The following is a 72,089-nucleotide window of genomic DNA, read 5'->3' on the forward strand; positions in this document are numbered from 1 at the left end:
CTTTGTATGTTAATCAATACAGCTTCTGTAATGTATTATGTCCAAATGGATGATAGGAGAAATTGGAGAAAAGGAGCCAAGAACAGCATCCCTCTTCCACTGTCTGGTGTGGGAGAGAGAGTGGAGAACAGAGTTAATATAACTGAGTTGAAAGCAGCGTTCATAGGCAAAGCTTACAGATCCATACTTGGAAGACAATGAAAGACAATGAACAGACAAGGAGAGTGCTGAGTGCAAAAGGTGAGCATTCTTTCCCTTAGTCCTTCCCTCTGCGTGTGTGGTTGTCCAGGTCTGTGTAAATAGAGCACGTGGCAGAGTCTTGGGGGACTCCAAACTGATGATTATTTTTTTCTAAATCTGGAGTTTAAGTTTTTTAGTCTGTCTAAGAAGCTGTTTTTCTTGTCAGCAAGAAAATATTTTAACACAAAGGATTGTAAATTTCCTCAGTATGGATGGTATATTTACTTTTTCCTTTATATCTTCAATGGAATCTAAGCCAGTGCTATGTTCTCAGTAGGTATCTGAAGTTGGGGTCTCTATGCACCTTTCCCTCCTGAAAATGGTACCTCATTTCCTCCATCTTGTTTTCAAACAAGCTGAGCAATAATAGGAGGCCAAAATATCGTTTTTATTTCTAATAGAGACTAGATTGGAGAATTAGGCTTTAGGTTTGCTAACTAAGTGGACTCACTAATGAACTCAGATTTAGGTAGACTCACTGACCCAATCACAACAATGATGGTAGAGGTGGGCCACCAGGATGTGGCTTGTCTTAGTAATGCTTTTGCCATGGGGGCACAGACAGAATTTTTGCTGTCTATGGACAGATTCATTCCCATGAGGAATGTATGGGAGCTGAGCCAAGAATACCCAGTTATTCATCCTATTTACCAATCAGATAAGTCAGTCACCACCCTGAATATGGAATGAGTAAAGGGGTTAAGAGAGATTCAGAGTTCTATAATTTAAATATCTTTCATAGGAAAGAAATACTAGGCTTCGGAAAGAACTGTTCTCTACTTCTTTTTGTCCTTGATGAATGTAATGAATGACCATTCATGGGCACATCATATGTTTATGTTTGTGCATATAAGTGTGCTGGAGGATGCTTTATGCTGGAGAGGCTTTAAAGGAAATGATAAACTAGAAAGGCTAGTTTATTTGTTTTGTTATCTAGGGGGTTGGGATTTTGTAGCAGGAAGCTATTCCTTTCCCTTTGAAAATGATAGGTTTTTTCCATAAGTAGTTACATAGTAAGCCCCATCATGTGCCTCCCTGATTAAATTCCTCGGATGACTTCCCACTATACTTAGACTATAATCCAAACTCTTTATGATGCCCCAAGGACTAGAAAGCCTCCACAATGTGGCCCTTGCCTACTCTTACCTCTCACATCCCCTTAATCACTCTGCTCCAGGAATAGTGATATTTGGTTGTGATTGCTTATAATTTTATTAATTCATTTTTAAAAAATTGGCTACAAAAAGTTGATTCCCATTTAAAGTGTACTTGCTGTTCCCTTTGCCTGGAATCCTTGCGTATTTGAGTCCTCTTGTCATATAAGCATTTGCACCAATGTCATTTCCTTGGAAAGGTCTTCCCTGATTACCTAGTCAAAAGTAGTCACCCAGTCACTCAGTCATTTGATTGTTCTATTCTCTGTATAGCTCTTATGTAATCAGACAGTTTTGTTTGTTGTTTATCCTTTATTTTGTTTCTCCCATGAAAGTTCTATTAAACCAGTGAGCCTGTCCTTCAGTTTGCTACTGTAGGTCCCAGTCATCCCCTTGGTAGGAGCTCATCAAGTATTTGGTGAATGAGTGACTTGTTCCCCTCATCATACTACTGCTGAACAAAAACACCACCTTGTATATACAGCAGTTATTTCAGAGGCCACACCAAAGTATAATGTCAGTTTTGGACATAGATGAAAGTGAGGATGCATTTCCTAACAGCCTGTTGTCAGCTAACAAAAAGGAATAGAGCATGTTAACAGCACACTTGACAAAGTTGAGAACGATCACGGTAGTCCAGAAAATTCATGAGATTTCACTGGCTAATAGATTTCAGTGGCTGCAAGGAGTTTCCATGGTTCAAAAGCAATTCCCATTCCACATCTCCTGTTTTATCAAATTGTGAATCACTATGTTGTACACCTGAAACTTATGTAATATTGTAAATCAACTATACCTCAATAAATTAAAAAAAGACTGACATGGAAACAGATCTACAGTCTTTAGTCTGGATCTCAAACATCTTAAAAACAAAGGTATTGTGCAGATCTCAAAGACCAGGTGTGCTCTTGTTTGGGACTAACAAACCAGAATAGATTATCAATTCTCAGATCTTATATTTGGACTACTTCTTATGACTGGGAAATGACATAGTATCTTTGGGGCTGTGACTTGACTTTTCACTCCCTAATTTAACCTAATAAAAAAAGGTTGGAAAGGTTGAATATTTCAAAGGTAACTCTGATAAAAGGGTTAAATGTTATTTGAAACTGGATTTCAGTTTTAGGTTTCCTTGTTGTCCATCTCAGTGTCTTGAATGAAGGCATGCAAAGTCTGCATCATTGTGACTGAAGTACATTTGGGCATTTCACTTTCACCATCTCCCCTCCGAGGAAACCTGATGTTCTAGACAAAATGGACCAATACATAGCAGTGGTGATACTCCTCTTTCTCTTCTACATACAAAAGAATTTGTTTAATACTTGACAATGTGAAAAGGAAGCCTAGAAGCTGGCCTCATGCAAGAGTTGGGGCAGCTCATGGGTAGGTTTATAGCAGATTCAGGTTTAGGGCCTGAAGCCTGGAAGGAAGTAGTTAAATATTTTCTTCTTCTAGATCTTATATATATATATATATATATATATATATGATTATATTTATATATATATAATTATATTTATACATTTATATATAATCTATATATTATATTGACATACTTGTATATATAGTTTATATACATAAATTTACATTCTATGATTATTAAATTATATTATACATATATTTGTCTACATATCTTTAACTCACTTGTACATCTTCACTTTTCCAGCATAAATTGTGTTTTCATGGCTAACTCTTGTTAAAATCCCAGTCTCTTATGCTCTATTTCCTGCAATCGCATTTCAGGAACACAGATTAATGTAGTCTGTGCCTCAGGATCTCTGAGGTCTGTACTGGATTCCAGGACTTAGCTCAAGGGTCCAGCTGCCTCATGTTGATATGGAATGGTCCAGGTATGGACAAAAGAATGTCAAATGTGAGGTATGCCCAAGGTCCATTTTAGCCCCAGCCCAAATATCTCCAGTTGTGGGTGCCAGAATGGAAATAATGATGCAAAATTGATATGTCTGAGTCAAAAGGGGTGAGCTAAATTCAACTTTAAACTCAGAGGACTATTCAAAAGAGGTAACTGAATAGTGCCTCCCCTTGTGACAAAGGCAGCAAGCATGATCTAGTAAGTTCAATCTCCTTTAGAGAAAAGCCTGTCTTAGGACCTGTTCTCTTTACTCATCTCAGGGTCAGTCCCTTCCTAAATTCCCCTGCCCAGAGAGAACTTGTGGCCTGAGGAGCCACGTTGTATAAATCTGCCTCAGTTTAAAATTCTACCCTCTCTGCCAAGGATTGGAGGGTAAGAGAAGTAGAGTTTGTGGGAAGGAATTAAGATAAGGTTATTGACCTCTGTGTTATGTCTCATAGCATGAAGAAAGGCACAAAAGTTTCATTATCATCATTGGTATATATGAGCTGTCAAAAGCCCACTCAGTGAGGACAGGGACTTTAGCTTCTTCACTGTTGTCTAGAAAAGTACCTGGTTAAAAGAGCAATGAGGGCTTCCCTGGTGGCACAGTGGTTGAGAATCTGCCTGCTAATGCAGGGGACGTGGGTTCGAGCCCTGGTCTGGGAAGATCCCACATGCCGCAGAGCAACTAGGCCCATGAGCCACAACTACTGAGCCTACGCGTCTGGAGCCTGTGCTCCGCAACAGGAGAGGCTGCGATAGTGAGAGGCCCGCGCACTGCGATGAAGAGTGGCCCCCGCTTGCCACAACTAGAGAAAGCCTTTGCACAGAAACGGAGACCCAACACAGCCAAAAATAAATAAATAAATAAATATAGTAAAAAAAAAAAAAAAAAAAGCAATGAATGTTTATTGAAAAGTTGAATCAATGCATTGATGAAGACCTTACATTCTGTCATGCTTGTCAGAGTTCATTTGGCTCTGATAAAGAAACTCCCCTGAATCAGGTCTCAGGGCAGATTAAAAGAGAAAAACCCATTCTAATGAGCTCAGATCCATGTGACACTCATCATTTTCATTTACAAATGCGTAGCAATTTGAGAAACAGAAAGTGTGACCCTGTATACCCACAAATACTTGTCCGCTGGCCAACAGGTGCACTAGACCAGGTGAACAGATAACCTACTAGATAAGCCTTCTATGGTTGCAACACGCAAGAAAATCATTTACCAGACAGAGGAGTCTAGTTTTCTCTTGCACGTAATGGGTAGGTGAGTGCAGAGAACAAGGGACATACTCCAGGATTTTTCCTGCATTTCAAGTATCACAGGGCAATCACAAGTCAGTCAGAGTAAGCTGGGGTCAATTCTACCCCACCTACCCTGTGCAGCATTCCGTTGTGTTCCTGTCAGAGGATCCATGGGTCAAATCACCTTTGACTTGACTCTGGAAAACCACACTGTCACCTGAAGAGGGCCGAAGGGGGGGAAAAAATTCATATAAATAGTTAACATTAATTTCCAGTGGGAATTAGCTCCTCTTCCACATGTTTTTGCACAACTATGAACTAAGTCAACAGGTGATCCTAGAAAAAGCACTACAAGCATCTTTCTGCACACTTGGCTGAACCTGATGCTCTACTTTCCCACTGAGTTATTAAAGAGCTAAACTTCATACCTGAAATCTAATAACTTTTAAAGATGTAAGAGATTATGTAGATTCATCTGTAAGGAAAGGCAATAGAAAAAGTATTCTTATCTTCATCCATGACTCTCCTCACATTGTTTTGTGCCAATTTCTAGATGTATATACAGAATATGATCCCAACAACCCAACAGGCAACAGAGCATCTTTAGTCTCCCATGAACTAGATAAAGAAGAACAAACAAAACCCAAAGTTAGCAGAAGGAAAGAAATCATAAATAGCAGAGCAAAAATAAATGAAATAGAAACAAAGAAAACAATAGCAAAGATGAATAAAACTAAAAGCTGGTTCTTTGAGAAGATAAACAAAACTGATAAACCATTAACCAAACTCATCAAGAAAAAGAGGAAGAGGACTCAAATCAATAAAATTAGAAATGAAAAAGCAGAAGTGGGCTTCCCTGGTGGCGCAGTGGTTGACAATCTGCCTGCTAATACAGGGGACACAGGTTCGAGCCCTGGTCTGGGAGGATCTCACATGCCGCGGAGCAACTGGGCCCATGAGCCACAACTACTGAGTCTGCACATCTGGAGCCTGTGATCCGCAATAAGAGAGGCCGCGATAGTGAGAGGCCCGCACACCACGATGAAGAGTGGCCCCCGCTTGCCACAACTAGAGAAAGCCCTCGCACGGAAGTAAAGACCCAACACAGCCAAAAATAAATAAATAAATAAATAAACAAATTAAAAAAAAAAAAGCCGAAGTAACAGCAGACACCTCAGAAATACAAAGCATCCTAAGAGACTACTACAAGCAACTCTATGCCAGCAAAATGGACAACGTGGAAGAAATGGACGAATTCTTAGAAAGGTATAACCTTCCAAGACTGAACCAGGAAGAAATAGAAAACATGAACAGACCAATCACAAGTAATGAAATTGAAACTGTGATTAAAATCTTCAAACAAACAAAAGTCTGGACCAGATGGCTTCACAGGTGAATTCTATCAAACATTCAGAGAAGAGCTAACACCCATTCTTCTCAAACTGTTCCAAAAAATTGCAGAGGAAGGAACACTCCCAAACTCATTCTATGAGGCCACCATCACCCTGATACCAAAACCAGACAAAGATAATACAAAAAAAGAAAATTACAGACCAATATCACTAATGAATATAGATGCAAAAATCCTCAACAAAATACTAGCAAACAGAATCCAACAGCACATTAAAAGGATCATACACCATGATCAAGTGAGATTTATCCCAGAGATGCAAGGATTCTTCAATATACGCAAATCAATCAATGTGATACACCATATTATCAAATTGAAGAATAAAAACCATATGATCATCTCAATAGAGGCAGAAAAAGCTTTTGACGAAATTCAACACCCATTTATGATAAAAACTCTCCAGAAAGTGGGCATAGAGGCAACCTACCTCAACATAATAAAGGCCATATACGACAAACCCACAGCAAACATCATTCTCAATGGTGAAAAACTGAAAGCATTTCCTCTAAGATCAGGAACAAGACAAGGATGTCCATTCTCGTGACTATTATTCAAAATAGTTTTGGAAGTCCTAGCCACGGCAATCAGAGAAGAAAAAGAAATAAAAGGAATACAAATTGGAAAAGAAGAAGTAAAACTGTCACTGTTTGCAGATGACATGATACTATACATAGAGAATCCTAAAGATGCCACCAGAAAACTACTAGAACTAATCAATGAATTTGGTAAAGTTGCAGGATACAAAATTAATGCACAGAAATCTCTTGCATTCCTATACACTAATGATGAAAAATCTGAAAGAGAAATTAAGGAAACACTCCCATTTACCATTGCAACAAAAAGAATAAAATACCTAGAAATAAACCTACCTAGGGAGACAAAAAGAGCTGTATGCAGGAAACTGTAAGACACTGTTGAAAGACATTAAAGATGATACCATCAGATGGAGAGATATACCATGTTCTTGGATTGGAAGAATCAATATTGTGAAAATGACTCTACTACCCAAAGCAATCTACAGATTCAATGCAATCCCTATCAAACTACCAATGGCATTTTTTACAGAACTAGAACAAAAAAATCTTAAAATTTTTATGGAGACACAAAAGACCCCGAATAGCCAAAGCAATCTTGAAAGAAAAAAATGGAGCTGGAGGAATCAGACTCCCTGACTTCAGACTATATACAAAGCTACAATAATCAAGAAAATATGGTACTGGAACAAAAACAGAAATATAGGTCAATGGAACAGGATAGAAAGCCCAGAGATAAACCCACACACCTATGGTCAACTAATCTATGACAAAAGAGGCAAGGATATATAATGGAGAAAAGACAGTATCTTCAATAAGTGGTGCTGGGAAAACTGGACAGCTACATGTAAAAGAATGACATTAGAACACTCCCTAACACCATACACAAAAATAAACTGAAACCGGATTAGAGACCTAAATGTAAGACCAGACACTATAAAACTCTTAGAGGAAAGCATAGGAAGAACACTCTTTGACATAAATCACAGCAAGATATTTTTTGATCCACCTCCTAGAGTAATGGAAATAAAAACAAAAATAAACAAATGGGACCTAATGAAACTTCAAAGCTTTTGCACAGCAAAGGAAACTACAAGCAAGATGAAAAGAGAACCCTCAGAATGGGAAAAAATATTTGCAAATGAATCAACGGACAAAGGATTAATCCCCCAAATATATAAACAGCTCATGCAGCTCAATATTAAAAAAACAAACAACCCAATCCAAAAATGGGCAGAAGACCTAAATAGATATTTCTCCAAAGAAGACATACAGATGGCCAAGAAGCACATGAAAAGCTGCTCAACATCACTAATTATTAGAGAAATGCCAATCAAAACTACAATGAGGTATCCACTCACACAAGTTAGAATGGGCATCATCAGAATTTCTATAAACAACAAATGCTGGAGAGGGTGTGGAGAAAAGGGAACCCTCTTGCACTGTTGTTGGGAATGTAAATTGATACAGCCACTATGGAGAACAGTATGGAGGTTCCTTAAAAAACTAAAAGTAGAATTACCATATGAACCAGCAATCCCACTACTGGGCATATATCCAGAGAAAACCATATTTCAAAAAGACACATGCACCGCAATGTTCATTGCAGCATTATTGACAATAGCCAGGTCATGGAAGCAACCTAAATGCCCATCGACAGACGAATGGATAAAGAAGATGTGCTACATATATACAATGGAATATTAGTCAGCCATAAAAAGGAACAAAATTGGGTCATTTTTTTGAGACGTGGATGAATCTAGAGACTGTCATACAGAGTGAAGTAAGTCAGAAAGAGAAAAATAAATATCGTATATTAACGCATATATGTGGCACCTAGAAGAATGGTACAGATGAACCGGTTTGCAGGGCAGAAATAGAGACACAGAGGTAGAGAACAAACGTATGGACACCAAGGGGGGAAAGTGGCAGGGGGTGGGGGTGGTGGTGTGATGAATTGGGAGATTGGAATTGACATGTATACACTGATGTGTATAAAATGGATGACCAATAAGAACCTGCTGTATAAAAAAAAAAAAGAAAAAATGCAAAAAAAAAACCACTACAATGATGTTTCACCTCACACTGGTCTGAATGGCCATCATCAAAAAATCTACAAACAGTAAATGCTGGAGAGGGTGTGGAGAAAATGGAACCCTCTTACACTGTTGGTGGGAATGTAAATTGTTACAGCTACTATGGAGAACAGTTGGAGGTTCCTCAAAAAACTAAAAATAGAACTACCATATAAAGCAGCAATCCCACTACTGGACATATACCCTGAGAAAACCGTAATTCAAAAAGAGTCATGTACCACAATGTTCATTGCAGCTCAATTTACAATAGCCAGGACATGGAAGCAACCTCAGTGTCCATCGACAGATGAATGGATAAAGAAGCTGTGGCACATATATACAATGGAATATTACTCAGCCATAAAACAAAACGAAATTGAGTTATTTGTAGTGAGATGGATGGACCTGGAGTCTGTCATACAGAGTGAAGTAAGTCAGAAAGGGAAAACCAAATACTGTATGCTAACACATATATATGGAATGTAAAAAAAAATGTTTCTGATGAACCTAGGCACAGGACAGGAATAAAGACGCAGAGGTAGAGAATGGACCTGAGGACATGGGGAGGGGGGAGGGTAAACTGGGACAAAGTGAGAGAGTAGCATTGACATACATACCCTACCAAATGGAAAATAGATAGCTAGTGGGAAGCAGCTGCATTGCACAGGAAGATCAGCTCAGTGTTTTGTGGGCACCTACAGGGGTGGGATAGGGAGGGTGGGAGGGAGATGGAAGAGGGAGGGGATATGGGGATATATGTATACATATAGCTTATTCACTTTGTTATGTAACGGAAACTAACACAACATTGTAGAGCAATTATACTCCAATAAAGATGTTAAAAAAAAAAAGAAAAAACGGTATTCTGGGGCAGCTCTGTTGCCATTAAGTGCCTTGTTTCTTTTATGTTCACAAATGTGTATGAACAAACTTTCCCCTACCCTTCCTTATTTATAACCCATTAATGCCAACTTATTCACTATACAATTACTGTGTAAACCAACAGTAACAATGTGTAGCATTCTGTATAATTTTCATTATCATGTACTTTTAAAAATGGGAAGCTCTTAATAAATTATGAGGTTGAGGTAAAAAAAAAAAAGTTTTCATGCATTTTCTAACGACTCAAAATAAGAAATACATTTCCTATCCCTACCTCGTATACATTCATACATATATAATTGAAACAAAAATTTACCGTCGTTACTTGCAGCGTGATATATTTTCTTTCATAATCTATTTTATTTCATTTGAAAAAAATATTGGTCAAGATTCAGTAAATTATTCTCATGATCAATTAAAGGGTCAAAATCCAATTATAAATGCTGTGAAATAAATTTTCATTTGGAAAGAAGGAGACTCAAAATGAGTTAGCATAAATGCTATTGAGTAAGAGTTATACTATTTCATTCATGTAATCACGTCATTTTTTGCAAGATGAGAGTCATGGGATTTTGGTAAGTAGAGCAGTAAAAAGAATGATGTAATTCTTTCTCAATCTTTACAAATTCTAACCTGGAAGAGGAAAGTTCAAAGAGTAGAGAGTGGAAATAAAAGGTGGTTTATTGCTTTCTCCAAAACTAGTTATTTATAGATGAAAAGAAACAGCTGATGGGGGAAAAATACACCATTAAATTTAAACTAAAGTAGACAATGAGAGAAATGATTAATGGATTTTGTTCCCAAGACTTTAAGTGAGAAGGGGAAAGGGAAGTAATGCAAGTGGAGTACCTACTAGCTACTGAAGGTTGAAAGAAGCATACAGCAAAGTGAGGAATCACCTGAATAAGCCAAGCTGGCCATTCACAATACAGGCTTAAGGTCTAGTTCTCTATCTGGAAATTTAATTGTGTTGGGCCCCTAAACTTGATCAATTGCTTGAGGGTACTCACACTAACCAAGCACATAAGATTGTCCTATAAACCAGATACCAACACATATATTTATAATGGGAAATAAAACTCCTCAGCCAGCCAGACACTCTCTCTGGATTGCCCATTCTCTGCCTCTAGAGTGATATTTTTTTAGGGTGTGTTTCTGGGACCATCCATACCAGAAATCGTCAGGATTTGTTGAAAATTAAAAATTCTCACCTTGATCCTTCAGAATGAGCCTTCTGGGGTGGGAAAGAGAGGGGAGGGGTGGAGATCTGCATTTTTAACAACCACCCCAACTGAATTCTGATCACACTAAAATGTTTGACAAATACTGGTCTAGGTCCTTGGGGCTAAATGAATTCTAGATGGGGAGGCTGGTAGATTCATTCATTTCACAAACATTTATTGAGTACTTAAAATGTGCCAGGTTCAGTTCTAAGAAGTTTTACCCATGAATCACATTATTTTACTTATTGTAGCTATGTAATGCATTTTAATATCTGGTAGACCGATCTTGCTTAATTACCTTTCTTTTCTAAAATATTCCTAGCTAGTCTCACATATTTCCTGGGGGGCTGTGTTATGTGGTTGTTAATTACTTGGGCTTTAGAGTTAGATGTCCTTAGTTTGAATATCAGCTGCACCATTTATAGTCCTCAAACTCTAAGAACTCTATTAGAAAACAGCATCCACTGAAGATGAGCTCATGATTGATATTTACAAAACACTAGAGGAAAGTTCCCATGTGTAAGTAGGATCTATTTCTGGATCCTTTACTTCTGTCTTACTGATCTATTGCTGTGGAAGTTCCAGATTGTTATTATTCAATGTACTTAGCAGTATATTTCACAGTATGAATGGGCAAGTCCTTCTCTATTACTATATTTTTCAATTTTTTCTTTGTTATTCTCATTCACTGTTTTTCTCTGGAAGAAATTGAATGTAAGGTTTTTGGGTTAAGACACTGAGATTCTGATTTGAATTGTCTTACGCTTGGGAAAAGGTAGCATCTGTACAGTGCTAATTCTTTCCACTCAGCAACATGCCATGTGTGTCTCTGTCCAGCCCTTGTTTTATGTTCCTAAAATTTACACCTTTTTTGGAAAACTTGAATCTTATATTTATTTCCAAATATTCATTGAATTTTCTTACTGGTTATCAGAGATCTATAACAAAACTATCTGTTTTTGTATGCTTGTCTGGAAAACTGCCACCTTGTTGAATGGGTTTATAATTTCCAATAGATTTTCCACTGATTTTTTAAAAACTTCCCTCGTAGATGATTATGCCTGAACGTAATAGCAATACACTTTCTCCTTCCAATATTTATAACATAACATTTAGAATCTTATTTTGACAGAACTCCCAGAGCCATTTTAAATAATAATGAAAAAAGAGAAAAATTTTGCCTCTTTTGTATTTCAGTGAAAGACTGTGCTATTAGGATGCCTTTAGCTGCAAATAATAGAATTCCCTACAGAAGAGGCTGAACTTGTAGGTCTTCCGAGTCAGCTTTTTGATAATGTATATATATATTTTTGCTTTTCCTTGATGATATTAAGATGGTTGCTGGGTCAAAAAGCATACATTACATTAAACTTTAACATATAATGCCAAATTATTTTCCAAAGGGTTACACACCCACTAGTAATTTGTAAAGGTTTATGTGGCTTCACATTTTCACTGACACCTGGTAATATATTTCTTGATTTTTGGCACTATATGATCAGAAAAATTCAAAATTGGATTATTTTGAGGTTGAGTATCTTTCCACATATTTGTTAATCAATTGTTTTTCTTCTTCTTTATTTATTTTTTAAAATATTTATTTATTTATTTTTGGCTGTGTTGGGTCTTTGTTGCTGCGTGTGGGCTTTCCTCTAGTTAAGGCGAATGGGGGCTACTCTTTGTTGCGGTGCGTGGGCTTCTCATTGCAGTGGCTTCTCTTGTTGTGGAGCTCGGGCTCTAGGCAGACGGGCTTCAGTAGTTGTGGCACGTGGGCTCTAGAGCACAGGCTCAGTAGTTGTGGTGCACGGGCTTAGTTGCTCCGGGGCATGTGGGATCTTCCTGGACCAGGGCTCAAACCTGTTTTCCCTGCATTGGCAGGTGGATTCTTAACCGCTGCACCTCCAGGGAAGTCCCTCTTCTTCTTTAAATGCATATTAATATCTCTTGCTTGTTTTTCTACTCTATGTTTATTTTCTTTTTTATCTATATTCTTTTTTAAAAAAACTATTCTTGCTTAAAAGATTTCATTGGTTTTATATATATATAGTAAATATTTTCTACCAGTTTGTAACGTGTCTTTTCAGTTTCTTAATGGTGTTTTTTAAAGAACAGATTTAAAAAAATACTTTTCTTATATTTAATTATCAACCTAATTCTTAATATTTCTTTGTATAAGAAATCCTTCCATACTGTGAGGTTATAAAACACTTAAAAATTTTGCCTTTTATATTTATCTTTTAATTCCTCTAAAGCTAAATTTTGAGAATGGCACATTGTAACAATTTAATTTTTTTTTTCCATATGGATAATGAATTGTTCTAGTTGGATTGTTGAAACATCTGTCCTTCCCCTTAATGGTTGAAATGTCACCTGTATCATATACCAGATTTCTATATTTATGTTGGGGCTCTTTCTAGTTTCTCTCTTCTTTTCCATTGCTCAACTGGTTCGTCTCTGAGCCAGTATTATACTGTCTTGATAACTATAGCTCTCCACAGTCCTTATCTCTAATAGAGCGAGTCTCCCAACTTGTTCTGCTTTGAAACTTGGTTGGCTCTCCTTGATCTTATGGATTTTTTCTATGTAAGTGTCTAATATGAGCTTATAAAATTTCTCAAATGATCTTCTTGGTATTTTGATTGGAATTAATTGGAATTAGACTCAATTAAGGATAAACGGCATACTTACGAACTGAGGTGTTTCATTCATAAACACATGATAGCTTTCCATTTTTTCTGGTCTTCTTTCATGTTTCTCAATAAAAGTTTTAAAGTTCTCACCATTTATGTCTGTTATTAGATAAAGTACTATGTATCTTATGTTTTTCTTGCTTTTTTGAGTAAGATTTTTAAATTAAATATTTCCAATTAATAATCACTGGTGTATAAGAACTCTTCTAATTTTTCCATGTTGATATTGCTTCCAGCATCCTTGTAAACTCCTAATATATGTTTGTAAAGGTTTTTAGATTTCTATATAGACACTGATATCATCTGCAAATAATTACAGGTTTGTTTTCTTTTTCCCAAACTTTATAACTTTATTTTTAGCTTACTTAATTAGCTAGGACCTCCATTACAATGTTAAACAGAAGTGGCAACCTTGAACACGTCTGTCTTAATGAGATGTGTCATGTTATACCATTAACAATGATATTTGCTGAAATTTTTTGGTAGATATTCTTTAACAGGTTAAGGAAGTTTACTTCCATTCTTATTTCGTTAGAGAGTCCTTAATTTTTATCAAGATAAGTATTTATTGTTATCAAAATTTTTTCTGCCTCTATGGAAACAATCATATAATTTTTCTTCTTTAATCTATTAATATGATAAATTCCATTTATTGATTTTCATATGTTCATCCATCATTGCTTTCCAGGGATAAACTATACGTGTTGATGGTGTACTATTCTTTTTGTGCATTGCTAGATTTGGCTTTCTTCTATTTTGCTAAGAAATTTTACATCTTTGTACATGGATCATATTATCTAGTAGTTTTGTTTGTTTGTTCCTTTATCTCTTTTTTTTGTTTTAGTATCATGGTTATACTCCTTCTTGAATGAGTTTGGGAGTGTTCTCTCTTTCCCTTTCTATTCATTAGAAAAGTAAAGGGGATATAAAGTAAAGTAAATGTCCTGTCATACCAAGTTGGGTAAAACACACCTATAAAACTATCTGTTATTGGTGTTGTCTGTGGAAAGATTAAAAAAATAATAATTTTAGGATTTTTCAACCTATTGGGTTGGCCAAAAAGTTCATTTGGGTTCTTCCATATTTCTTCTGAATCAATTTTAAGTGACATATGTGCTTTTCCCCCTATTTTTAATATCATCTGTGTCTTCAGTGTCCATCAGTTTCACCACAGTATGTAGATTTATTTTTATTTGTCCCACTGGGTAATACATTAAACTTATTTTATCTAGGGGTTTGTGTTTTTTAATACTACTTGAACATTCTCAGTTATTATCTACCTCTTCAAACTGTGAAAGTGAAAGGCAGATATCTAAGCTTATTCCACATGATATTAGCAGATGAATTAAATGAAAGACAGATATCTATGTTTATGTCAGATAATATAAGCAGCCAGTGTGATGGCAGCAGCAGTAATTAGGGAGAGAATTCTGGAGTAGATGTGTATTGGTTTAAGAGTGCCATGAGGGCTTCCCTGGTGGCGCAGTGGTTGAGAATCTGCCTGCCAATGCAGGGGACACGGGTTCGAGCCCTGGTCTGGGAAGATCCCACATGCCGCGGAGCAACAAGGCCCGTGAGCCACAACTACTGAGCTTGCGCGTCTGGAGCCTGTGCTCCGCAACTAGAGAGGCCGCGATAGTGAGAGGCCCGCGCACCGCAATGAAGAGTGGCCCCCGCTCGCCGCAACTGGAGAAAGCCCTCGCACAGAAACGAAGACCCAACACAGCCAAAAATAAAAATAAAATAAAATAAATTAATTTTAAAAAAATACCTAGCTCCATCATTTAAAAAAAAAAAAAAAAAAAAGAGTGCCATGAGATTCAATTTTCCCTTCCTATGAGAAAAATGTTCCATAGCTGCCAAGTGTGGATGAGTTACCTTTTATTGTATTAAGGGGTTTATTGTAATAAATTTAAAGGTGTAATTTATCAGATGATAGTTAATTTGCTTACTGATTTTACTTTTATATATTCTTAACTTTTATTTTTGGAGGTACAAACTGTTGAATCTGAAGAATTCAAGCATCTTTTCATTATTTTCTTTCATGGAAAAGGAGGTAAAGCCTTGTGAACAGATCATATTAAAGATGGTTAAAAAACCAAATAATCTGTTAAGATTAATGCCATCTATAATATTACATTGACAGAGCATAAACATTTTCAGAAGAAAATGCTAAGGTTAAGAAAAAGGATAAAACTTACCCAGACAATTAACAGTACTATTTTCACATGAAACTTATTTTTAAAAATATAGGAGCCAGCTTCCATCTCCACTGTTTTACTCTTGACATTTCTGAGCTCATTTCCAGGTCAAGATAGGTAGTAATACTGCCATTATTTCCAAGAATCTATGACAACAAATAGATTTTCCTGCCAACTCTTTTCCTTGGTTTTTGAGGTCTATTCAGAAGGGGAAGAGCATGTTTAAGAATCACCAGTACATGTAAAGTTTATAATTATACCTCTATTTTTCCTCACAGGTCTTTCAATGCCTGAACCAAGGTTTGTACATAGTAGGTATTCAAAAAATGTATTTGATGATAAAGAAATAGAAAACAAGAGAAATCCAGAGAGAAAAATGATACAGAGTTATCCTTTTCTATTTAGAACAGAACAAAACAGCTGAATCCTTCAGAAGGAATAAATGCATCTTGCCTTCCAATTTGAGACTTCTGTTGTGTTGTCTCCCCTCTGAAGTGGTCTCATCCTGAGAAAAGCCCTAGAGTAATAGGACTGGGAGCCAGACTGCCTGAATCCAAAACCCCAGGTTTGCCACTTGTTAGCTTAGTGGCCAGGCACAAGTTGCTTGAATCCCCTGTACCTCAGTTTTCTCATCTGTAAAATGGGGATTATAGTACTTCTCTCAATGGCTTACTTTGGGGATTAATTTAGTTAAATGCATGGGAAAATAGAGCAGTGCCTGGCACATAGTAAGCAGTCAATAAATGTTAGCTACTTTTACTATGGACATTTATACTTAAGAAAATTAATCAAAAAGAAATTCACAGATTTCTTGGTGTGGTAGTAGAGGGTGGAGGGAAAGAATTTTTTTCCTTTTTTTTCTCTTGTACTTTCACATGGTTCACCTAGAGTATAATTATTAACTTATGATTGTACACTCTGAAATGCAGAATTTAATAACTGCTAAGTTTTTCTTTTTTATTTCTACCATATTTCATGGAAGGAGAATACCAGAACTTATATAGGGGGAATTGTGATATATGATGCAGTTCACTTCAAGTTATTTCTGAATGATACAGAGAGTAAAATGTATAGATTGTTTTTCTTACTTTTATTTTTAAAGACACCATCTAGGAAACAAGTTTAGCGTTCCATATGATTGCAGAAACAACAGCTGATTGCTTGGCTCTGAGATGAAAAGTAGAGGCAAGATGCCGCCATTTCTTCTTTCTCGTTCAAGGTGGAGGCAAGAGCGACTTCCCTGAAACCGAGATGCAACCTCCGCGTGACATTCTAAGCATCAGAATTCTAAGGCCAGAACTGATATTCAGTTAAACAAACTTGCCATCTCTAGCTTAAGTAATAACAAGTATAACAGTAGAGATTGAGCACGTATGTAGAAACCAGAGCACGTATCTTATGGATTTCGTCTCCTTAGCTTATATAGTAGGATGCAATGAAAACCTGAAAACTGTTTAAAGAATTCACTGAAAAATTTTTTCTAGGTTTAGTCTTCTGATGCTTTAAGATGACAGAACTAGATTCCTTCCTTTGTTACTGTCACCTGTAGTGGTAAGTGCCTTTTTGGGGGTGGCCTTGGATTTCTCATAGTCTCATTGTAAAGAGGTAGGAATTATACAACTTAGCACCTCTATTTCTTCACAGAACCTGTTTTTTAAAAAGGGGCGTATAGTTGCTCAAGACTATGAAATTAGAAGAGAGGTTGCTCATGAAGATATTCGTATTCAAGGGGGAAGGGCATCTGGTTCATCTTGCAGTTGCCCCTGGAATGAGTTGATGGAGAGTTGGGGGTTAGGGGGCCACAGAAGAAGGCCGTGTCTCAAACAAAGTCAGCGTGGCGGGTGGAGACTGGGGGGGCGGGTCTTATCACCCAGACAGTGGTTTGGTGATGAGGTCACAGGGCTGCAGAGCCAAACCATATATTTAGTCTTGGTGTTTTGTCAAAACTCATAAGAGTTAGTGACCTGACATTAGCCGAGGTCTTCCTGGAAAAAATGGGAGGGTGAGCTCACAAAATCCACACTCTGACCTCACCCTCTCCTCAGGGATCCCCGCTGGCACCCAAGGCCCACAGGTGAGTACATTTGTCATTTATGAGTCAGAGCCTTTAGTGTTGAGGGTTGGCAGTTCACTCCCACCTCAGCCCTTCCCTTACTATATTAGAACAGTCTCTCACATTATAAATTATGCTACTTTATCTTGTCCCTTTAAGGCGAACTTATTTAAAATATCAGGTTCTGGATTAACAGTATCTTTTCTTTGATATTTCCATCCCAGTGTTTACTCAGTCGTGTGCTAATGATCAGTTTCGTGGTCCAGTATCTCAGGGTAGCTTTCTGTGTCAGGGTTTTATTTTTTAAATGTGGGAACTGATTCTTTTAAACCTAGGAATTGTTTTTCATTAAATGACCTTCCAAGTTTGAATCTCATATATGAGCTACCTCTTTTGAGAACAGTTGTAACTCACTTTACCCAGGAGGCATTTTTTTCATTATTTTACTTTATTTTAGTATTATTTAAAATTATCAGTGATTTGCAATATTGTTTTAGTTTTGGGTGTACAGCATAGTGATTCAGTATTTTTGCAGATTATACTCAATTGTAGGTTATTACAAAATGATGGTTACAATTCCCTGTGCTATCTACAATATATCCTTGTTGCTTATCTATTTTATACATAGTTTGTATCTGTTAATCACATATCCCTAATTTGTTTCTCCCCTCTTCCCTCTCCCCTTCAATAATCACAAGCTTGATTTCTATATGTGTGTGTCTGTTTCTGTTTTGCATAAACATTCATTTGTATTATTTTTTAGATTCTACATATAAGTGATAGCATACAGTATTTGTCTGTCTCTGACTTATTTCACTAAGCATAATATTATCTAGGTCCACCCACAATGCTACAAATGACAGGATTTCATTCTTTTTTATGGCTGAGTAATATTCCTTTGTATATGTATACCACATCTTCTTTATCCATTCCTGTGCTGATAGATACTTAGGTGGCTTCCATATCTTGGCAAATGTAAATAATGCTGCTATGAACATTGGGGTGCAAGGAACTGCTGGGTCACATAATAGTTCTATTTTTAGTTTTTTGAGAAACTTGCATACTGTTTTCCATAGTTGCTGCACCAATTTACATTCTCACCAGCAGTAAACAAGGGTTCCCTTCTCGTCACATCCTTGCTAACATTTGTTATTTGTGTTCTTTTTTTTTTAGAGTGAATTTTAAGATATGTGAATTATGTCTCAATTTTTAAATTTTATTTATTTATTTATTTTTGGCTGTGTTGGGTCTTCGTTTCTGTGCGAGGGCTTTCTCTAGTTGCGGCAAGTGGGGGCCACTCTTCATCACGGTGCGCGGGCCTCTCACTATCGTGGCCTCTCTTGTTGTGGAGCACAGGCTCCAGATGCGCAAGCTCAGTAATTGTGGCTCACGGACCCAGTTGCTCCGCGGCATGTGGGATCTTCCCAGACCAGGGCTCGAACCCGTGTCCCCTGCATTAGCAGGCAGATTCTCAACCACTGCGCCACCAGGGAAGCCCATTTGTGTTCTTTTTGATGCTAGCCATTCTGACAGGTGTGAGGAGATATCTCATTGTAGTTTCGGTTTGTATTTCCTTGATGATTAGTGGGGTTGAGCACCTTTTCATATGCCTGTTGGCCATCTGCATCTCCTCTTTGGAAAAATGTCTATTCAGGTTTTTTGCCCATTTTTTGATTAGGTAGTTTTGAGTTTGTTTTTTTTTTTTTGATGTTGAGTTGTATGAGCTCTTTCCAGAGGTCTTTTAATAGGGAATAGAATGATAAACTTGAGAAATATGTCCGCAATAGTAGAATTTCTGGCAAAAGAAAGAAACTCGTGAGCTAGACATTCTTTTTTAATAAGGAAGGAAGCAGCAGAACGAAAGGGTCTCCTCTGTGCCTCTCTAATACTTTTACATTCAGGACTTCCTGTTCTGCTCCTGCTCAAGTCCCACAACCAATTCACATTCTCTAATTATTGCTTTGCTCTTTATCTTGATAAGGCACAATAATTTTTATTTTCTAAAAGAGAAATCTTTTCCTAGTTGCTTTAGCTTAATTGAATTTCCTATTTTTTATTCTATGATTCCAGTATTCAAAATGTGTTTCTCATCTTGAAATAAAGGAAACATTTTAAGGTTAAAGATTAGGCTTGATGGAGCTTGCACGGTATAAGAGTGAAAAGAGAAAAGAACATGCAAACCAGAACATGACAGATTCCCATAAGTTTCTCTGAGAAATGCAGGAGTCATCTGCCCAATTGCAAAATCAACACTGTCATTCAATATGCAGCAGAATGATAACAGAAAGTATGAGCTTGGCCAAAAACCACAAGCCCTGGAACAGGTTCAAACCAAACACAGACAGGAAACCACCCACGCAGGCATGGAGGGGTTAGGTGCTCCTGAGCATGAGGCAAATGTGCCCAATGACTGACAGCTCTCCTTGGTGAGTCTGATTAGTGCCTCTGAACTTACTTACGTCTGGGGAAAAGAGTAAGTGTATCCAAAAACATTTTAGGAAAAAGTGAAGACATAAAAGATATTGTAACTTAGAAATTTAAAATATCTAATATTTTACTATTTTTAAGGGACCCAAATCCCTTAATAGTTTTAGTTATTTACTTAGCTATATTGCTGGAAACAAGTTTCAGTAAAATATTGTGTAGTATGGGTTATAGGTCGATAATTAAGACCTTATTTTTACTTAAGCATGGGAGAGTTTTAGTTAAATTGTTACTATTGGCCTCTAATACTCAAATTTTGAGTTTTATGATCTATCATTGAATGGTGTAGATTGATCTTCATACTACTTATCACCACCACTTCTACTACTACTTCTACTACTGCTACTACTATTATTACTGCTTCCTGTAGATCACATGAATAAAACATTTAACAGGTACCAGGCACTGTTCTAAGCATTTGACATATATTAACTGCAATTTATCCAACAATCAACACTATGAGTTAGTGTTATTATTATCTCCAATTTTTAGAAGAGGAAATTGAGTCACAGAGAGATTAAGCAATTCTCTTTGTGAGTGGCCAAATCAGAATTATTACAATAACATGGAATTCCAATGATAGGAAAATTAATTTTTTATGAGAATTTTTTTCTGAAAACTTTGCTGGATCTTGGAAGTAGTCATAGAACATCAATTCACATATTCAAGTATGTATAAGGTGTCTATTATATGGCAGGGACTCTGCTGGGGATTGAAACTATCAACATGACATAGGTATCTGTCCTCATTTAAAGACGTACAATGATGAATACTCTGGTTCTATTTGAACATTCTTAAGACAGCTGTTACTCTGTGGTGACTCTTGGAGAAAGGGTTGAGCAGGAATTTCTTCCCAACCATTTCAGCCATTCTACTGACAGACTCAGCCAGGCTGGTTTCCTTGTGCTTTGCTTGTTCTTACATTTGTTGGAAAGCAGGATGTCTCTGTAGAAAGATTCCTCTTCCTTATATCTTGTTAACAAAACCATTTTGGCCGAACGTTCCTTCATGCCAATCAGCAGAAATCTGTCCAGTTAGAACCGGTTGATAGTTTGACCCAGAAGAACAGTTCCTTTAAGGATGTTTTAGTAGATCTAGAGCTTCCTTGTGCAGGGTCCCTCAGTTCAGCCCAGGAGAGAGAACAGGATGACTTTCTAATCAGGAATATTCCATGCCTCCCTTCTACACCTAAGACCCAGGTAAGGCAACAGAAAGTTCCGTGTTGAATCTCTACACCAGCTCTCTTTGTCTTTGGTACTATGCAGGTTCTGTTCCTCGGCCCAGTGTTCTTGGAAATTAAAGATAAGTTTTAAACTCTAAACCATTGAGTGCATATCTCATAACATAATATTGATCCTAAATATACTTACACATTGTCTTGGTTTTGGTTTCTCCAGATAAAAATTTGAGGACAAGTAGCTTGTTTGAGAAATTTATCACTTTTCTATTGACAGAATAATTCTGAGTAACAGGCAACTATTGCTGTATGTTGGGCTACAGCAATAAGCAGATATTTAGCTGAAGGATCTGCAGCATCAAGCTGATTTGAGTTTGGCTCAACTGATCTTGGCTGGACTTGCTCACCTGTCTGGGGATTAACTCGCTGCCTGTTGATCTGGGAAGGCCTCAGATGGGAAGACTGGGGTGCTTTGCGAGTCTCTCATCTTCTTCCTGGGACCAGGGACAGGGCATGTCCTTCTCATGAAGATGATAGAGGCAAGAGCAAGCAGAAAAACACAGGTATGTTTTAGAGCCTCTGCCTTTGTCACGTTGGCTAAATCACCACAGCAAAGTCACAAAGCAGGTCTAAGAAGCAGATGCCAAGACCGCCAAGATGAGATTAAACATGTTAGGTTTTTGTTATGGAAAATGGTTGTGAAAGAGAATGGGGGAAAGAGCTTGGAAACACTGGGATAGCCATGGACCACAATGCAGGTCTGACCCGGCTGAATGAGAGAGGGAAGGGATGGGGGTTGATGTGTCCTAGACTGTCCTGCAGTCTAAAAATGCTTTGGCAATGCCACTGGGGAGTCCTCAAGACAAAAATGGCCATCAGACCCAGGAATCCTGTGTTTCCCGAGAATGGTCAGTCATTGGCTAGGAGCAGTGTCTGGGAAGCATTTCCTCTGTACAAATGTAGCAGTAAATTTTAAAGCATAGAAGCTGGGGGCTGGGACCTGTGGTCAGTTGTGCTTCATGTGGTTGGAGGCTTGTGAGGTACATTCTCATGGTTGCCACATGAGTCCAGCCTGGATTCACAAGGTGGAAAAATATATTCTGCCTCTTTAGTGAAAGGAATGGCAAGGTGACATGGCAAAGAGTATAGGTATAGGGAAGAGTAAAGATTTGGGACCATTAATACAACCTACCATAGGAGGCGAAAGAAATACCAGCAGAGGAATGAGGGGAATGAGACAAGGAAAAGAAGCAACCAATGAAGATGTACCAGCAAGGTAGCTCCCACTGTGGGAGACCAGACAATCCATTAGCAAAATTCTAGAAGCCAGTGTAAAAGACCTACTGCAGAAATCTCCCAGCCAAGGGGAGATTGAGATGATGAGTATTTACAGTTCAGTCTGGATGGAATTTAGATTGGGATACAGGAATCATGGAAGATAAATGTCTGGTAAATAAGGGGCCGGATAATTGAGGGTCTTGATGGCTGGGCTAAGTTTGTCATTTATTGATAGGCAGTAGTGAGAGGCATGTGAATATTTTAAAGCATAATCAGGGTTTTATATAATCCAAAGGTCAAGCTGACAGTGGAGTGTGGATGGGTTTGATCATGGAGAGACAGGAGAAAAGGGAACCAATTATGAGTCAATTATAAAAGTCTACATAAGAATTTTGAGAGCTTAACCTAGAGTAGCATCAAAGGAAATAGATAAAGGTGGATTTAATAGACATCTTGACATCACAGAGGAAGATTTGTTGAATTCATTGTGGGTGCTAAGGGCTAGGAAAGTCAAAGATGATTGGGAGAGTGTCAGTCTGTGTGACTGAAGGAATGCTGGGGCTTAGGACAGAAATGGTAAAGTCATAATGAAAATTTATTCTTGGTGGAGGAAGACTAGTGATGTTAGATGCTTGGTTCGGTTTTACTCTTGTTAGGTTGAGGTATTGACAGAACTGCCAATTAGAGACCTTTGTAGGTAGCTGGGCACAGAAAACTGCAACTCAGGTGAGAATCAGAGCTAACAATATAGAATCAGGAATCATTCCAATGGCACCAATAGCTGTGGGCAGGCGTGAAACAGGAAAGAGGTGATATGGAGATGTCCTCACAGGCTAGTAGGCCACAACACTTCCTAGATCTGACTCATCAGAGAAGAGATGACTTCTGCTCAGGACCAACTCAGCACTTTCCCCATCTGAAGCTGGCCAAGGCATAGGAAACAATCAGCGCAGAACAGAGGACCCAGGGAGGATGGATGAACTTAAGAGATTGGTCCTCTCTTCCATACAAGTCTCTATTAACACCTGACCCTGATTGTTTTGCAGTTTTTAATTAGCCATGCCTTTGTTTTTCTCTTTTTTTTCTGGCTCACTTTCAGGAATTTGTAAACCCTGTTATGAATTTGTCTTTGAAAAATAATACCTACAAGAATGCTGGTTTTCCAAGTAGTGTCAGAATTGGAGGAAAAAACTGGGATAAGTTCTTCAAGGTAACTAGTGTTTGTATTTAAACCCAGTTTGAGACTCTAAACCAAATGCAAATGCCAGTGGAAATTCCCAGGTTTCTGCCAGACAGGTTTAAATAAGATCAGGACAACACTGGTTCTTCTGAGAGCTTATTCATGGAAGATGTTATAATCATTTGTAGTGTAGGAGGTAGTTCACTTCAAGGTCCCTAACAAAACTTCTTTGATGCTCCACATCTTTCTTGTATGCCTGGAAAACCTTCTCATGCCCACATGCCCAGCTATATCAGGCCACTTAAAGGAATTCTTTATTACATTCACAAACATGGTCAGACTAGACTCCTCTCAAGAATTCTCCCACTGTGGTTACATGTTCTCTTCCACTGAATAACACTGCATCGTTTGCTCACGTTTGTGCCATGTGTCAGCTGCCTTCCCAACCAATTATGTGCTTATTAATAATTATAACAATAACTACTCTATATTAAGTATATCTTATTGCCAAGCTCTGTGCTAAACATTCTACCTATATCACTTCATTTTCATCTTTACAATAACTCTCTAAGGTAGATATTATTATTTCCATTTTACAGTGGAGAAACAGATTCATTGACATTTGTAACTTGTCAAAAACCATAAGAATAGGAAGTGGCAAAGTTGGGATTTGAACCCACAACTTCTCATTTATTTAAATAAGAGAATATGTAAAAGTGTACATATGATAGTTGTGGAATCACCTCTATTATATTTCCTAGGTTGTTAAGTCTGTAAATTGACTGGATATTTTGTTTTTACATGACCTCTCCAACTTTCTGGCTTCTTGGCTTATTTGCAAAAGATGTGGTGGTGGAAGCTGTCCTACGTAATTAGGTCATAAAGTTCTGATTTCCTACCTTATTTGGTGAAGGTTTTTTTTTTTTTTTTTTTTGGTAAACATGTTCTTTAGTCAACTATTTCTTAAAAAACAAAATAATCAAGTACATATCATTAAGTTAAATATCTTAGCACATGAATTTGCACCTTATAAATTTGGTGTATCAAACTGTCCTATAAAAATATTTATATATTTTTTGAGAACTATGGTACGTGCAATTATAATAATAATAATAATATAATATTATAATTATTATAATATAATAATTATTATAATAATCAGAAAAAGGATCTATTTCTTTTCATCTACTGCAATGACACCATGCCTTTCTAGAAAAAAGAAAAACTGCAACCTACAGGAAAATGATCAAAACAGCTGGACTGACTGAAGTTGTCCAGTTTAAGAAGGGACTGTCTCTTCTCCACCAGCAGCTCAAAGTTAGCAAGTGTCAGTATCCCAGGCCAGCCTTCTCACATGGTCCTGGGGGACAGGCGCTGTTTATACATGCCTGCTACCGCTTTGGCTGCACTGTAGATCATTTTTTTTTTAATGGTCCCTCACATACTAATGATAATCATTACTTGAGATACCTGTGAAACAGTAAAGTAACAAAGATAAGAATAGTGCTGTATCATAGGCACAGAAACTTCTGCCTTTTAGGTTGTGCTATTTCTGTTTATGGAAAGTAGGGAGGATCTGATTTGGCCTGCCTTTTTGCCTTCACTGAACATCAATGAATAAATTGACATCAACTTAAAAATGTTAATGGCTTTTTACAGACCAGGTGATGTGAAAAGGCTAGACACAGATGTCTTCCTCTCAAGATGGGCTGGTCAAAGTACCACAGTCCAGAGTTTGGCCTTCAGCTGTGTCGATTTAGAAACCAGAGTATATAAACACAACAGAAATGGAGCTGGTTCTCGGAACAGATTTAGTTAACCTTAGAGAATAAGTTGTAAAATCAAGATGGAAATTTATTACTATATTTCCTACATGCTGAATTGCAACTTTTTAAAACACTTCCACATTTTTAAAATGAAGGTGTTTCTTGTGATGGAAAAATTTATTTAATATGTGGTATTTCTTTTTCTTTAATGTTCTTTTAAAATAAGTGGCATACGCTATCATCAGCAGCTTAGCACTGAGAAAATAAGGCAATTAAAATGTGAAATACAAGCCCCAGGAAGACTAGGATCCTATGGCCAGTACATTTCCTCCCAGTTTACAAGTACATAGGAAGTAAAGTTGTGATCAGACTGTTGCCTGGGAACATGGGATCCAATCAGAGAGAGTTCTCTGATTAAGCTAATTTCATGCATCCATCTCTATGATCAGACTGCAAGTGCCACTAGTTCCTTACTAGTGGCACTTGACACTAGAGACCACCTACTGCCCATGGCAGATATGGTGGATTGGCTTTCCACATCCATTCTTACCTCCTTGTAGTGGGCATTCCTGCACTGCAGAGGTTAGAGAGGTGAAACTTACCATTCCTGTTCTCTTGTATAACTAAGGTTCTGGAGGTGAAGTAGATTCCTCCAGTGAGATATGTTTGTGCAATATTTGAGAGAAATGGGAAGCTGAAGCCATTTTTATTTTCTGATTCTTTTAGCTGTTTTATGCTAATAACAACAATGCTCCAGTATCCAGTCTCTTGCTTTGAGAACCAGTTGCCCTGGTGGCAGTTTTTTGACCCCTGGGTAGCTATGGTGGTATGTTCCTGAATAAAAGAGTTGCAGTGGCAATTTCTCGATTTCTTATCCTCTTGACTGAGGCAGACTCAGGTCTGTAGTGGTCTTGGGCGAGAGGATTCCATGGTTGGGTGAGGGCTACATGACTGTAATTTCCATTTTCCTGCACTGAACCCTTCTGGTACGTTGATTTCCCTCTGATAGACACATATGTTACTTTGTTATGTTAATACATCTAGGGAGTGAAACAATCAGTTCTGACGACCTGGGAGCCATTGTCTCCTTAGGGTAATTGTGTACCTCTATTCTCTGTCCTAGGATGTATTGATTTTTATCTTTTGGCCCTTGGAGAGCAATGTTTTTTCCAAGTGTTGGAGAGCAGCTCTTTCTTGCCTTCCTTCCTATCTACAGGAAGACATAAAAATGTACTGGGAAGATGCTTCAACACATGTTACAGATGTAGCACCCACAAGTGAGTAATGGAGAACATCACCAAATATGAAAGTACATCACAGGATGACACTATTGCAAGCATTTTGTAATTGTGAAGATTTATACTCCTTCTCACTCTACAAGTTAAATTACGTTAGACCAGAGGCATCTCTTATTTACTTTAAGTATTTTTTCCCCTCTGAAACAATTACTTTTTTTTTTTTCTCTTCGGCAGAAAGAAAAACAACCTCAGGATGTCAACAGTATAGAGTAGCTTAACAATTTTATGCAAGTCATAGCTGATATGGGTCATGACCATGGGAAATGATACCTGGTCATTTTATTCATATGGCTAAGGAAAATTATAATTTATAGTTAATATTTTGCATAGACTTGTTTCATCTTCCAAACACAAGGTAATATCAGAAATGATGTTTCCGAGTGAGAATTGTAAGATATGACTCTGCCTCTTTCCTCCAAAACCATCAGATTGAGCCAAGGTAAAACTATCTTTGTGACTTAATCTAGGATTTGACATGCCATCTAATATTTATCAAGAAGTAATAATATACTGATGAACTGACCATTTGCTTCTTCTCAGGAATCAACAATTATTTCTGTCTCTTAAAACTAGATGAGACACATTGTGTCTATGATGCAACAATTCCGTTCTTTTTTATCTCCCATTGCAGCTCCTTGTTTTATCCACTCATTATATTTAATTGTGTTTAAATTAACAAACCAAGGCTAAAACCTTTCTGTTCACCAGGACAGGTAACTGTAGCTCACCTAGACAAATCTAGGCTTAATCTTAACACTAGGTCTGACGCCCCAGGCATTCAGGTACTTGTTTTAATGGTTAGAAAAGAACCAAGGGCCTTTTAAGACAGCAGGGAAGTGTGGATTCAGTGATGTCATCTCAACAGGATATGTCCCCAGCTGTCTTTAATGACTCATTATAAATTCATGTTCCATCGGTATATCTAAACTTTACTTTGTTCTCATATTGTACAATCTCTTTGGATGTTGATTACTATGCAAACTCTGTGGTTATTGAGGTTCTAAAGTTCCCTGCTTAGATCCCAAATGTCCTAGAATTCACTGAATCATACTGTATCCATTCTTTAAGAAGAAGGAGAAGATGACAGTTGAAAACTATTAATAAGAATGTGGGTTGAAGAAGGCACAGGAGAGATTAAATAACGGAAAGCAAAAAGAAAGGATTTCTTCTCTTCTTCCTTCCTCTCTCCTTTGTCTGTCTTCTGTTAATGTTTGCCTTTTCCTTAACTATCTTTAGTTTATACCATTAGGTTTTCTTCCTTTTCTCTGCATTATTCTCTCTATTACTTTGGAAGCCAGAGACTATTGACCAGTAACAGCATCATTGATACCATGTGCCATGATGAAGAGCAGAAAAGTAGGAGTTAAGTTTCTTCTTCATGTTTGGGCTTTTAGAGTATACAGCATGCTTGCCTCAAAAATAACCACCAGTGCCACCATTACCATCACTGAAACAGCTTATATTTGTAAAGTCTATTGTTTTCAGGAAGTTTACACTGTAATTTCTACCTCCAGTAGCATCTATCCATTTGTCTTTATTCTGTCCTTCACACCGAAGGAATCCATTCTTTTTACATTGCAAGTTTTCCAACGTTTGAAAAACGAATCATGTCTTCCATAGCACTTGCCCCTTCAGCTAAGAACCTCATTTGGCATGCATTTAAACTCCTCATTACCCAGGTCACTTTTCTAGTTTGTCAAATTCCTTAAAATATAGTGCAGAGAACTGCAAAGACTCTTTCTCTCTTACCTTTGCTAATCCAAAAAGGATACTTAAAAACATTGCAAGTTAACATTCTGTGTGTTTTCACACTTTGGCATATATTGAACCTGAGGTCAACTAAAATCTCCATACCTGTTTTTACAAATCAGGTTTCTGCCATGTCCTTCTGTAAAATTTGGTTTTTATCTTAAATGTAGAATTTTATTTTTATTTCCTTTAACGTTCAACTGCTTGTTTTAGCCCCAATTCCTGGTTATTAGAAACAGTTTTGAATCTTGAGCTTGTCAATTTATTAAGCTACACTTTGAATGTTGATAATATTTCAATGGCCTTGAGGATAAGAACATTGTAATTCTATAATGGGGTCCTTTGGCAGTTGTTCGGTACAATTTAATCGAATATTAACAGATTATAGAGCCATGTAGGCCAGAGAATTATATCCATTAAAGAGCATCTTTTTCTTGAAGTTTCTCAGAAAATTACATTTTCTCTGATTAAAATAGATGCTGGTCATGATACACAATATATACAAGCAAAAATAAGAAAATAAAAATCACCAGTAATTCCTCTGTTCCCACATAACCAATGATGACATCTTGGGACATATGTTCTAGTCTCTTTTCATGCATATACATCTATCTTTTAAATGAAATTATAATTGAACACATTGTTTTGTCACCTACTTTCTTTACTTAATGATCTGTCTTGTCCACTCATTACATACTTTCCTACAACATCATCTTTAATTGCTCCATAGTATTCCACTGTGAGAATATATGATTATTTTATTTAACTATTTTCCTGTTGTTGTGGGAAATAATTATATTCAATATATTATATATCCACCTACTTCTTCCCATTATATACTTGCTCCCTTGCTAGACTGAAGTCGTCTCATTCCTTCAAGTTAGTCTGACAAGAAAGACAAGATGATATCATTCAAGGAAGCTTTGTGATAGTGTTGGGCTGGCCCTATTTGTGTGTTTGTCTTGAATAATTTCTTTCTGCTCTATTGCCACTTCTAGCATATTCAAGATGGAGAACTCTGGAAGGAAGAATGAGATAGAAGATTGCCAAGTAGCTCTAGCAGATGGAAGTAGAGAGATTTGATGGACCCTCTCTCCTTTCATTAAAAAATTTGGAGTGCTAATTAACAATAGTGTTTTATCTTCCAAGGAAAAAGCATAGTGCTTTGAGTTTCTAAAAGTTATTGAATTTGGGGAGTTGCAATGGAACAATTGATGATGGGGTCTTGTTTTTTAGTTCCCTGTTTCTGTGAAGGAGCATCCACTTCTACATCCAGAAACTCAGAAATCATCCTTGAATGCTCCTTCTCTTTGACTACCTCCTCCCAATAACCAATCCACCACCAGGTCCTGTTTCTTGCAGTTTCTAAGTGTCTTTCACATCTGTCTACTTCTCTCCTTCCCCACAGACACCATCTTGTCCAAACCAGGAGGAATGCACTTTCCTCACTAGGAGTTTAATCATTGCAACCTAGCCCCTCCCACTCCCACCTCTTCCCAATGTTGTGGCCAGGATGCTGTCTTTAAAGCACAGGTCTCATCATGTCCTATCTTCTTTAAAGCATTTCAATGACTGCCCAGTGTTGTGAAGATAACACGTCCCATAAAGCCCAAGCAATCCGTGATCTGAGACGCAGTGTAATGTAGGAGTTAAGGGCGTGGACTCTGGAGCCAAGACTGCCAGAGACCAATTCCCACCTCTAACACTCACTAGCTGGGCCATCTTGAGAAGTTTCCTACCTTCTCTATGCCTCAGTTTCCTCATCTCTAGGATGGGACTAATAGTGGTCCCTCCCTCATAGGTTTTTTTAGGAAAAATTTAAAAGTTAATATTGTAAAACTCTTTAAAAACCTCCTATAAGCATTGTAACTGCTCTTGTAATTCTCTGTTGTCCCTTCTAGCATATTCAAAGTGGGGAACTCTGGCTACGTAAGTGTTAGCTATTATTGTTATCTATTCGGCTTCATCTCCCACTAAATCCTTCCCTTCCTTCCAGCTCTCTAGGTTCCTGGGTTTCCCTGAGTTCCTCAGAAGCACCGGGGTCCGTCCTGTCCCCGCCCCTCCCAGCATGCTCCCCTTCCTCTCTGTTCCCTCCCTTAGCCTAGAGACCCCTGGCCCTGCCTTCATCATCTGCACTTCCTGACCCCTGAGACTAGGACCTTCCCCTCTTATTCCTTCTCTTGTGATTATCTGATTAATGTTTACCTCTTCTGGTATAGAGGAGGTAGTAGTCTGTTTCACTGACCTCTGGAGCTCCTGTGCCTAGCACAGTGTTTGACACAGAATACCGCTAGATAAATATTTGTTGTGCTTTTGCCTATAAACTTCTTTCATGTATATCACATCATACCAGCCTGTGGCATCAAAACGCATATAATCAGCAACTAAGCCACTGGACTCTGGCGCTTTCACAGCAAAGCCTGAAGCTCAAGGGCAGTTTCGAATTTCTGTTTCTAATTTTTTAGGAGTAAAAAAAGTTTGGGAATCCCACAGACATTTATTTTTATGTTGAAACAAGTCTTACAGAGTAGTAAGATCTTCTAAGTGAATTATTAGGGATTATGAAAATTTGAGATTCATGAATTAAAATTATTATGCTTCTAAAACTGAAGAGGATGCAAATTTAATATTTTCCTAAAGAGCCTCACTAACAAGCTCTACTTGGTAAGAACTTCTAATACATACCCAGGTCATTGGAATTTCCCAAATTTTCAGAGAAGATTCTCTGATCTCATTGTATTAGCGTTGTTTTAAGTTAGTCATGATTTTCAATTGCTCCTGTTATTGTATTGTTTAATTTAGTTGTTGAATTATGCTTAGAATACACTTTTCACAGTGGCTTTGTTGCTGCGTAAGTTGCTGAAATGCTACTATTTTGTTGTTCTTTTGTTCCTCTCCAGTTCTCTATTGCAAAGTTTTTTCCATGGCAGAATCTGTGGAGTAGATTGGTCATATTTTCTTCTTTCTCCCTCCTAGCTAAGTGGGTCCTGGTCAAAAAAGTTTGAGAAATTCTGCTCTTGAACAGGGCTTAGAGAGAATAGTGACTGTCTCTGCAGGGAGCAGGGGCTGGGAGGTTCTGGGAATCAGATCTAAATTGAAAGTGGGAAAAAAACTTGGATTAAAGTTTAATTTTACTCATGCAAAATTTGCATTCTATTCTAAAATCAACCAACACCTATGATACTCTCAAACTGGGTATTAAAAAAAAAGTTTTATTTCCAATTAAGTACCACTGGATACAATCAATGATTCCCTAGGGTGGGCCATTTCATCCTGTAACATTTGTGCCCCCAAGATGAGTACTTGATTTCCTTCTGCTTTTCACAAGTCTGGAAGATGAAAATGGCAATGGACAGAAAATGGAAAATAATTAATGTTCGTGTGAAAAATTTACTCTCAGCTCACTAAAATATATTAAGTCAGTACTTTTTTTGTTTTTTTAGTTAAATGGTAGTTTTATTTCAAGGGTTCTGAAGTTTAAAATTTAGAAGTATAAGACTATGTTTAAGACTCTGATGATAATCTGTCACAGAATTTACCAGAGAAGCCTCTGGTTCTCATAGACTCTAGCCTCCCTTCTTCTATGACTTCATTTTGATGAGTCTGAGATATGAATGTAACAGTTTCCGATAGACATTATAACTGTTGGAAGACAAGGAAAACATAAATGAATTCAATTAATAGATAATCATCAAGTCCTATTTACTCTAATTTCTAACTCTTCCGTGAACAAACATTCTACAATGCTTTAAGGTCATTTGGCATCTCTCATTCATACATCTATTATCTTTTTCATTCATTAATTAATTTTTTCACAAAGCAGTGCTCCAGATGCTGTGGATGATAAAATACATGGATGATGTAGTCCCTGTCCTCTGCAAGCTTACAGTATAATATTAGTACATTTGATCTTTCTAAGTTTCAGTCCTTCCACTTATATTCTCCTCTTCCTATCTCTGTTTGTTTGAACCTTTCAAAAGCAGCTAACTTCAACCCAACAAAAAAATACATAGTTCAGGGAAAAGTATTTTGGTCATGATTAGGATTGGGGGTTGAGGACAGAAATAATGATGAACTCGTTTTTTCTCCACAGAATAGGGAAATACGTTAAAAATGAAAATATAATTTGGCTTAATAATTATAAAATGATAAAAATAATTAACATTTCTAATCACTTTACATATATTAACTTTTTTCTGCCTAACAATAACCCACGTGGTGAGCACTGTTATTGCCAATAATTTGTAAATGAGGAAGTAGGCATGTTTGATAAAGGTTGGAAATTAGCACCAGGGACTGAGGAAAAAAATGTCAGTTTTATGATTGTTCTTTTTTTTTTTTAATTAATTAATTAATTTATTTATTTTTGGCTGTGTTGGGTCTTCGTTTCTGTGCGAGGGCTTTCTCTAGTTGAGGCAAGCGGGGGCCACTCTTCATCGTGGTGCGCGGGCCTTTCACTATCGTGGCCTCTCTTGTTGCGGAGCACAGGCTCCAGACGCGCAGGCTCAGTAGTTGTGGCTCACGGGCCTAGTTGCTCCGCGGCATGTGGGATCTTCCCAGACCAGGGCTCGAACCCGTGTTCCCTGCACTGGCAGGCAGATTCTCAACCACTGCGCCACCTGGGAAGCCCGATTGTTCTTTTCTTAGAGTCAGTGTTAAAAAAATGTCTTGACAGTAGACCTACAAGTTAGGGGGTCTTTTTTGGACCTTTAGTAACTAAATCCTTTAGAAGAAGTAGGAGGGAATTTGACTTACAGTAAATAACATTGCAGAGTTCTTGTATTTGCTTTAGCATTGGTCCTACTAAAGGCAGTCCAGGAGATCCATGAGATCACAGGAAGACATGAAGCCTTAAGGAATCAAGTTTCAATTCAAGTCATTACTGGGTAGAGGTCAATGGAAGAATTCCTATGCAACTTGTTTCAGCTTTTTAAAGAGATAGTCTTAAACAAAGAAGTATTGTGTTAAGCTCAAAGAAAGAGAGGTGAAACAAAATTTTCATAAAGGATATGAATTCTAGGACTCTTCCTTTTCATATACATTAATACAACCTCTTATTAACTACAGCAGATCCGTTTTCAGCAAAAATCTGCAAACAAGTATGTCAGAATGATAAGAAAAGAAAAGAGCGGCTTTTCTGTTGTTTTGAGTTTAAGGGGGAAAAATTCAACCAGAAAAATGGGGGGAAATGTTGACTTGAGTCTTCAGCTATTGTGACCATACCCATGATTACTATGGCAACAGGTAGTAAAACAATGACATAGTCTCAGTTTGAGTGCCCTGTTTAGGAAACTATTCACAGTCCGCACAGCTCAAAGGGCTGCCTCTCTGTCTCCCTTTCCTGGCTAAGTGGCTATTGAAAGAGAAAAACCACAGAGACAATCATCAGTATCAGAGACAATATTGATTAATTAAATCATATATTTATTTATTCATTCATTTATTCAGCAAATATTTACAGTCCAGCTGCCTAGAAACACTTTCCCTAGAGGTAAGGTCAGTTCTTAGAGAAAGCTTGATTTACTGCTTGATCTGTTTTGTCCCTAAAGAGGCTATCTAAAAATAATGATGCTTCTTTTCAAGTTTCTTAAAAAAAAAGTTCCTAAAAGTTCATCAGCTTGCTCCATCCATATTCGCAGGCTATTGGGGCAATAAAATGACCTGACAACATTTTTTTCTAGAACTTCTGAGTCTGTTGAAAGTTGGGCCCCTGAAAGAGTGGAGTCTGCTGAAGTCACCAATAGCGAGTTCCCAACTCAAGCTCTCTTTAAGCTCTCTGACCATGATTATTCTTACCTAGTAAAGGCTTTTGATTTCGTTTTTAATTCTAAAGTGCAAAAGAGCTTATATTCCCAAGAGCAAAAGTGAAATGAACAAATAAATAACATGCCTAATATACATAACATGCCTTAACATTTATATTAAATTGATTTCCAAAAATGTTCTTGCATTTTTATTTTTCTCCATTTCATTTTTGATACTGTTGGAAAGGAAAAAGTAAAACTGTCACTGTGGATGACATGATTTTATATAGAAAACCCTAAAGACTCCACTAAAAAAAACTATTGGAAATTATAAACTAATACAATAAAGTTGCAGAGTGAAAAGTCAATATACAAAAATCCGTTGTGTTCCTATATTCTACCAGCAAACTAGCAGAAACAGAAATTAAGAAAACACTCTCATTTACAATCTCAATGACAAGAATAAAATAGCTAGGAACAAATTTAACCAAGGAGGTAAAAAACCTGTACACTGAGATCAATAGGACATTGTTGAAAGAAACTGAAGAAGATACAAAGAAATGGAAAGATAGTCCATGCTCATGAAATGGAAGAATTAATATTGTTTAAATGTTCATATAACCCAAAGCAATCTACAGATTCAGTGCAATCCTATCAAAATCACAATGACATATTTTTACAGAAAAAGAACAAAAATTCTAAAATTTATATGGAACCACAAAAGACCCCAAATAGCCCAAGCAACCCTGAGAAAAAAGAACAAAAAGGGAGGTATAACACTCCCTGATTTCAAATTATACTACAAAGCTAGAGTAATCAAAACAGCGTGGTATTGGCAGAAAAACAGACACACAGATAAATGGAACAGAAATAAATCCACCCTTATATATACAACTAATTTACAAAAAAGGAGCCGAGAACATACAATGGAGAGGGGAAAGTCTCTTCAATAAATGGTGTTGGAAAAACTGGACAGCCACATGCAAAAGAATGAAACTATCTTACACCATACACACAAAAAATTAAGTCAAAATGGATTAAAGACTTGAATGTAGGACCTGAAGCCATAAAACTCACAGGAGAAAACATGGGCAGTATGCTCTTTGACATTGGTCTTAGCAATTAGTGTCCTTTTGGATCTGTCTTCTCAGGCAATGGACACAAAAGCAAAAGTAAACATATGGGATTATATCAAACTAAAGAGCTTCTGCACAGCAAAGGAAACTATCAGCAAAACAAAAAGGCAACCTAATGAATGGGAGAAGATATTTGCAAATTATGTACCTGATAAGGGGTTAATATCCAAAATGTATAAAAAACTCATACAACTCCACAACAAAAACCAAACAACCCAATTGAAAAATGTTCAGAGAATCTGAATAGACATTTTTCCAAAGAAGACATATAGATGGCCAACAGGCACATGAAAAGATGCTGAACATCACTAATTATCAGGGAAATACAAATCAAAACCACAGTAAGATATCACCTCTCACCCATTGGAATGGCTATTATCAAAAAAGAAGAAATAACAAGTGTTGGAGAGGATGTAGAGAAAAGAGAACCCTTGTGCACTGATGGGGGAAATATAATTTGGAGCAGCCACTGTGGAAAACAGTATGGAGGTTCCTTAAAAACTTAATATGATCCAGCTATTCCACTCCTGGGTATTTATCTGAAGAATACGAAAATGCTGATTCAAAAAATATATGTGCCCCTATATTCATTGCAGCATTATTTATAATAGCCAAGATACGGAAACTACCTAAGTGCCCATTAACGGATGACAGGATAAAGAAGATGTGGTCTATATGTACAATGGACTACTACTCAGTCACAAAAAGATAAAAATCTTGCTATTTGTGGAAGAATAGATAGACTTAGAGGGTATTATGCTAAGTAAAATAAGTCAGACAGAGAAAGACAAACACTGTGTGATCTCACTCGCATATGGAATACTAAAAAAACAAAACAAACACACAGACAAAACAAAAACAAACACATAGATACAAAGAACAGATTGATGGTTACCAGTGGGGAAGGAGGGTGGGCATGGGGGTCAATAGGTACAGGGGTCAATCTATGGTGACGAATGGGAACTAGACTTCTGGTGGTGAGCACACTATAATGCATGCGAAAGTCAAATTATAGTGATGTACACATGAAACATATATAATGTTATAAGCCAATGTTACCTCAACAACAGCGATCTAATCAAATCAAATCGTGTGATTCCAGTGGCGGAAAAACAAACAAACATGAGAACCTGCAGATATATTTTGTTTGACCTGTATGGTGTTTTTAAAATTCAGAAGTTTCACTTTAAAAACTCCACACTTTTGAACTCTATGGAAAAAGAAATCTGGCCACAGAGAGCTCATGCAACAACTTTACAACAATTTGTTAAACTAAGTAGTTGTTTTTCCTTTAGGATGCGACACATATAGCAGTTCACCCCAGACCACTACCTCATGTCTTATACTTGGCCCATTTCACCCATTTAAACCATCTACTGTGTTTCTGTAAGCATATGAGTTTCAAAACCATGGTATATTCCTTAATCTGATCCAGGGATACCTCTAGGGGAAATGGAATAAAGGAGATCTTTTCTGAGACCCACATTAACTACGGGGGTGGGGAGAAATTCACCCAGGATAAAGAAAATACTAGATTTGATGTGAGAGTGCTTACAGCTACCTGTACAAGCTATATGGAGGCTACACACGGAGAGCTCACTCTAATATCTCCACCCCATCCTTTTCCCTCTATTCTTAAGCAAAGTGAATGTAAGTTCAGAAGTGAATATTAATCAGAAATAAATCTGCTGGGGGCCCATGCATAACATTGTAATCAATAAGTTCATTAAAAAGTGAGGGGAAAAATAAGCAAAAGAAAGATGAAGTAAATATATTAAAACAATATAAATACAAGGAGTCCTCATATATTAATTCTCCAAAGTTTTGTAGAGATTATAAGCACCATGAATAAAAAAGAATTCTTAGAACAGATAGTTCAAAGAAGTGATTTTAGAGCAACAGAAGAGATGGTAAAACAAGGTAGCAGAGCTCAAGAAAAATGTGGAAGGGAAAAATAAATAAACCATTATAGAGATAAAAACTAAATAAGACAACAAAAATTTAATTAACATGACAAAGTGGAATCATGAAAACGACAAATATGCTTGAAGAAATCACACAAAATGATATAGAAAAGAACAATGATATAAAAATGATTAGAGAGAAGAGGACAACTATGGGCAAAGGAGAGTCAACATTCATAAAATTATTTCCTGAGGGAAAAAGGAGAACAAATGACCAGAAAACACAGAGAAATCATTCCAGAAAAAAAAATGTTAGTGAATCTACACATTGAAATGCCATTATACATTGTTGGAAATACTGATAGAGAATGATAAGCACTAGGACATATCCTAGTGAAGTTCCTTTATTTCAGTGATAATTAATCATATGTGCATCCCCATAGAAAAAGCACATCACATACAAAGGGGGAAAGTCACGTTGGTCTCAGGTTTTTTTCATAGTGACATGTATTTCCAGAGACAATGGAGCTAAGTCATGAGGAAAAGAAAGTGTGAGTCAAGGATTTTACAATCAGATACGTGCTAAAATATATAGGTCAGATACAGTCTCAAACAAGCAAGATCTTAGAAAATACAGCATCCATTAATTACTTTATTTGTGAACATAATCTAGTGGTCCTGACCCCCATATAGTAATATTTTCTTTGCTGACTGCAATTTTGCCAAAACAAAAATAGGTAAGCACTGAGTGAAGGCCTAAGTGCTACATTAGGCTCACTTGTCCTCAGTAACTGACTTCTTGAACTGAGAACACCATGGCATTTTTAAGTGTAAGTAGGCACCAAGGACAAGTCTTTGGCTTTAGTTTGAGTCAGTTGGTAAGTCTATTGGAAGTAAATAGGAGTGCCATTTCATCTTCGTAACTGCAAAAACACTGGAGTCTCTCTACAGTGTTTCATATAGAGTTCACACCATGGGGTTACCTTTTAGGAATTTTAAAAATCAGTATATTTAGTGTTTAAGAGCACAGCCTTTGGGATCTGTAAAGGTGGTATATAGCTCTGTGATGTTGGTTAAGTAACTTAACCTCTCTAAGCCTCAATTAGTCTTAAAATGGAGGTAATAATATTGTGGTCAAATATTAATCAAGTGAGTGTACAGAAAGTACTTATCAGAGGACCTGGAACATAGTAGATTCTCTGTAGTCAGTTGCCCTTTTGCATGTTATAACTTAGATTGAGTCTATAAATTGGACTTGTTTTTACCATCAAAAGTACCAAAACTTATTTACATAAAAAGCAAGATAATGATTGTATTTTAAAACTCAGTCCTTCTGATCAACAAACATTTGGACACCTAGTCTCTGTTAGACCAGAGTTAGATGGTAATGGTACAAAGATGAGTAACATGTGATCTCTAGTTTTAAAAAGATTGTGGTCTTAAAGGAGAGATAACCACATACCCAGAATATTCTAATATTATATTCTAATATAATATGGAGATTATTAAAAGAGACAGACATAGAGTTTCTCATTCGTGTTTCTCAGAGCATCTTCTGTAGAACATCTTATCAAAAGTACCAAAACTTGCTTAAGAATCACCTGAGGCCTTTGCTAAAATGCAAGTACTTACTTTCATTTTTTACCACTGATGCAGAGGGAGTCTCCATGTTTAACAGGTGATTCTTGCTCCTAAAGCTTGGAGCACCCACTGGTTTGTAGGACCACAGAGGAAACGTTCTTAGCTTAACCCAGAGGTTCAGGAATGACATCTCAGCTGAGTCTTAAGAGTGAATAGAAGACAGCTAGGTGAAAAGAGGCAGTGAGAGCTTTCAGGGCTCAGGGCTCAGAGCAAGACAGATGTGGCTGCAGACAGAAGTGGTGTGGCGTGGATGAACAGTGGGGTACTGGGGATCACTAGAGCTCCCAGTGTCACGGGGCATTGGGAGAGGGCAGGAGAGTGTGGTCATCAAATATAATGGAAGTGTAGATTCTTGGCAAATCGCCTCTGTATGGTTTTTACCTTCTCCTCATGACTTTTCCTTGTCTCACATATTGAACCATCTACAAATCATGCCTATATCAGAGCTTCTACTGAATCACTAAGGAATAGTAGAATAACGGAGTAGAAGAGACACAAGGGATTTTGAAATATCCTAAATTTTCCCTTTTGCTTCTAGATAGATTAGATTTGAAAACAAAAGAGGGTATTATTCGATGCCCATTCTTTATCTCTCAGGTCATAATAACCCAGCAGGTCTTTCAAAGCATAGTAGCAGATGCCAGCAGACCAAGAATTGCACTGGTGATAATATCAGGTGAGTTAGCATTCTGTAGGTTCTTACAGCTTGGTCCATGAAGTGTGGCAACCTGCACCTTTTCACTCTTACTGAGATTTCTCATAAGCTGGGATGCCTCAAAGATAGAATATGTCACACCTTCCCTTGTTGGGATTGCTTCACTGTCCCATGATCCACCTTCTGTAGTCTATAGAATTCTCCTTGTAGTGAACGACCTTGGTTCCTTCTTAAGAACTGAAATCTACGAGCAGGGAGACTGTTAGAAGTTGTGGTTTCATCAAGGGGAATGAGACACAACCCAAAAGCAATGGCCAGACTTAATTGTGTCCTCTTCTAACGATACCACTCCCAGCGGTCTTTGATCCTCAGGGAAGCATGTTTGCCTTGGACCCAGCATTTGGCATTGATCTAAATGATTTCTATCTCAGGATTTAGTGAAGAGATTAATAATCTCCCAGCTTGGTGAGAAATGCTGTGCTTTATATATAAGGTCAACAATTATTAAATTCCACTGGACATTCCTGAATAGGAAGAACAGCAGTGACAGATCTTTATCTCTGCTTATCTACCCAATGTAAACTGGACTCTCATGGTTGGAATGCCAACACCCAGTGCTGAAACATTAATTAACTCTTTGCTAACATCTTTCAAATTCTCTGGGGACATCTTATCGTTTGTTTCTGTTAAAAAAGTTTTAAAAAACAACATCAATAGAAATCAAAAGGATATAAAGCTTACCCTTAATGACACCCTCCAATTATACTACATTTATTTCTTGTAATATTATGTTGTAATTGAGTGATGCCAGCAGATGTATGATTCATGAGTTTTGCTCAGTTTTTAATCATATGAAACTTTTGATTAACAATCAATTTATTATTTCCACACCCCTGCACACAAATTATTTCTCTAAGGCTTTTTATATTAATCAGAGCTCATGTTGCAACTAACAGAAATCGAGTCCAAAACATCTTAAACTTTAAAAAAGGATTTTTTTTTGCTTATATAACTAAAAGGTTTAGAGTCAGATTCAGGTATCAGTTGGTTCAGGGATTCGATAGATTTTATCCAGAATTTCTTTTTTTGCCTAGCTTCTCAGGTTTGTGGAATATGTGTTTGTGTGTGCTGCTGGTGGTGGGAAAATGTGTGCAGGGAATGAGTGTGTGTTTGTCAAATTCTCAGCTCTGTTTTCATCACCAATGGCTTTAGTACATTGACTAAGAATGAATTTTATCTATGATTTGGATTAAGGAGGGAGAATGCTACTTCTGGCAAATGGAAGAAGGGCATAGAAGTTCAAAACAAAATGTCCTGGGGAAGCTACAAATAGGTTGGTGTGGCTGGAATGCAGGGTTCCTGTTGGGGAGTAACAAGATGGATGGACAGATGCCATGTAAGAATGGGCTCTGCAAGTCTTGATAAAGGACTATAGATGTTCTTAGGTCAGTAATAGGGAGTCTCTAAGCACTGAAATATAAAACTTGGCCTTTAGTAAGATTATTCTAGTATTAATATGGAGAGTGGATTTAACAAGGTTAAAACAGGGAACCAGGATTGCCCATGGTGAATAATGAAAGATAATGGGGATCTGAATCTGATAGATAAAATGGAGGTATAGAGAAGAGAAAAATGTTAAATATCTTGACAAGTTGAATATTCAGGGTTTAGTTGTAGATTAGAAGTTAGAAGCGAAGGAATAGAAGCAATCAAGGGAGAGAGAACAGGTATAAAACTACTTCTGGGCTTCCAACTTGATGAATTGCAGTCCATTCAGAGATAGGGAAAATAGAACGAGGAGCAGATTTTTGCTGGAGTTGAAGGGTGTGAAGGGACAGATATCCCAGTATGGAGCATATCATCCTGCAATAAACTCAGGTGAAGACCAGCAAGCATCACCTGTCATCGGCTCAAACGCTCATGCAGAAGAGGAAACAAGGGTGTTCTTCCTCTCAGGGTGCTGCACGGGGACGTGCTTGCGCTGGGGTGCGGCTGAATATTCTGTAGGACTGGGATCCCGTGGAGGGACCCTACTCTCATGAGGCTCTTCTTTTTACTTGTACAAAACTGAGAGCAACTTTATGGGAGAAATGAACATTTGGGGACAGAGGTCAGGTAGTCAGAGCTTACCACGCAGATTTGTTGAGGGGTATATCCAAGGAAGATTTCTGAAGTTTTATCTCATCGATAAAACCTGAAGTGTTTGGACATTTTACTGATAGGAAAGATGACTTTCTTTTAAGTCACAGGAGTAAAATACACCTGAGTGTTTGAGATGTGAGCCCCATCTACTACTGCATAGAGCATGTTGTACAATTTTTCATTACCATAAAATGAGGCAAGGTCCCTCCCTGACCAAGAGAGGTGCATAATTATATACTGGCAGAGGCTAATATAACAGGAAAGGTACTGGAAAAGTAATACACCTCAATTCAGTGACAGATTTGCTGAGCCACAAAAATTACCTGTGTTTTCATTTCTCCTTGTGGGTGATTAACTAGGACGCCATGTTTAAAGTGTCACAATCCTGTTTAACCACATTTGAAACATGACTGGTTACTACCCTCATCTCTTTTAGGAGGCAAATTAATTCTCTTTTATCAAGCCCAGCCCCTGATACCAGCAGATATTGTGTGTAAAATGGGTTACCAAGGAGAGAGTATTTTCTTATTATGAGGCTAATAAAATGCAGTTTTGAATAAGCCCCATAATCACAAAGATTCCATGAAAAATTGTTTTGCTTTTATTTTTGGAGAGTGGAATTTCCTTGTGTAAAGCTTACGGGGTTATTCTGAAAACTGATGGTGATTCATTCCTGTGTGTCAAACATTGTGCAAACAGATAGCATAGGAAATGAGACTGACGTTCAATATGAACATATGGAGATAAGAAAATAAAGGCGTATATAACTTGACATTGGATTTTTTTACAGAATGTTTGAGTCACTTCACTTATAAAATTCGCTTCTCCTCTTTTTTAGTTGATATCCTTTCTGCTCTAGAAAGTGGCAGTGACATAGAGAGTATCACCGGTGAACCCCTAACCCCCAATGTCAATTCCTGAGATATGAGCAAAAGTCAAAAGACAAAGGAAGATAAGGAGGTACTGCTATAATGATTAACTCCCAAGCTTTTACTCAGAGTATAAATGGAGAAAAGAAAGCTCAATCTAGTTCCATTGAACACTATATGGCATTAAACAAAGGGGAACAAAGAGGTAAGTGAACAGCGTGGGTAACTACTGAAACTTGTTTGTCATTTCTCCCTGTCCACAACTCAGCTCTAAGGTGTCCTGGAAGTGTTCAGTCTCCAGATGATTGTTAATGAAGATGAGATACAGCTTGAAAGTAATGTCCACAACTCAGCTCTAAGGTGTCCTGGAAGTGTTCAGTCTCCAGATGATTGTTAATGAAGATGAGATACAGCTTTAAAGTAATGTCCCCCATTAAGAGGAATTATTTTAAGGGTGACATTTTTTTCCAAACCTTCCTTTCAAGTGGCCTCTTTTCCACATATGATTAGTAACAGGCCACTCCACTGCCCTGGTGGCTGGTCTACGAGGATCCAACTGTTTTGTTTTCTTCCAGGCAATGTGTATTTTAGAACAAATTATAAAGTAGGAAATTTGTGAAGGTTTTGGAAATTGCAAAATGCCAGTAAAGGAGACATTCCTAAGCCTTCCAAATCATAAATTATGTATATATTAAAGCTACATAAATAAAAGCACTTTATTTGGGTATTTGGATTGCATGCTCTTGAAAAGTCTCAATTAGGTTAATCTTCTAAGTTGTATGAAAGGCTATTATAAGTTTTTTTTTTTTTAAATTTTTCATAGTGCTGTGATTCTCCAGCTGAAAGAATCAAAGCATAATTACCTTAATGTATTTTCTGGTCACTATTGAATCTCTGTCTAATTTCCACAATTATTGGCCTTAAATTCCAATACCGGTTCATACAGCCTTAGGGAATTTAAGCTAATTTTAATGTTCATCCAAGCAAGACAGAATTATGCAGATATTCTATTGGAAAAAAGTGCCCATAATACATTATAAAACTAAACTATGAGTTCTAATTGTCATGATTTGGGGTTTAATGGGCAACACTGCTGCCCTCTATTAGCAGATACTTAAAAACTTCATAGAAAATAAAAAGTCATGGGTGTTCACATGAAAAATATCAAGTATGTGAGCTGAAATTACAGTGAAGACGATGAACAACAAATTCAAGATTAGAGAGCTCACACAAAAACCATCATTGCAAGATCATATTTGTCTTATAAAGATTTCCCATGTAGAGAAAAAAAAACAATTAAGCATGCGTTACAGGTTGAATTGTGTCTCCCCACAACTTCCTATGTTGAAGTCCTAACCCCTAGTACCTCAGAATGTGATTTTATTTAGCAATAGGATCATTCCAGATGTGATCAAAGTTAGGATGAGGTCATACCACAGTACTGTGGGTCCCTAATCCAATATGACTTACAAAAAAGAAAAGTTTAGAGTCAGACACACTCACAGGTAGAACACCATGTGAAGGTGAAGGCAGAGATTGGGGTCATAAAGCAGAAACTAAGGACTGTCAAAAATTTCCAGTGAACCACCAGAAGCTAGCAGAGAGGCATGGAACAGATTACATCCCTCATAGTCCTCAGAGGAACCAACCCTACCAACATTTTGATTTTGGATTTCTAGCCTTTAGAACTGTGAGGCAATACATTTCTGTTGTTTAAATAGAGCTTTCACAGTTGGTAGTGCTTTGTCGTGGCAGCCCCAGCAAATACAGCATGCTTTTGAAATTAAAGACTCACACCTACATTTTCTGAAAAGAGAGGGAGTTTTCCTGATCTTCTCTCTGTCAATTTGTCTATCCCTTTAAATCTGGAGTCTCTGGAGTCTCTAAGTGTGCCAGGAAGAGGCATGTAGCTCCTCTGAAAAATGTCATAAAATCCAGCTCTCTTCAGGAACATGAATTTCTAGTGAACTAGAAAATGCAGTTAGAGAAAGTGTGATGCCAATATCTTCCAGTGTCCTGGGACTAGTGGCTTCTGGCCATAATGCTGAACTTGAGCTTGGGTGATTTTTCTACCACAACCCTTCTCTGTGGCCTACAGGCATTTGAATTCAAAATCTGAACATGACAAGAATTCTATCAGTATGGGACATGGAGAGGAGTTTATATAATGAGAAATAAATATTAGGCTGGCCTAAAGTATCTTTTCGCTAACATTGAATTCCAGAAAGCAACAAGGAAATGTTGCATCATTTTGATGGAAAAGTATGTGATCCCCACATTTCATATATAGTGAATTGTTCATACAACTAGAATATGAAGGTATAATGCCAATGAAAAGAAAAAATCTCCAAAAAATTGGTAATGCTTGTGGTAGATTGTATTTTCCAGTGACACATGCAACAGTATTGCCTCTTGAATATAGGTGGGATTTTGACTTGCTTGTAACAATTGAAGTGCAATGAAAGTGAGGCTGTGTGAATCCTGAGGTGAAATCATGAAAGATGATACAGCTTCTGCCTTGTTAATTGGGACTTTGGCCTTGGAACTCTTTGATACCGTATAAGAAGTTTGACTCATCTGAGCCGTCCCTGCTGTGAGGAAGCCCAGGCCACATGGAGAGGCCACACAAAGGCGTTCCAGCTCAGAGTGTCAGTTGAGAGTTCTAGACTGAGCTGACATTTGAATTGCCAGACATGACTTCAGATGATTTCAGGCCTCAGCCTTTGAGTTTGCCCAGCTGTGGTTTTCAGAAATGTGGAACAGGAAGAAGTCATCTGAACTATGTCATTTAAAATTCCAAACCATAGAACTGGTGATAAAATAAAATGGCTCTTTTATGACATTAAGTTTCGCAGTGGCTTGTTATGTCACAACAGTAACTGGAAAAGTAGCTTGGTGAACATTGCTTCTTGTGCAGAAGTCCCATATGCGTGCTTTGAAATGTTTCTTTCTCTTTAATCTACAGTCTTGCTGGCAAGCAATGTATTATTTAGGAGCTATTTATTAACCTTGGAAGAAAAAAGAAAACATTTCTGATTTGTTCTTCCTTCCTTTAAGAGGGGTTTCTACAGTTCACTACTCTTGAGGGTCTCTCTCAAAGCCTCAACTTTTAAGACCTAAATCTTCATAGATACAATCATGTCCTTCTCTTAAGCAAAAAATGTGCATTTTTATATACATTCATGTGTTACTTATTTACTATTTTGGCATAAAAACTTTCTTTTTATTTTCTCAATAATATAACTTAAATTAGACTACTGCGAGAAAACTGTTATTAATATTTTCAGATATCTTATGTAATTTTCTCAAGTTTTCTTAATACATAAGTAGTTTAGGATTTTAGGTCTCTTGGTTTAACAAAGTGGCTTTGCTACTATTAATGTCTAGGAATGTTAGGTCATTTTTACTAAAAATAAGTTTGGTTGGAACTTAGAACATGAAATATGGTGTTCACCATTGGTTTTCAAGTTTTTCTCTTATTATTTTAGATGTAGGGCACTGGTATTATATAGATTTCTTCCTTAGTGCTTGAGACACATGAGAGAATACCCAACTTTTGGAGGCATTAAGAAGAAATTAGAGGAAGGTGTTTGCTTTTAAGCCTTGAATTTTCTTTGTGTATACAAATATAGTAATTAAATAAAGTTCTCTTTCTTTATTGTAACCAATTTCCTGTCTATAGTGGCAGATCTCTTTTATCTTAGAAGTTGTATTCACTGCCCAGACTTACATTCTAGGAAGCCCAGGACAGTCAATGGTAACTATTAGGGTAATTTTTTATTGCTATTTACAGATGACCTCAGACTTTTACTTCAGTCTCTTTACAGAGTACAGGATACTAGTACAATTACATTGCGTTTACGTCATTGGGCGTTCTTGAGAAAAGGCTTTATCTGTCTCGTGTCAACGGATGATTTTCCCCAATAGAAAGGATAATTAGATCAGAAAGAAATCTCAGTTTCCAGGGGGCCAATGCCTGAACCTGATTAAAATTGTCTGTGACGATGTTGGGCTTATCAGGGATCTGAGGAGCAGTAGAGGTGGTCCCATTAAGTAGATGAATCAACAGAAAGTGTTTTCACAGTGGTGGATTGTTTTCTCTGTGCTTTAAGGCCATTCTGACCTTGTGTGTAGGGCATATCTGCTGAAAGTTAAGTAGATTTTAACAACCAGGTTGTAGATTGCGGCACATTACTTTTGGGTCAATTGGCAAGATCTCTCACATTTGTGAGCTCACACTATTGTTTGTAATAATCTAGTTTCTTATCATCTAAGGTTTTGTGATTCATGGTGTGGTTTATGGAATATTAACTTCAGTGTTACATGAGAGCTTGTTAGAAATGCAGAATTCCAGGCCCATCTCAGACCTACTGAATCAAAGATTTCCTTTGAACAAGGTCCCCAAATGATCCCCCATGCACATTAAAGTTTGAGGTACACTGCTCCGAGACAGGGAGTCCTTGTAACTGAATGGGCACAGCATTATAACACTGAAAGTCCATGTGTCCACTCCTATGTATGTGTGGAGAGAGAATCAATTGGGGATTTTTCTGTCCTAATTAGTATTTGAGGATATGACACTGATGGGTGCTTTTCTGTAAAATCATTGGGATGGTAGCCTCACACTTCTAAATATTTAGCAACAGTGCCCTTCGTTTTCATTCATTAAAAAAAAAAAAAAAAAGGCATAGTACTTAAAGAGGTATATACAAACCAGGAAATGGTTATATATTGTTGGGCAGTATATAAAATTTCAGTCTTCTGAATGTTTTCATGTGTGTATGTGTTTGTATAAAGAAATGTGGATGAACTTGCTTCAGCATGATGGCTCTGATCCCCTCAGCATGGTTGGTGAATTAGAGTGACTTTCAGTTCCTTCCAACTTAATTTTCCAGATTTTCCAAATTTTCTACCCCGAGTCCTTTCGATCCTTTTATTTAGTCAACAAATATTGGGTTGGCCAAAAAGTCCGTAACATCTTATGGACAAATCCAAACGAAATTTTTGGCCAACCCAATATTTATGTACCAGGTATGTCTGGTTGGAAGACAGAGGCTAGAGAAAAGGAGACTCTCTAGGAATCATGAGGTAGCAAAGGAAGGGAAAAGGTCAAGTGGGAAGTTTCCAGGTCAAGCCCAGTGGAGGACTTCCTTCCATGGATTCGTCTCATTCTTGTGTCTCCTTGTTACTGTGCACAAGCTTCAGCTTTGCCTGAGCTTTCTTTTCTCTGGATGTTATGCACACACTTGTCATTGAATCCAATTTTTGTCCTTGAACACAAACACAAATTAGTCAATATATTGGGTTGGCCAAAAGTTATCTTCATTTTTTTCTGTAAGATGGCTCCAGTAGCGCTTAGTTGTCTTTAACTTCATTCGAAACAACCTTGTTAGATTGTATTGTGAGAGCTGTCATATCAGCATCCATTTAAAAAAAAGACATCAAAATTGGTGAATTTTTGTGTTGAAGATGGAAGAAATAGAAGTATTTTCAGCATATTATGCTTTATTAAATTTCAAGCAAGGTAAAAACACAACTGAAATGCAAAAAAAGATTTGTGTAGTGTATGGAGAAGGTGCTGTGACTGATTGAATGTGTCAAAAGTGGTTTGCGAAGTTTTGTGCTGGAGATTTCTCGCTGGACGGTGCTCCATGGTCGTCGGGTGGACCAGTCTGATAACAATCAAATCGAGACATTACTTAAGAACACTCAATGTTATACCACGCGGGAGATAGCCGACATACTTAAAATGTCCAAATCAAGCACTGAAAATCATTTCCAGCTTGGTTATGTTCATCGCTTTGATATTTGGGTTCTGCATAAGTTAAGTGAAAAAAACCTTCTTGACCGTATTTCCACAGGTGATTCTCTGCTTAAATGTAACAAAAACATTCCGTTTTTTAAAAAAAAATTGTGACGGGCGATGAAAAGTGGATACTGTGCAATAATGTGGAATGGAAGAAATCATGGGGTAAGCGAAATGAACCACCACCAAACACACCAAAGGCCAGTCTTCATCCAAAGAAGGTGATGTGTATACGGTGGGATTGGAAGGGAGTTCTCTATTATGAGCTCCTTCCAGGAAACCAAACGATTAATTCCAACAAGTACTGCTCCCAATTAAACCAACTGAAAACAGCACTCCACAAAAAGCGTCCAGAATTAGTCAACAGAAAGCGAGTAATCTTCCATCAGGATAATGCAAGACCTCATGTTTCATTGATGACCAGGCAAACACTGTTACAGCTTGACTGGGAAGTTCTGATTCATCCACCGTACTCACCAGACATTGCACCTTCGGATTTCCATTTATTTCGGTCTTTACAAAATTCTCTTAATGGAAAAAATTTCAACTCCCTGGAAGACTGTAAAAGGCACCTGGAACAGTTCTTTGCTCAAAAAGGTAAAAAGTTTTGGGAAGATGGAATTGTGAAGTTGCCTGAAAAATGGCAAAAGGTAGTGGAACAAGAAGGTGAATACATTTTTAAATAAAGTTCTTGGTGAAAGTGAAAAATGTGTCTTTTATTTTTACTTAAAAACTGAAGGCACTTTTTGGCCAATCCAATATCTTGTACAAGTACAAAAATAATCGCTGACTGGTGAGGGGATAATTCTCACATGTTTCATAATAGAATCTGTTTTTAACCTCTGCCGTGTTTTCATTGTCTGATAGGACCAGGTTATTTTTAAGAAAGATTGAAATAAAATTTTATCTTAAAACAAAATAAAACTAAAAGCCCTGCTTGTTACCAAAGGACTTAATTTTTGCAGGTTCAGCTTCCATCTGTATATATGTCAATCCATATTGAGTTTGGATAATCTTGCAGCAGGCTTCATCCTAAAAGCAGCCATTAGCTACTTGTCAGGATTTCACTCTCTTTTTTTGTACCCATCAGTCTCCTCTGGTACATATGACTGCTGTCTGTTCTGGAACAGAGTGATCTGCTCCTTTGCCCAAAGGCTGGAAAGTGCATTTAAAATGTATTTTGCTCTATTATTATTTTTTCAAGGTATTTCTGAGAACACTGGGCCTGGTGTAGTTTTGGGCAGTAGTTTGACCAGAATCCAGCTCATTTGTTATTCAAATATATAGTACAAGTAATTTCTAGAATCTAATCTGGAAATGATAAAATAGTAACTGAGCCACCCAAGGCATAAATATTGCTGATTCATTCTGACTTATTCTTAGTCATACATTTATTGTTTAAGTCAAAAAAATAATGATTAATAAATAAATACACCCCTTGTTATAGGCACTCCTTTGAAAGCAAATCTCCATGCTTTCCAACAACTATCCTAATGACTGCTTTTAGGCAATTGACTCCAGGACCTGATAGTAGAACAGGGGAATATTCTCAATTTCTGTTAAATAATTTAAAAATAAACAATGCCATGGCCGCAGGGAAGAAGTGGCTCAGCTACCGGGATGCATAGCCCATTTATTTAGTTAGGTCTAATTATTCTGCTGCACAGACTAGGCAACAGGATGGTCCCTACAGCCACCCACTTTCCTCCTTTCTTGCATTTCTACCTAGAGCCTTGAGGCTGTGTCCTTCGGCTCACTCTGCTGGCCAGCTCTTCCTGTTCTCAGTTCTGTGTCTTTACGTATTCTCTGATATTCACTTTTCCACTACAATGCTTTATAAAATTTGCAGTGAAATGGAATCCTTGACCCCATTCTTATATATGTGCCAACCCAGCAAATATTAAATGTTGCAGAAAATCACCATGCTAAATTAAATAAAGACAGAGCTCAAGGTGAGAAACATAATAATTACTTTAAGAGACTTGGGCTTCTCCTTGCTATTACATAAATAAAAAAATACAGACATGTTTATCAATCTTCCTTGCGCACATTTTTTTCTGCACTATTTTATATAAGATATGGCTTTAAAAAGGTTTTTTTTTATTGTAGCTGTGTTCGGTAATGAATGTTGACTAGACTTACCATGGTGATTCTTTCAAAATGTATCCAAATATTGAATTAATATGTTGTACACCTAAAACTAATATAATGTTATATGTCAATTATACCTCAATAAAAAAAAAAGGTATGGCTAATCTCTGAGAACAAACCCTTTGTGTAAATAATTTAATTTAGCACATCTTTTTCTGCTACAAAAGTGCACTGCGGCAAGTCAAATATTACAAAATATACCCTCTCTGGGCCTTAGTTTCCTCATGTGTATAATAAGGAGTCAGATTTTGTGAACACAAGGTTCGTTCCAAGTCTGAAATCTCTAGGTCCTGCCATTTCTAAGTGGTACCTGGGGACAGCAATGGGAAGGCAGATGATATATAAGTAAGTTAGCCACACTCCATTCTATGCTAACCTTGGGCTGTATACATGCTTCATAGAATTTAACACGTTTTGTTGTAACTATTTATTTTCACATTATTCTTCCCTTCTAGTCTGTGTGTTTCTTGACAGAATACTTAACATTTACTTCTCTTTATATATCCCACACCATGACATTTTCTGTGCCTTACTAGGTACTAAATGGTTTTTAGATGACCATATAATTGACCACCATCTACAACAGGAGTCTGTAAACTATGGCATGTTGGCCAAATCTGTCCACTGCCAGTTTTGTAAATGAAGGTTTATTGGAACACTGAGTGCTCATTCATTTATATATTATCTGTGGCTGCTTTCCTACTACAACAACAGAATTGAATAGTTGTGATGGAGACCACATGACTCAAAAAGCCTAAAATATTTACTATCTGTCTCTTTTCAGAAAAGTTGGCTCATGCCTGGTCTGGAGCATAAGAAATAAATTATTTTCTAAGAAACAGCCCAAGAGTCCCAGCACCCTAAGGTTAACCGTGTTTTCCCACAATCCCCTGAGTATACATCTCTTCTAAAATGTGTGACAATATATTTGTAACCTGTCTTTTCCACTTGACTATGGGTATCTGATTAGTTTTCTAGGGGCCGTGCATGATATAGGTCAGTGGTCTCTTTCAAACTTTTTAGCCACTTAAACCTTAGGAGAATTTTGGAAAAGCTAGCATATTTTAAAGTTGAGATCTAGAATGTTTCATTAGAAATTTAGATTGTGGCAAAGGATATAACTTTACGCAGATGTAAATATTCACAATTTAAAATAAAACTGTTATATCCAAGAGTGTTCCACACCCAGTATCATCCATCTAAAGAGATTTTGGCTTCCAGTTAGGATGGAGAAAGGCACAAGATGAAATTGTTTCTAAGTTTGAGAACAAGTCAGAGAGTCTACAAAATCATGGTTTGTAGAGCCCATTAGAGAAGTGAGGTTGCAAGTCCACCTGGTGAGCTGAGATCCAAGGGTAACAGGCCCCTCTGAAGAGAGGCAGGACAGAAGTGAGCTGGTTGACATTTGGCCCAGCAGCGAGAACAGGGGGTTGCCATAGAAGTGGAATTTATGGGGTGTGTGAGTTTGGTGTGTCTTTAGGAGCTCATTCACCTGCCAGCTCTGTCCTCGAACTTCTGCCTCGTGCTTACGAGAAAGATCCAGTCAGGGGTTGGGATCAACTGCAGAGGGGCAGAAGGAAACTTCTGGGGTGAAAGTCCTGTTCTATATCTTTTGTTGGTGGTTACAAGATGGATAAAATGACCAAAATTCATCAAAATGATTCACTTAAGAGAAGTGAATTCTACATAAGCAAATTATATTTCAGTAAAGCTGAAAAAACACAAGTTGGGGTATATAACAAGTGGCAGAATTTTGTAAGCAATATGATACTGTGTATGTAATTTTTAAAACATGAAAAAAGACAATATTATTTATGGATAACAACATGCATGGGAATGATAAACACCCAATTCAAGATCAGGTGACTTTGGTGGAGGCAAGAGGAGAACAGGATAAAGAGGAGGACACAGTGGGCATTACCTGAGTATGTTGTGCATTATTTCTTTTTCAAATATCTGAAGAAAACTTGACAAAAGTTTAAGATTTTATATAGCTGGATGATGACTTTACAGGTACAGTGTTTGAAATATTACCTTTTGGGATTAATGGAAGTAATCTGGAGTTAAACTCACACAGTACAAAATTTAAACAATAAATAATATCGACATCATTTAAGAAAAAAGGGGGAGGTGATAGATGAAGGTAGAGGAGGGGGCAGCACATTCAATGTGTGGATTTTTTTTTTTTTATGTCTTTGCAGCTCAAATAAAAATCCGTCCAAAAGCACAATTATAAGTCTTGCCATTCCTTTCTGTGCCAGAGCATATTGCCCTTCTTCTTTAGGAAAAATAGATCCCTACTACCCAGTGAGGTTTTCCCTTTGTAAATCTGAAGGAGTTCTGGTTGCCAGGTCTACCATTTGAATCTATCTTTGAGGACAATCACTTAACACTTTGACAATAAAAAAGTATAACCTCTACAAGTGTAACACATCAGGACCCTATGGAGCCTTCCTGGGACTGACCCCCCTCCCCACCATGTCCTCCACCTGTCTCTTGTTTGTAAGGAAACTTTAGCCTTCTAGGCCTTCCCTGAGTTCCAAAGCATAAATTTAACCAGAGAAGTGAAAAAATGAAGAAGCAAAGGAAAATAGTCAAACAAGGCAAAATAATAGTAGTTTAGCCACTCAACAAAATCAAGGACATTTAGCTCCTCCTCAAGGGCTATAGATAATATTCTGAACCATATCCTTTGAGCTGCTTTGCAGATACTGAAACCCCTACCTGGTGGAAGAAGTTAACTGTATGCTGCCCACAAGCACGTAGACCACAGAGATCAGTTGGAACCAGAAGGTTGATGATGTTGACTCTGGATTACCTCACCACCAACCATCAGAAGAATGATCACGAGCTGATCATGAACCCCACAACCCTCTTCTTTTACCCTGTCTTTAAAAATCTTTCCCTGAAAGCCATCAGGAAGTTTGGGTCTTTGAAGCACTAGTTGCCTGGACTCCTTGCTTGGTGTCTTGTAATACATGCCGCACTTTCCTTCACCACATCCCGGCATCAGAAGATTGGCTTTATTGCCCTGGAGAAAGTGGACCCCAGTTTGGTTTGGCACCATGAGCAACCAAAAGAGAATGATTATATTTGGACATTAGTTCTCTGGGATCCCCAAATTTGTGTTCTTCACGTCATGAGGGGATAGTTACTCAGCAAACTTCTGCTTCAGGTCCCTACTTTTTAAAAATAAAGTTTCCTCCCTGAGCACCTTCACCTCCTACCACTTTTGGTCACTTCCATCCCTTCGTAGTGTGTGGCTTGATCTGGGGGAAGATGTTAGCCCCTGCGCAGAGAGACTACAGGGATTTCCTGCTCCTCCTCCTCCCTTTCTCCTGACCTTGTCTTCCTTCTCTTTCCTCCCCCTATTCTTCTTCTTCTCCTCCTCCTCCTCCTCCTCCTCCTCCTCCTCCGCCTCCTCCTCCTCCTCCTCCTCCTCCTCCTCCGCCTCCTCCTCCTCCTCCTCCTCCTCCGCCTCCTCCTCCTCCTCCTCCTCCTCCTCCTCCTTCTTCAGGGATGGCAATTGAAATCTTGGTTATGCTTTAACACCCATGATCTTTTCCTATTTTTCAGTACCTTTTTTCCTGACAATATTACTGCTAAGAACTCAGAAATACAAGAATTTCCATTTTAAAATTTTCTGTAAATAGATTTAAATCTATCTTTGAGCCTGTATCTTACTTTTCTGGTAGAAATTAAATTTCACCCATTATTAAGGTGCCTTCTCTTCCCATGGGCATGTACCACAGTGTTGGGATGTCTCTATGGGCATTACTCATTACTTCACACTTGGTGAGACCACCTTTGTTCCAGTGTGAATGGTTCCTAGCATCAGAAGTCACTGAAGCATGGACATCTGGGGGCTGAGTTTCCATCAGCCTGGGGGCACCCTGGGGGCATCTCTTTGAAATCTTGAGGTCTTGTCGCCTCCCCTAGATACTGCCTCTGATAGTAATTAATGCTTCCATCTTCCACTACATAGAGACGTCTTTATAATTGTGAGGAATCTCTTCCTTTTCTTCTTTTCATACTCAGCTATGATCATTCTCCCCTACAGTTGCCCTCCAAGGTTCTCATCCTTTTTACCTCCCTTTCTCAGTGGGAAGCATCATCTCTTCAATGAGCTTAATCATTTAGAAGGAAAGAAAGAGCTCTCCTCTTCAAGCATCAACTATTTTCTGCCCTGCAAAAATCTCAAGGCAAGTAAATATAATGGCCAGGCCACATACTTGAGATGGGTAAAGAAAAAAAAACAAAAAAACATAAGTTAATTATATTCTAATACACTATCCTGAAACACAAATGATAGAAATGATTCCTGAAGATAGCCACAGTGTATTTTTGAATAACTCATCTCTGGGTTGAAAAGGCATTTGTAAAATTCTTTACCCTCCTTTAGACAACTAACTTTTAGAGTTAAACTTTCCTATGTTAAACTTCTCAACTCTGTCACTTTCTAATTCTGAAATCTTGGATCTCTGAGGTGAGCACTTTGATGTGCCTCCCAGACTCCCCCTCAGTGAAGGATCTGTTGCCTCAACTTGGGAGTGCTTTTTGCAGACAACCTTCAGCTGTCAGCCCCTCCGGGGCTTGCCTCCACTGCAAAGAGCCTCCTCACCCAAGGTCATGCCTTTCCCTGGGGTGGTCCACAGTCGGTGACTGATTGATGCTGAGATGAAAAGGCCTGGCCATACTTGCCTAACTTTGGATGACTCTGAAAGGCGTTCTAGCTCCAGAGTTCTCCCTGGTTGGTTGAGGCTGCCATTGAAGCTGCATCACAGCTCCACTTCTTCCTCTCCCTCTGCCCATTACTTCACCCTCCTCTCCCTTTCACTAGTGTAGATCGCAAGCGTGCTGCTTAATAAACATCCTGCCTGCAAAACTCCATCTCCAGTCTGCTTGTCAACCTGCAACACTTTTTAAACTCAACTTCTTCATGTATCACAGAGCTATTGTAAAGATTACATGAAATAGTATATGTCTTACTATAGTGCCTGACGTATTATAAGTCCAATAAATGGTGGAAACTACAATTATTGTTCTCCAAAATCATTTTGCTAACTGATATTCTCAACCACTCCTCTTTCTATATTTCTAGTCGAATCTAGTCAAATCAGAATACACAAATAGAGAGCATCTTTGTATTCAATAGTGAAAAGAGAGTCTATAAAACCAGACCAAGAGGATAAAAATTCTCTCTTTCCTTGCTATGGTTGCTGAATTTCTCTATTGACCATATGTTGCAACATTTCTGCAAACAATGGCTTGAACTGTATTCTTCTGAACTAAAGTAGGGAGTTCTAACCGTGACACGACACTTGCCAAAATGTTTTCATTTTGGTGCCAAGACATCTTTGAAAAAATACTATGTATACCTTAATTTTGTCAAAATGGAAGTATCTATAGATATTTACAGAGAGGTGGGTAACTGAGAGTAGAAATTCCAATATCTGAATATAGTTTTTGTTTAACCACCCTCTTTGAAAGTTCCTCGGCCCACTGTAATGCCCTGAATTTGACTGTTTTAGATTAGCTCCCTTCCTTCTTCATGACAGGATGAGAATATAGATATAGCTTATTGTTCTTCAATTTAGTGTGCATGACAATTCACTTAGGAACATATAGAAAATGTCAGGATTAGGGTGCTGCTCTCATAGGTTCCGATTCAGTGTGTTTGAGTTGTCAAGAATGTGCATTTTTTAGCAAATACCCAGGTAGTTTTGACGCTCACTGTGAGAAACACTTGCATAGCAAATGGCTCGATTAATTTCCATTCAATCCAGAGAATAAAGAAGAGAGAATAAGTCTAATTTGCCACACCTAGGATTTCAATTAGCGTCCTGTGGAATCCACATGAGACACTCTTGAAAACGTTCAAACAGTCATCCCTGTTCCAGGCTAAACTTGTCATGACACCCTTATTATTAGGTGAATTTTTAATGTTGTGAAGCATGGCTTGACCTAGGATACAGCACTTACTTGTTTTTTTCTTTCCTTATCTCAATGACCTCTCTTTCTCAGTGTTGGTTGGGTTTTCCCAGCCTCTGTTGGTGTATCCCAGGACTCAAACCTTGGTCTTCTCCTTCCCTAGGTCATTCATTCTCATGACTTTAAACAACATCCATTGAATAATAATTTCTAAATTTGTGTTTCCAATTTTGAATCCCTGAGCTTCAGATTCATATATCTGTCTACTGGGTAGGTCTACCTGAATGCAGAATAGGCATTCCAAATTTAATTTGTCCAAAACTGAGATCTTAATTTTGTCTCCCCAACAATTTATCCCCTTGACTCATGTATCTCAGCAAATAATAACTCAATTCATCTATTATCTCAGGAACTTAAAATCATTTTTTACTTGTATTTTTATCTCCCTCAGGGTCCACATCAAATGGATCAGCAAACCTATTGGCTATACTTCCAAAATGTATTTGCTATCCAAGACTGGATTTCAGTAGACTGTACTTTTCACCACTTTCATTGCTATTACCCCGAACAAAGCCACTACTATTTACTGTATGAATTCCTTTCTGGATCTTCTATCCCTACTTTCCCTACAATATATTCTCAACAGAGCAGCCAAAGTTATACTATTAAAACATGTCTGGTCATATTAAGACCCTTCAAAATTTTCCAACTCACTTGAAGAGGAGTAAAATCCATGCCCTACCATGTGTCTTAGTCTGCCTGGGCTGCCATAATAAGGTACCAAAGGCTTGGTGACTTAAACAACAAAAATTTATTTTTTCATCGTTCTGAAAGATGGAAGTCTTGGTGGGGGGCAGCATCATCTGTCTCTGGTGAGAATCATCTTTCTAGTTCGCAAGTGGCCACTCATTTCACTGTGTATTCACACAGCAGAGAGAAAGAACAAGCTCTCTGGTATCTCTCCTTATAAGGGCACTAATCCATCTAACCCTAATTGCCTCCCAAAAGCCTCACCTTCTAATATCATCACGTTGGGGGTTAAAACTTGAACATACAGATTTTGGGGGGACACACACACATTCAGTCCATAACACAGCATACAAGACCCTTCACAATCTGGACATTGACCTTATTTCCTACCTCTTTTTTTTTTTTTTTCACTCATTCAGATCTAACCATCTCTGTATCTTTGCTCTACCTTGAACCTTCCCAGGCATGAGCCTACCTTGGGGTCCTTGCACTGGCTATTTCCTTTTCCTCATATGGCCAAAAGTTTCATTCCCTTACTTTATTCAGGCATTTGCTCAACTGTCCATTCATCAGAGATGACTTCTCTTAGCTAAAGTGCACCAGGAAAACACCTCTACTCAATGTTGGGTTTCTTGGCTTGTTGCAGTGGGAGAGGCTGCACACCATGGTGAGCTGTGTGGTGTACCAGGAAGAGTGTGTTGGAAGAAGACTATCATAGGGCTCAAGTTCGTGCTAGGTAATTTAGGGGAGGAGTCAATGAAGCATTGTTTTGCTCTGAGGCTGTCAGAAAATGAGGGCAATTTCATAATTGGGCACCTTAACCATTTTTAACTAAGAGGAATGTAGTGAGGCTAAAGCTGTAATTGCAAAGGGTCAGCAAGAATTAGCTATTATTCATATTAGTTTGATGAGGGGGATGTTTGGTTATTTTTGTAATTTTCACAGTGTTCTTGTTTTTATCTGTGCTCAGACATGATTACTATTTGGTCTTGTTTTGCTCTTGCTCTAATAGAATTACAACAGTGGTCTTATCTGGTTTTAGTTTTCTGTAAAATTGTTTATGTTCAGCAGAAGACACTGTGGCCATTTCCAGGTTGATAGCAGTCAGGGGATTTTTTTCATACTCAACCTGAAACACAACTTCTCATTGTTTCTCTCCCCTTATACTACTTTATTTTTATTTCTTATTTTTCTTCTTAACACGTCACTCACCACCATAGTACAGCAAACATATTGTTTATTTGTCCATTATCTGTACTCTTCTACGTGTAAATTCCTATGAAAGTCAGTATTTGGATTCACTTGTTTCATCCTCCGTACCTTTTTATTCTCCCAAATATAATAGATGTTCAATATGTATTTGCTGAATGTATTTGCTCAATAACTTTAAAATTTTCACAAGCACACATTAAAAACAAATCAATATATAAAACAGCCAAAAGATGAACAAACATCATCTTCATAGTGTATGAAGTTAAATATAATTCAGATGTAAATAAAAGCACAATGAACAGATGGTTACCAAATAACATGTAGTAACGAATGCTGTATTACTATAAATCATGGTGTGACTTTTACAACAATCTTCAAGTATTTGACTATCTTTTACACAAAGTAGAACTAGCTTTTTATTCACCTCTGCAAGAAAAATTGGGATTATGAATAAATTATTGTATAACTTTTAAGAAGAAAATAAAAAGTACCAATTTGATAATATACATTCATATTTTTTCACACCTGTACAATAAAGTTTTCTTTGAATAATTCTCATAAGTAAGTGAAAGGGAAGAAACTTATTTTTATGAATTATACACATACCCTGTTTTAGGCCACTGTTCATATTACTTTGCTAATATGCTGCTTATCTTTAAAAAGATGTACTGTGTGCATGTGTGAGTACTCACCCACTATGTGTGTATACACATTCCACACTCACCACCCAGTGAGCTGATTACTAGTACAGCAAACAGAACTGAAAACCTCCTGCAAATATTGCCAGCCAGTGACTGCTCAGGGACGCTGTCTGGAGAGTGGCTGGGTCAGCGTGCCCTCAGTTATGAAATTAGTTATGAAAATTTCTGAAGCCAGAGCTTCCTAAAATATTTCCTCTTTATTTTTATTTTCCTCTTGAGATCTCATTATTATTTCCCTTTTGATGAAATAGGTCATATTGACCTGTTGTAAAAATTGAAAACACAAGATGTTAACATTTGAGGAAGTGAAAAAAATAAAGCTTCGATACTTCTAAGTTCTATGTCTCTATGATCAGAGTTAATGGAAGAACAAATATATCAGATCAGCCAAATCCAATAATAATAATACATACTAGGGCTTCCCTGGTGGCGCAGTGATTGAGAATTTGCCTGCCAATGCAGGGGACACGGGTTCGAGCCCTGGTCTGGGAAGATCCCACATGCCGCGGAGCAGCTGGGCCCGTGAGCCACAATTACTGAGCCTGCGCGTCTGGAGCCTGTGCTCCGCAACAAGAGAGGCCGCGATAGTGAGAGGCCCGCGCGCCGCGATGAAGAGTGGCCCCCACTTGCCGCAACTAGAGAAAGCCCTCGCACAGAAACGAAGACCCAACACAGCCATAAATAAGTAAATAAATAAATAAATAAAATTAAAAAAAAAAACAAATAATACATACTAGCCATCACTTATTGCCACTGTGTATCAGCTAATGTGCTAAATGCTTTATACTCAGTCTTCTTTAATTCTTACAACACTGAGATTTATAATTCCCATTCTAGAGAAAAAAAAAACAGAGGATGAAAGATATCAAAATTCACCTTATAATTAGCAAAGTAGGCATATAAACTGTGGTAGATAGAACAACAACTCCTCAAAGAAGTCCATGTTCTAATCTTTAGAACCTGTGAATATGTTACTTTACATGGCAAAAGGGACTTCACAGATAAGATTAAGTTAAGGTTTTTGAGAGGGGAAGATTATCCTAAATGCCAGAGTAATCATAAGCATCCTTATAGAAGGGAGGCAGGAGCATCAGAGTCAGGGAATAGATGTGACCACAGAAACAGAGGTTGGAATGATGTGCTTTGAAGATGACGGAAGAAGCCATGAGCCAAAGAATGAACATGGTCTCTAAAAGCTGGAAAAGGCAAGGAACAGATTTTCCTTTAGGGCTCCCAGCAGGAACACACCCTACTGACACCTGGATTTTAGCCTTGTAGACCCATTTCAGACTTCTGGCCTCTGGAACTATAAGATAGTAAATTTGTGTTGTTTTATATCATTAAGTTTGTGGTAATTTGTTACAGCAGCAATAGGAAACTAATACATAAACTAAGGTCTGTCTAACCCCTCTGCTATATTGCCATATGATAAGATGTGTATTTTAGCTTACTCACTAACTGATTGGTTACATCTGGCAAATTAGGCTGAAGGACAACAAGAATCACCCTCTAATTAATGTAGGTCATATCGCTTCTGCATATTTGGAAATTACTTCATGAAATATGATCTCTGTTTTGATTGTGTATGTTAAGGAAGTGTATTCTTTCAATGAGTTGCTCCAGATGAAGTTATTTGTGTGCTCTGTCCAAAATAGATCATTAATTTATTTAAGAAAGAGTAATAAGCAATTTTAATATCGTATTCAGTCATCTGTTTGTACTTATTATATAACTGCTTAATCTGCTAGTTTTAACATGCATGTTGATTTGTCCACTCGAGTTAATCTCTCTGTGTGTATGTTTTGAAAAGTATGAAGGTGAAAACTCGGCTATAGTTAGTCCCTCATCAAAATAGATTTATAAACCAGGATCATTATAACTGTCTTTATCAGCAATCTTCCTTTAGCAGGTATCTCTTTACGGGATTAACAATTTTTCCCCCAAATGCTAGTTTCTCTGTAAGGTGATCTGAGGTGAATTGTCCATCTTTAAAGGAGAGAATCACAATGTGTTAGTTTCTCTTCCATATCAAAAAGTGAAGTTTGACAAAGATGGAAACTTTCTGAAGGAAGATGATAAATGTCCCCATGCTGGGACTGCCTCCTTTCATTTACCAAATATTTACTGAGTATCTACTAAGTGTTGTAGGAGCTAAGATCACACTGCTGGGAAAACTAGACAAAGAATGGGGTTTACTTTCAAGTGTTCAAGATAAAAAACTAACAGTAACATAAGGATCAGAAGAAGTTCCATGAAGAAATAATAGTACAATTGAAAGTGAATATGCTGTGAGACCAATATTTGGTTCTAACACCCAGAACAGAAGAAAAAGTGGAGAAGTAATTATCTCAGGGTTAACCCACTTAATTATGAATGAATAATTTGGGGGAATTTAGATCTTATTTAGAGCAAAAGGAGAAAGACCATTAACTACAGATCATGCATATTGGCTCATCTGTTTATTTGACACAAGCATTCACTAATATTCTTTTCACCATAAGCCCCTCTGTACCAAAGACTGGATCTCACAGGGACAATGGCAGGAGACAAACACTTCAGCATAACATTCTGGATTTGTCTTGTTGTATCTTTTCGTCTATACCACACAAGTTTCTACTGAATGTTGCCATTGGATGTGGTGTGTCCAAGAAAAATATCCTCACCTCAGAAGTTGGCTTTGGTTGTTTGATCATCATTATTCCATCTTTTGGCACCATTGGGACTAGTCATTATCTTTCAAAGGTAAGCTCATGTGAGGCATTGGAAAACACATTCTCAACTTCCAAGTAGAGTTTTCTGTCCCCCTAATCTGAACAGCATTATACTGAATATCTGGAAAAGAAGTCTTGCTTGATTTAAACCTTGCCTCATTGTCTATAGGTAAAATCTCAGGTTATTTATGTATCTCTAAAAAATATGAGTAACAACCAGAGTTGATTTGTTTTCTATTAACACTCTTTAATAATATAATCTATGGCATTTTGGAGGGTTGCCTGACATTTCACCATTACGCAGATTACTAATAAGGATTTTATATATAAGGATACTGCTAAGTGGTCTGCTTACTGGGAGTTCTCTGGAAATAACTGAAGATCAAATATAAGCCTGGTCTTACATAAGGACGTTAAGAAAATATTTTTTCTTTTCTTGATCTTTTATGCTCTTTTAAAATTGGCACTGTCTTCCCTCTTGGGGAGAGACTACAGTTTATTTCCTTTTATCGTAAAGAGGTAGGAATCATCCTAGTACTTCTGCCTGAAGTTGTGATTCAATAACCTCTTTGAGGGTTTGACCCTTAGTAGTAATGATCTCTCGAGGTCTTCTGGTGGGGTTAGGAGGACAGAGGGGAAGGATGTCTGTTCCTTTTATTGTTGCACTCAGACAGAATTTAAGGCCCATGGCAACAGTCCAAACACAATCTTCTTTTATTATCTTATTGAGGACAATATAGGGCAAGTTTTCCCTTTGTCTTTTATATGTTAAAAGTTCATTCATGGGTGCATACATTCACTTATTCAATAAATACTCTTCTAAGCACTAGGGATATAGCAGTGGATAAAATTAGACAAATCTTTGACCTCATGGAGATTACATCCCAATGAAAATATTCTTTTCACAGGGAATTTGCTGATTTTACATATTCATCTATTCTTCTTCCTTACTGCAGATAGGTGACATGTCATTTGGAAGGACCCAAAAACCTTTTATAATTTTACTTAATCCTATATTGTTTTCTGGGAGAGGGAAAAAATTATTACATGGGATTGTCAGAGAGATTTTAGCCCCCCAATAGAGGATATTCCCAAGGATTTTTCTACAATAGAGACTTTCCCATTTACTTCCTGTATTTACTCAGAATTCTGATTGCAGGAGACAGAAATCAAAATCACATTAGCCAAGTATAATGGGGAATTTAGTGCCTGGAAGAATTGGGAAGGGAATGCTAGGGGTAGAACATTGGGGGACACAGAAGCTGCAGATAATGCTGAAATCTCTCTCTCTGTTTCTCTCTGTCTCTGTCTCTCTCTCTGGTCTCCAGACTATGATTCTTTCTATACATTAGTCTCATTCTATCCTTATTCAGACAGGCTTTCTCCAGGTGTCTCTCATGGATTTGTTGTGATGTCTTACACAGAGAGGCATACTTTACCTCTTGAGAGGGAGGACAACCTTCGAATGAAGGAAATCTCCATACTCTGGAGAAAAGAAGTCATGGCTACAGAGAGCTGTAGGATTATATCATTTCTGCTCAGTGATCCTAAATTGTGCATAAAATACCTGTGTACCAAAGTGCCTATCCCTAGGACAGATCATGTGATCATGCCCCCATGAAGTTGGGAAGGCAGGCACCATTCCCAGAGCAAAGGATACTGTTCCCTGAAGAGGTGGGAATGGGATACTGGGAAGAAGTTGCCAACTCGCTCCTGCAGTGTCTCTGCTCAGTTGAGCTCATGGGCAAGGATCATCTCTGCCCTCAAGTGTATGGGAAAAGGTTGGTCCTTTTTCACCTTGGTGCTTTTCAAAATACAGGTCCATGAAGATAGATTTCCACTCTTCCCTCAATACCTGGGACAGTGTGTGGCACATGGTAGCTAGCAAAAGTTGGCTGACCGAATGAGCAGGAAACTACTAGAGGATATTGTCCATAAAAAATAAAGTAAAGCAAGAGAGAAGAAGACACAAAATCTGAGAAACAGGGGATCCAGTATAGGATGGAGAGGATAGAAATTCCCAATATGACAGTAAAGCAGCAGACCTTGAGTTAACCAACTTAGACTGGTGCAGATCAGAAGGCTTGGAGAGAGACTATAAGAAGAAGATGGAATTTGTAGACTAAATGTACTTAATGTTCGAATACATAGAAAGAAGATTTGCACAGTCAGAGAAGAGTTTGGATAAAAATAGAGATAAATACACAGAAAAAGTGACAAAGGAAGTTAGCAAGGTATACCCTGGGGATTCCAAAGAACTTGAAAACAAAAAGACAGGAAAGCAAGAAAAGGTGCTCAAGGTATATGAAATGGCTCCACTGTCAATAACATCTGCATCATCATAACAAGGTAAATAATGAAGAGTGATTCATGCAAACTTTTAAATAACCACATTAGGAGGACAGAGGCGCAACTCTCTCCATGTATATGGTGGGACTGTGTGTAGTGTATGAGAAAGCACTAAGTTGTTAACATCCACAATAGATGGATGAAACCAATACGCAGGGCTTAATACTGAAAAATCAAGAAGTATCAATGTAAGCACATTTTCTAATGGTATGGAAATAAACACAAAAATAATCAGTTAAACAAGATGAAACGGATTGTCTCTTTGGCATAAGAAACATGGTTGGGGGAACAGGAAGCAAGCCTTATGTAACTGTGTGACTCTCTAACTATGTGCATTAACTTTAATAAAAACTACATTAAAAATACCTATAATACCTTTTTCCATATGTTGGCAGCCTTTGATACCAAAATATTAACTGATAATTTTCTATTCCTCTTCTTATCTTCCCTCCTTTCTCCCACACAGAACAAAAACTGTTTTCTACTTTGTAAGGTAAGAGTCCTAGAAACCTCTCAAGCCTTTCTTCTCCAAATGAATGACTAATGATGAGTTTCAGGTAGTAGGACAGCTAGTGTGGAGACAGTTTGAGACCACTCTCAGTGCTCCTCCAAACATTCCTCATGGCTTACCACCTGCCTGAGCTACTTCTAGTAAGGCAGACTTCCCCAGAGAGCTGTAGAAGGGTGGGCAATTTTGAGATTGATTCTGCTCTGGTTACTCTATTCCAAAAGCCTTGTGTAGCCCAGAGGTCTTGGGATGTTAAAGTGGCCATTTCTAGTCTAAGTGTCTTGTTATTCATCTCCAGTCAGGCTTGATAAGCTCCCTAGAGTGGGGAAATGTTGTCTGCACTCTTTCTTAATAAATGTGCTTAGAACAACTGGTCACCCAACTTCTTGTCTGTGGAGAAAGCATAAGGAAGAAAATCCATCTGAGAAACGGCAGACGTACATGGAACAGTCTTTGTTGTTTCTGAGAGCACAGAGTTTCCCTTTTTATGTATCGTAGTGTATTATTTTACTATTACTGCTGGGACAAATCACCACGATCACAAATCACCATAAACTTAGTGTTTAAAATAATACAAATTTGTTATCAGTATGTTAACAGTTCTGGAGGTCGTATATCTGACATGGGTCTCACTGGGCTAAATCAAGTTACCAAGAAGGCATATTCATTTCTAGAGGCTCTAGGCGTTTACTTGCTCATTCAGGTTGTCATCAGAATTTAGTAACTTGTGATTGTGGGGCTGAGATTTCCATTTGCTTGTTAGCTGTTGAGGGCCATCCCTAGATTCTAGAAGATTCTCACATTCCTTGGCTCATGGCAATGTTCCTCCACCTTCAAGTCCAGCAATGGCAGGTCGAGCACCTCTCATGTAACATCTCTCCCTGACTCTCCCTCTGTCCTCTGACCCTTCTTTCTTTATCATCTCTCTCTCTGACAACAGTCAGGAAAGATTGTCTACTTTTTAAGGACTCCTAAGGCCTTTAAGGCCCCACCCAGATAACTCAGGAAAATCTTTCCATCTCAAGGTTCTAAATGTTAATCACATCTGCAAGGTCCCGTTTGCCATGTAAAATAGTATATTCACAGGTTCTGTGGATTAGGAGGTGGACATGTTTGGGGGCAATTATTCTCCCTACCAAACTCAGCTTCGGGGCAGAATTAAGAAGATGAGAAGAATGAAGGAGGAGAAGAAATACAGCTGCTGCTGCAGCTGTATGTGTGGTCTGTGTGTGTGTGTAATGCATACAGCTGTGTGTTTATGCCTGTATATGTGTGTGTTTTAACACATGTGTGTGTACAAACACATGCGTATGTATAGGTTGTCATTATGAATAGATAACTACCTTTTTAAACTTGCAATCATATGAACAAAAATTTTAATAACAAAAGATTATAAACATTATATTGATATTGCAAAGGATAGCCTCCTTTCCCTCATTCTTTCTTCTTCAAATTCACTGGACTCCAATTCACAGTGCGGGCACGGAGATATTAATTACAAGCCATTCTGGCTGGGTCCAAATGTGAAGAAAATAATCTTTATTCCTACTTCCAGATGCAAGACTTCTAAATTAAGACTATTAAATGGGTCACTTTCTCTGAGTTGAATTTTCTGTGGAGGAAAAAGCTTCAATGGTTTAATTGGTTGTTTAGTGGAGTAAGGAATATTAAACTGCTAACTCCATGGAGACATAACCTTTCTATACAGCTTTGGAAAGTGTCTTGAATATAAAATAAAATTTTGTTACACTAGATTGCCACTGATTCAAAGTCTAAGATTATTTGAATAGGTACTAAGTAAAACTGTATCCATGTGGTTCGAGTTGGATCTTGTTATGCAACTAAATATTGTAAACAAGATTTTAAGAAAATATATGATTGAAGAAAAGTGTCTTATCTTTCACTCAAGCAAGTAGCTTAAAAATACAGTTGATACAAACAAGCAATACTCACTCCTGGTTTCTGTATATAAAATTAATTAAAGTACACGTATATAAAATATATTTAGTAACAATTGTGTTCTTAATTTTAAAATTTCACTTTATGGGTTTCCAAAACCCTTAACATGGTCAGCTTTATGAACATTACCTCAAAAAGGTTATATAATAATTTGACGGGGCTGCCACTCTTTTCTTGCATAGGCTGCAATTACTGAGGTTTTCATGAATATGAATCCAGTAGGGGAAATTTTTTCAATATCAATTGCCCTCATGCATAAGATCCTAGACATTATTTTATACACTCACTGAAGTTTTATTGACAGACTACTATTTATGAGACTGGGAATCATAAAAATCAGACCAAGTTTCCACTTAATAGTTTTAGAAGTTCATCGCCTGTGAAAGAATTGTAAGTCCTTATGATAATTTTAATATAAAAAACATGACATTTTGCTTTGTTTAATGTTTTCTTTTGCTGATTAAAAAATGAATCAGATGGCCAACAGACACATGAAAAGATGCTCAATATCACTAATAATTAGAGAAATGCAAATTGAAAGTACAATGAGGTATCACTTCACACGGGTCAGAATGATAATCATTAAAAGTCTACAAATAATAAATGCTGGACAGGGTGTGGAGAAAAAGGAACACTAGTACATGTTTGTGGGAATAAAAATTGGTGCAGCCACTATGGAGAACAGTATGGAGGTTCCTTAAAAAACTAAAATTAGAGTTACCATATGATCCAGCAATCCCACTCCTGGGCATATAGTCAGAGAAAACTCTAATTCAAAAGATACATGCACCCCAATGTTCATAGCAGCACCATTGACAATAGCCAAGACATGGAAGCAACCTAAATGTCTCTTGACAGATGAATGGATAAAGAAGATGTGGTATATATATATATATATATACACACACACACAGACACACACACAATGGAATATTACTCAGTCATAAAAAAGAATGAAATAATGTGATTTGCAGCAACATGGGTGGACCTAGAGATTATCATATTAAGTGAAGTAAGTGAGAGAGACAAGTATTATATGATATCACTTATATATAGAATCTAAAAAAAGATGATACAAATGAACTTATTTACAAAACAGAAATAGACTCACAGACATAGAAAACAAACTTTTGGTTACCAAAGGGGAAAGGTAGGGGAAAGGATAAATTAAGATTTTGAGATTAACACACTACATACACACTACTATATATAAAATAGATTACCAACAAGGACCTACTGTATAGCATGGGGAACTATATTCAGTATCTTGTAATAACCTATAATGGAAAAGAATCTGAAAAAAATATATATATGTGTATATATATATATGTATAACAATCACTTTGCTGTACACCTGAAACTAACATAACATTGTCAATCAACTATACTTTAATTTAAAAAATGTATTTTTGAAGAAACGGACTAGCTCATTTTAAATTTTATATAGAAAAGCAGACTGTTTCCATTAATACTTTTTTAAAAGCTCATCACCAAGAAATAATTCCTTATGACAATTTTAATATAAAAAGCATTTTCAATGTTTTCTTTTGATTAAAAAGGTCATCTTTTGACAATCTTAAAAAGAAAAACAAGGGTAGACAAGCTAGATTACATGATTTCAAGATTTACCAACCTATAGATATAAGACAGTATGGTAGCGGTATAAGGATAGACATATTTATTAAGGAAATGGAATAGAGAGTCCAGAAATAGACCCAAATGCATATCGTCAGTTGATTTTTAATAAAGGTACTAAGGCATTCAAATAAGGGAAAAGATAATATTTTCAACAAATGTTACTAGAACAACTGTATATCTGTATGAATAAAATGAATCTTAAAGTTCACTTCATACCATATTAAAAAAGGAACTTGAAATAGATCATAGACCTAAATGTAAGAGCAAAGATGGTAAAACTTCTAGAAAAAAATATTTAACCTAGATATTTACTCAAGAGAAAGAAAAACATTTGTATATCCAAAGACTTGTTGGTAAATGTTCATAACCGCATTATACATAATAGCCAAATAATGGGAAAACTCAAATGTCCATTGACTGGTGAATGGATAAATAATTTGTGATATAGCCATTCTGTAGAAACTGCTAAGAAATAAATATAAGTAATATGAAAATAGGAATGAAAAGGATTAATCTCAAAAATCTTATACTAAATGCAAGAAGTAAAAAAAAACAAAAAAACCCAAGACTACATAATTGCATTTTTTTGAAATTCTAGGAAAGGCAAAACCATATGATGTCAGAGAGTAGATCAGTGGTTGCCTGAGGCTGTAGGGAAGGGAGAGAATTCATTGCAAAGGGACATGAAAACACTTTTAGGGAGCTAGAGTTATTTTATATCTTGATTACAATGACGGCTTTACAACTACTAAAATTTATTAAATTATGTACTTAAAATGAGTATATTTTATTATATGGAAATTATACTTCAACAAAGCCATTGAAAATGTGTGTGGGGGGAGGACGTCCCAAGAAATGAACCTGAAGTGCCACTGACACATATTAAATGACAATTTACTTGACTCTCAGAAGGAAAAATAAAGTTGTATCTTTAATTTGATTATTGTACTATTAAAATCTTTCTATCTTTTGGATGAAAGAACAATTTTTATAGCATAGACTCTGTCTGTATTAACCCTTCCCACTCTTTCCCCAACAACTGTAATAATGGCCCAATAAAGAGTTATTAGCAGGTCTTAAACAAAGTAAAACCTTGTTTCTTCAACACTTGTTACTAAAGTTCTCTGAGAAGAGAACTACTAGTACCAATAAACATGAGAAGGATCGTAACCTCACATCATAAACTTTAAAAAAGTGACCATGATTCAATAAAATTTAAAAAAATAAAAATAATAAATAAAAAGTGACTATGAAAATTAGAAACCTTGAAAACTCTGGTGTGGTATAGTGGAAGAAGGCCCTCAACTTCACCTCTATCCTCAGTCAATTGACAGATTCATGAGAATTCTCATGAATGCTTTCTACTTGTAAAAAAGTAAACTGGGGTGTAAGTGGGAAGATCTGGGAAAACTTAAGGAAAAAGCCTTAGAGGGAAGAATGGATGCCAAAATTTACCATCTTATAGGTCGGTTGAATCGGGGTAGATGAGAAAAAAATCTACAGGAGAGAATTGCACTTGTGGTAGAGCGGGCCCTGGTACTTGATGTTCCTCTGGTTCTCAAAGACAAAACCATGGCCAAGTCCTCTAGCCGGGATTGTGGCAAGGCACAGCCGAGTTCTTTGCCTTTCCCCCTCTTACTCTCTCTCTGAACGTTGGCTAGAAATCAACTCCCTGTCCTTATACTGAAGTTCACTAAAGATAAATTAATTGAAGGTATGTTGTGTAGAATGTCAAGGAGAAGTCATTCAAACTATATGAGAGACAAGAGATGGTACAGCACTGACTAATTTAAGCATGAGACAGATACAAAGAAATGGCATGGCAACTAAACAAAATAAAGGAAGCGCCACTAGGTATAAAAATATCATGAGTCCTATAAGGTAAGAAAACATAACTACAGAAAAAAAGATTGTCCTACAAATTTGTGCTGTAGAAGAAAGTAACAAGAATATAATTCAATAAAACAACTTCTAAAATCTGAAACAATAGAAGAATGAGATAGAAAAATCAATTTCAAACTAAGGAAAAATATCTAAATATGATAGAAATAGCAAGTAATATATTAGACATGGTCAACAGACAAATAAATGGCTTGATGCAAAACCTTGAGATAATCATAGCTAACATAGAAGGAAGACTAGAGATTGAAGAGACCATTTTATTTTTTCCTTTCCAATATGTATGCCTTTTCTTTCTCTCCCTTCCTTCCTTCCTTCCTTCCTTCCTTCCTTCCTTCCTTCCTTCCTTCCTTCCTTATGGCACTGACTAGGACTTCCAGGAAAATGTTGTATAGGATTTGTGAGAGGACACCCTTGCCTATTCCTTAACTTAATGGGAAAGTATTCAGGCTTTCACTATTTCTCAAATTTTTCTGTGATGAGGTTCTCAGATCTCAATGTCCAGCTGCATTTGGCAGATATAAAGCTATGTGGTATTCAAAGATATTCAGAATAAACCATTTTTTCAAGTTCCCTTTCTGATCATCCCATATATTTCAGATCTTATAGGCCTTCCTTTGTAAATGAGAGATAACACAGAAATTAATGCCAGTGATTTGCAGAACAAGCCAGAGTTTCTTTGGCTTTTTGTAGGCTTATCTAAGATGAATATATCCACAGATAAATTATCTGATTCTTATTTTATTCATTGGAAATCACAGATAAACCATTCTATTTTCCCCTTCCCCTCATGAACACTAGTATCTTTATACATCTTCAAATAGCTAGACTTTCAATATGTTCTCATAAAGATTTTTAAATTCTATCACTTTTCATTTCCTGATCATTAAGGGTGTTTAAGCATGGGGCTGAAACATTTTATAACTAGGATATATGCAGTGGCAGGTTGTTCCAAGGACTGTTAGAGTTGAGACTGCACCATCTGTAGTTGCTATGAACCCATTGTGACTATCTAGCTGGTGAAGAAGGTTGAAGCCATATTTAGGAATACATTCATGCTGCTGACCTGTGCAAGGAGTTCTAGTTCAGTCCTTTTGTGTTTTGGTAATTTTGCTACTGATATCTCTGTCCTAGGTCCTGAAGAGTGGATGTGGTAGTTCTTCTATTGCTGTAGGATGAGGCAGACCACATATGTTTTACAGTTATCTATTTATTATTTGAAGAAATAGTGCTCAACTGTTTCATCTTCAAAGGCTAAAGCTAACAAAGATTTCTTTCTTTTTCTCCTTTCTATTTCCAAGTTGCTCTGAAAATAGAAGTAACTGTTAGTTACTTCTTTTAAATTATTTCATGTAGCATTTCTTTTATCCACCTGCCACAACTGATACAATGATGACTGCTCATTTATTTTTCTTTTAACAAGACCCACTCCATCTGAATATCCAGAATAATGTGTATGGTAATGTACTCTTTATCCTTCTCTGCTCACAAATTGATTATTTCAATAATTATTGAAATCAAAAGACTTAGCCCAAATCATGTATATATCTGTAACTTCTCATGCATTTATTAATTCCTTCCTTTCTTCTTTCAATCTGTATATATGGAAAACCTACTATCTATATTTGTTGGATACTGTTCTTTAGAGCTGGAGAAGAAATAGTAATAATAATAATGATAATAATAATAATAATAAATATTAGCCCTTCAAAAACATATAATTAGAATGGGAAATAGAAACGTAACAAAATAAAGAAAAAGAAATGTTGTAAGTGTTGTGATAGCATTAGGAAAAGTGTGCTATGGATGTAAAGAAGTAAAAGATGATAGATTCTGTTTAACATGGAGTCAAACAAAATATCTGTTAAACAAAAGAAAGAGGAAAG

The 72,089-nt window shown here is 37.2% G+C and overlaps 1 long non-coding RNA gene across 2 annotated transcripts; it reads left to right on the forward strand.

Annotated features, from left to right (window-relative positions):
• The first annotated feature begins 17,368 nt into the window (after positions 1–17,368).
• LOC309661895 lies at positions 17,369–50,954 on the forward strand. 2 transcript variants are annotated; one of them, XR_014264346.1, is made up of 3 exons: positions 17,369–17,586; positions 21,504–23,714; positions 26,574–50,954. It is a non-coding gene; the product is annotated as an uncharacterized lncRNA (long non-coding RNA). The 2 variants fall into 2 exon arrangements; XR_014264347.1 differs by lacking the exon at positions 17,369–17,586 and adding an exon at positions 17,594–18,739 and having other exon boundaries at positions 19,087–23,714.
• Positions 50,955–72,089: the final 21,135 nt, after the last annotated feature.

This window comes from Balaenoptera physalus (genome assembly GCF_965194825.1).
Source record: "Balaenoptera physalus genome assembly, chromosome: 5".
NCBI lineage: Eukaryota > Metazoa > Chordata > Mammalia > Artiodactyla > Balaenopteridae > Balaenoptera > Balaenoptera physalus.